At 55.7% G+C, this 69,841-nt stretch overlaps 3 protein-coding genes and 1 pseudogene across 5 annotated transcripts; 2 read left to right on the plus strand and 2 right to left on the minus strand.

Moving 5' to 3' along the window:
• Nucleotides 1-12,741: 12,741 nt before the first annotated feature.
• On the minus strand, nucleotides 12,742-17,222 carry LOC144279479 (chemerin-like receptor 1). 3 transcript variants are annotated; one of them, XM_077841002.1, is made up of 2 exons: nucleotides 17,065-17,222; nucleotides 12,742-14,602 (listed from the first exon to the last, which is right to left on the minus strand). In XM_077841002.1, exons 1-2 carry the CDS (start codon nucleotides 17,069-17,071, stop codon nucleotides 13,470-13,472), a joined length of 1,140 nt encoding a protein of 379 aa, XP_077697128.1. In that variant the 5' UTR covers nucleotides 17,072-17,222; the 3' UTR covers nucleotides 12,742-13,469. The 3 variants fall into 3 exon arrangements, with proteins under 3 accessions (XP_077697128.1, XP_077697129.1, XP_077697130.1); XM_077841003.1 differs by having other exon boundaries at nucleotides 17,051-17,222; XM_077841004.1 differs by having other exon boundaries at nucleotides 17,041-17,222.
• A 12,334-nt stretch (nucleotides 17,223-29,556) lies between these two features.
• LOC144279996 (chemerin-like receptor 1) lies at nucleotides 29,557-30,630 on the minus strand. The gene has a single exon (XM_077841691.1). It carries the CDS (start codon nucleotides 30,628-30,630, stop codon nucleotides 29,557-29,559), a length of 1,074 nt encoding a protein of 357 aa, XP_077697817.1.
• A 10,877-nt stretch (nucleotides 30,631-41,507) lies between these two features.
• On the plus strand, nucleotides 41,508-47,046 carry LOC144279604 (hyaluronan synthase 1-like). The gene is given in 5 exon segments (XM_077841178.1): nucleotides 41,508-42,008; nucleotides 42,010-42,210; nucleotides 42,839-43,064; nucleotides 45,311-45,443; nucleotides 46,371-47,046. Coding segments are annotated over 5 exon segments (1,737 nt in total).
• Nucleotides 47,047-63,349: 16,303 nt separating this feature from the next.
• LOC144279997 (hyaluronan synthase 1-like) overlaps nucleotides 63,350-69,841 on the plus strand; it is a 29,327-nt pseudogene continuing 22,835 nt past the window's right edge.

Here is a 69,841-nt window from a genome sequence, read left to right on the forward strand (position 1 = left end):
CCCATTAAATGAAAACTCTGGTACCTGATGAGTTCTACGTCTAAGCTCCTCAGAACCCATGAAGAGGTTAGTTAATTTCATCCACCAAGGAATTTTTGACAAGATCTAATCTTCACAGGCAAGTACTGTGAGACTGATTGATCCAACCTCATGCCTGTGCATCCGGTCAGTGGATTTCCCAGCTGCTTCTTAGCAAACACTATAAACTATGAGAGAAATTGTCTCGCCGATGGCCAGACCCTGCACCATTCCTCAGGATCTTCATCACCCAAAGAGAGACACAAATCCTAGAATCATAGACATGTTGGACTGGAAGGGACTTCACTAGGTCATCTAGTCCAGTCCCCTGCACTGAGACAGGACTAAGGGTATGTCTACACTTACAGGGGATTGATGCTGCAGCGATCAATCCACCGGGGGTCGATTTAGCAGGTCTAGTGAAATTGCCTGCAGATCGCTCTCCCGTTGACTCCAGTATTCCAGCAGAACAAGAAGCGTAAGGTAAGTCGACGGGAGAGTTTCTCATAGAATTATTCATGTAACTAGAATTGCGGAACTTAGGTTGACTCAACCCCATAGTGTAGACCAGGCCTAAGTATTATCTAGACCATCCCTGCCAAGTGTTTGTCTAACCTGCTCTTAAAAATCTCCAGTGATGGAGATTCCACAACCTCCCCAGGCAATTTATTCCCGTGCTTAACCATCCCGACAGTTAGGAAATTTTTCCTAATGTCCAACCTAAACCACCCTTGCTGCAATTTAAACCCATTGCTTCTTGTCCTATCCTCAGTGGTGAAGGAAAACAATTTATCACCTTCCTCTTTTTAACAATGTTTTACCTAATTGAAGCCTGTTATCATGTCCCCCCTCAGTTATCTCTTCTCCAGACTAAACAAACCCAGTTTTTTCAATCTTCCCTCACAGGTCATGTTTTCTAGACCTTTAATCATTTTTGTTGCTCTCCTCTGGACCTTCTCCAGTTTGTCCTCATCTTTCACAAAATGTGGCACCTGGAACTGGATACAATCCTCCAGTTGAGGCCTAATCAGCGCGGAGTAGAGCAGAAGAATCATTTCTCGTGTCTTGCTTACAACACTCCTGCTAATACATCCCAGAACGATGTTTGCTTATTTTGCAACAGTGTAATGTATTTAGTAACTCATATTTCGTTTGTGATCCACTATGACCCCCAGATCCCTTTCCTTAGTAATCCTTCCTAGGCAGTCATTTCCCATTTTGTATTTGTGCAATCGTTTATTCCTTCATAAGTGGAGTACTTTGCATTTGTCCTTCCTGATTTGCACCCTCTTTATTTCAGACCATTTCTCCAACTTGCCAAGCTCATTTTGAATTATAATCCTATCCTCCAAAGCACTCAAAACCTCTCCCAGCTTGGTATCATCCGCAAATTTTAGGAGTGTGCTCTCTATACCATTAGCCAAATGATTTATGAAGTGTGACAAAGCTCTGTCCTTGCCTCCGTGCGTCCCGCATTTCCTGGCGGATTTCGCTAGCCTCGGAGGCTCACTGTGACCCTCCATGTAACCCTTCTCTCTCTAGAGACAAGGGTCACAGTCTACTGAGCCACTTTCATCATAAGCCAGCAAGGGAGGTGTGAAGTTATCCTTCCTTGCACAGTCTCTGTTGTCTCCCAGTCTCAGTGATTAATCAGGGGGCAAAGGTGGGGGGGGGAGCCCGGGCCCACCCTCTACTCCGGGCTCCAGCCCAGGGACCCTAATAGAATCAGCTATGGTAGCTGACCTTTTAGAAACATGACATGTACAATTCCCTGGGCTACTTCCCCCACAGCAGCCCTCACTTCTTCAAGCTCCACTTCACCCTTACCTCAGGGCCTCCTTCCTTGTGCACTACTCAGCCTCTCCAACAGCACAACTTCCTCCCACAGCTCCTGACATGCACACCCACCTGCCTAACTGGGAGGCTTTTTACTAGTTTCAGCCAGCCCCTGATTGGCTTCAGGTGTCCCAATCAACCTAGCCTTCTCCCTGCCTTCTGGAAAGTTCTTAATTGGCCCCAGGTGTCTTAAGTGACCTGGAGCAGCTGCCATTTCACTTATCCTGGTACCAGGGATTTGTTTAGCCTGGAGCTAATATATCTATCTCCCACTACTTTTCTATAGCCATCTGGCCTTGCCCCGTCACAGAAGATATTGAACGGAACCGGGCCCAGGCCAGATCCCTGCGGGACCCCACTCGATATGCCCTTCAGCTGAACTGTGAACCACTGATAACAACTGTCTGACTCTACAACGTCTAGAGCTCATCAAAAAGGACCCAGTGAAGATCAATCAATATGTAGAAATTGTTTCCCTTCCATTTGTTTTTGATGAAGACACATCAATCCTTTCTGGGAAACTCCCCACTGTTTTCTGTTATGGAATCCACCCCTCTGTTTTCAGAAGAAGCAATTTCTGATACCAAGCTGTTTTTCCATTTGGAAAGCCAGCGTTTGCTGCTTTGGAAACTGTCAGGTGAGGGGGAAAATCCCGCTGGGCACTAAATTAAAATTGTCCCGGAAGCCCACCCCTAACAACCATCAGCTCCCCTCCTCCACCAAACTAGTGACCAGATACACTGAAAAGGAAGCAAGAAAGTTAAGATGAGTAAAACACCAGAAGAAAAAGAAGAACCAATGAGACAGAGGGCACCACCTGGCACGATGGGGCCCCCAGTCTTGGGCAGGGGAGCTATACAATGCCTGGCACAAGGGAGCCCCAGCTGGCACCTTGAACAATGAGGGGCTCTGATCTTGGTTGGGGACCATGCAGCGCTAGTTTAGATCTTACCCAGACATTCATTAGTTTCTGTTTCTTTCTCACCTGTGTCTTGGGGCTGTGGTGTCTCAGCATTGATCCCTGACGTGGCGGCTGCAGCTCACATAGGTTGACTCTGTCTGGGGCCAGGAAGCTGGTTTTCTGTGGGTTTCTCTGGGGGGAGGCTCTGTGGGGCTTAGAGGAGGAGAAGGCGCAGAGGAGGCTGGGGCTGCCAGGATCTGCAAACCTCAGAGGCGTCCAGCTCTGGCTGCTACCTGCTGAATGTCACGTCATCCCCCCCACACACTGGTAGGGTTAGGGTTAGGGTTAGGGTTACTCACCCCTGGACCTCAGCACCTCTCACTGCATGGAATCAGCCTCGCAGTTCTCAGAGACAGATGTTCCCATCTGGGGCAGCCACGAGCCGAGAGCAGGTATGGAGACACACCCACATCCCGGCACGGCCCGGGGCCGGTTTGCACCAGGAGGAATGGAGGGGGCAGAGGAAGTACAGAGGGGTGGCTGAGGGTAGAGAATGAAGTCAGACCTGTTCATATCAGACCATCCATCTGAGAAATGACTTGTAAAGCTGGGGATGGAACCCAGGAGTCTGACCGCTCAGCCCTGCCTGCTTCTCTAACCACTAGAGCCTGCTCCCCTCCTGGATCTGTAGATAGAACCCAGGAGACCTGGCTCCCAGCCCCCCTGCTCTAACCACTAGACCCCACTCCCCTCCTAGAGTGGGGGTGAGACCCCAGGAACCCCTGGGTCTTCCTGTGTCCTGCCCTCCCTGCTCTCCCTAAAAAGCCCCAGGGGCAAGAACCCAACCCCTCTGCAGCCCCGCATCAGAGCCAGACAACGCCTCCCATATCCCCTGTCTCTCTGCTCCTCCTCCAATTTTCAGAGCCACTTGTTAGGAAATCTGGGTGCTGTCCAGTGCTGAGATATTTCCCAAGAAGGCAGAACCGGGCCCTTCTCCACAAACTCCGGCCCTGTCTGGGGTGGCGGAGAGCGGGGAGGGGGATACCGGGATTGGTGTGACCTGGGCTCCCCAGCATTTACCCCCTCCACATGACGGCACCAATGTATAGTCAAAATACACCTTGAGAGTTGTCCTTTGAAAACTACCAGCAGCAGATGGCTCAGGCCTATCTGCACACGCCATTCGGGTCGACATGAGAAGTGACATGAAGAATTCCCTCACTGCCGTTCTGCTCCACCGTGGAGAAACCCCGGCAGCCTCGCTGAGGTGGGGCTGACCAGCCAGCCTGGCCCCCGCAAAGCAAGGTCAGTTTGCCTGCTTTTTCATATCAGCCCCGTCAAGCCAACCCAGCAGGGGCTGCCCCGCTCCTGGACTGGAGAGATCAAGAATTAACACTGCTCCAGAGGGACCCAGGAGGCTCCACCCTCCGGAGACCATCCTGGCTTTTAGGCTGAATCCATTTGGGTTTATAAGGAGCAGCAAGAGGCTCCATCTTAATCCTTCAGGACACAAAGAAACCAAGCGATCGGATCCCTGCGCTGGGTTCCTGCCAGCAAAAAAAAACAGAGAGGAGACTGGGGGTGTGAGAAACCGTCTTGAACAAAGCCTGGGTCGCGCTAGAGGACATTCTAGACTCTCACAGGTGTGTTTTCCCTTTGATTTCCTCGTTGCCATCTCCTCTGGTCTCCTTGGCACCACATATGCCAGGTGGTTAAAACACTTGTACAGCATCAGAGCTGGGTCAGCACAGGAACGTGGGCGTCTCTGGTCCATTGACGAGAGGTTTCACTGGCTCCACAGAGGCAGCAAACCCAACACCTTTGCTGAGACGGTCCAGTGAGAGGAACTGGGCCCGGCAGAAGGAGGGTTTGTGGGGAAAATTCGGGACTGGAAGGGTACTAATGATGGCCTGCTAGGAGTACCCAAGTTGGGGGAAGCAGGCGGTTGGGGTTTGAGCTCTGGATCAAAGTTGTGCAGCTTTGAGACCACCCCGGATTACAAGGCAGGTATTGACTGGACCCCTTGTTATCCCAGAATTTCACATTCCTGCATGTACCCCAGAGCTTGCCAGAACGGCAGTCAGCCATTTCGTATGTGTCTCCCCTGCCAGCTGAAAACCCAGTATCACATAGCTCAGAATTATCTGAGGCCTTTGGGAGACAAGATAGACAGCTGCTCGCTTGCAATTTGCTAATCAGAATGGGCGGGTAGGACAGAAAGTGATGGAAGAGAGGAGAGTGAGTGGATAGCGGCCTGGGTTTTACGTGCCCGTGACATAGTGTTGTTATGTCTGGAAATACTAGAAATGTTTTGAGACACGTAGTTGCTGATATTAGGAGAACTGGTGACCTGGTAGAGGTGGTTAAGCTGACCCACAGGGAGCCACTGTAAGTTATGTGCTTCGTTAGTGTTAGGTGTAAAATATTGGATCAAAGTAAACGCCTTGGAGCAGCCCGAGGGAGCTTCTCTTGGGGCAAGGAGCTGACAGCTAAACTCCCCGCCAGCTGGATGGAAACAGGCCCCTGGAAGCCCGGCTTGTGATTACTCAAAACCAGCCTGTGGGTCACTGTATCTGGGATGTCCCAAACCTACGGCATGGGTGGTGTGTGCTAGTTAACAAATTGTAGTTTTAGATAATGGGACAAAGCTCTGTCCTTGTCTCCGTGGGTCCCACGTTTCCTGGCGGATTTCGCTCGCCTCAGAGGCTCACTGTGACCCTCCATGTCGCCCTTCTCTCTCTAGAGACAAGGGTCGCAGCCTCCTGAGCCATTTTCATCAGCAGCCAGCGAGGGAGGTGAGGAGAAGCCACCCTCCCTTGCACAGTCTCTGTTCTCTCCCAGTCTCAGTGATTAATCTGAGGGTAAAGGGGGGAGCCCGGGCCTGCCCTCTACTCTGGGCTCCAGCCCAGGGACCCTAATAGTATCAGCTATGGTAGCTGACCTTTCAGAAACAGGACGCGTACAATTCCCTGGGCCACTTCCCCACAGCGTCCCCCACTTCCTCAGTATCTACTTCACCCTTACCTGGATTCCTGGGTTCTATCCCCATCTCTGGGGGTGGAATGGGGACCACGCAGTGGGGGCTGGGAGCCAGGACTCCTGGGTTCTATCTCCAGATCTGGGAGGGGAGTGGTGCCTAGTGATTAGAGTGGTGGGGCTGGGGCTCAGGACTTCTGGGTTCCATCCCCGGCTTTACAAGTCATTTCTCAGATGGATGGTCTGATATGACCCGGCCTCCACTTCATTCTCTACCCTCAGCCACCCCTCTGTACTTCCTCGGATGCCTCCACTTCTGCTGATGCTAACGGGCCCAGGGCCGTGCAGGGACATGGCTGTGTCTCCGCACCTGTTCTCGGCTCGTGGCTGCCCCAGATGGGAACATCTGCCTCTGAGACCATGAGGCTGATTCTGTGCAGTGAGAAATGCTGGGGTGTCAGGGGGGACGCCGTGACATTCAGCAGGTAGCAGCCTGAGCCGGATGCTTCTGAGGTTTGCAGATGCTGTTAGCCCCAGCCCCCCTCTGCAGCTTCCCCTCTGCTGAGCCCCACAGAGAAACCCACAGGAGAGCAGCCTCCCAGCACCAGACACGGTCAGGTTGCATGAGCCGTAGCTGCCACATCAGGAACTGACTCTGAGACACCACAACCCCGAGAGACACAAGTCAAGAAAGAACAGAAAGCCAATGAAAATTGGGCTAGATCTGACCTAGCACTGCACAGACCCCCCCAACCGAGATCAGGGCCCCCCATTGTGCCAGGCGCTGCACAGACCCCAGCCGAGATCAGGCCCCACTGTCATGGGTGCTGCACAAATGCACCATGAGAGACGGTCGCCGCCCCAAGAAGCTGTCAGCCTAAAGAGACAAGACAGTCAAAGGGGACATGGAAGGAAAGTTCTGTTCACAAGGTCACCCAACAGGTTGGTGACGTAATGGCGATTAAAATCCAGCTCTCCCAGCTCCCAGAGCCCCGTCCCTGTCAACAGAACAGATGGTCGCTGTATCTTGCCTCTGTTATCCCTGTGGTTTGTTGCTCCCTTTTGCACTGCTTCTTCTTCCTCTTCCGGTATTTGTGTCCTCTTCCCTTTCTTCCTTCCTTCTGTGCCTGACGGCTCACCATTCCTAGGGAACAAGGGAAGGAGGTTGCTTCTGAGTGGGGGAGGAGCACATTGGTGATTTTAACTTAGTGGGAGTTTTCCAGTCCCCAAATTTCACAATGAAAAGATGCTGCATTCCCAGGCCCTTCTACTTTCCAAATGGGTTAGTTCAGAACTGGAGGAAAACGTCCTTCAGAAAACCCATCGGGAAACCTTTCAAAAAGGAAGGTCAGGTCCTCACCAAGCCCTGATGGGAAGAGAATGATTCCAGCATTTTGCTGATTTTTATTGGGGGGTTTCACCAGCTCCAGCTGTTCACTCCCTCTGAGTTCTGGGGAACGTGAGAGAAGGCAGGTGGACGAAGGGAGGTGGTGGAATCTCCTTCCTTAGGAGTTTTTAAGGTCAGGCTTGACAAAGCCCTGACTGGGATGATTTAGTTGGGGATTGGTCCTGCTTTGAGCAGGGGGTTGGACTAGATGACCTCCTGAGGTCCCTTCCAACCCTGATATTTTATGATTCTATGATTCTATGACGAGCTGTAGGGGAAGCGATTAGAGATCTCCATGAGACAATCGCACTCAGTGGAAGTGATCTTGCTAGGAAAGAGCTGGCAAACCCACTGGCCCAATGCCCGGTCCTGGGATTGGATCAACCGCGGCATTGTTTGCCCGTGAAGACTGGATCCTGTCTGAGCTATGTAGGTGGAACAGATCAACATCTTCATGGCTTCGGAGGAGCACAAGCTAACTGCAGGATTTCTCTCCGCCCCTTCCCCCTGCTCCATTTAGCGCTTTATCTGTTTCTCTCTCCCTTTGTGCTTCGGCCTCTATTAGTTCTTTCCTCTGTCTTCCCAGCACTGGGAGCCCTCAAGACACTGATAGCCATTGTGTTCATCGCTGGCCTGCCCATCCTCCTCGGCATGGTGTTGAACGGCTACATCAACTTCCATGCTGGCATCCTCATGAAGAAGAAGGCCAACGCCATCTGGTTCCTCGACCTGGCCATGACTGATGTGATCGTCCCCTGCATCCTGTCCTTCTGGTTGGGCTGCACGTGGCCAGGCACCCACGACCTCTTCAGCAGGTGGCTATGTGAGCTGAGCAACATCGTCACCTCCCTCCACATGTTCTCCAGCACCTTCCTCCTGACAGTCATCAACACCAACCGCTGCCTCTCCCTGGTCTGCCCCAGGTGGACTAGAAATCACCTCACGTCCCACCTGGCTTCCTGTTCTGGGCATCTTCCCTTGGGGTACAGCTTGAGACACCAAGATCTCTGGCATGCCCTGATGCACTACGCTGATGTGGTAAACCCAGGTTCATTTAGTTACTTCTATTATGAAAGCCGGTTCTTGGTGGGGGGGAAGGTGATGCCAAGCATCGATAACATTGATGTTATTTATCAATTCCTGGTTGGGTTCCTGGTCCCATTAGCTTTCATCATCACCGGCTATGTCATTCTAGCTGCCAAATTGAGGGGATTAAGCCATCTTGCTTATGCCAGCAAGCTCCACCTTGCCTTGGTCTTGACTTTTTTCCTTAGCTGGACCCTGTGCCATGTCTTCTACTTCCTTCAGCTCTTTGATCAAGCATCACCTCTAAAGAACCAATGGTCCTTAGCCAGAGACAGTGTCTTTGCTTATAGCCTGGTCTCTTTGAGGACCTGTCTGAATCCATTGTTTTGCTTCTGCTTGGGCCGGGAATTTGGGGCACAACTGAGATGCCCCAACCAAATGGACGTCGGATTAGAATTGGAACCAGTGCAATAGGGGAGCAAATGAATTCCTGGGGGAAATGGAGAATTTGTTTAGTTGCTTGACGCTTTTGGTATGAATGGATTTGCTGCAGGAAAACGGTCTTTTTGCAGAATAGAAAAAATTCATTTTCCCCCTACATTAACCATTTGCTGTGTTGTAAGCTTTCATGATTTTTTTTGTGACTCTCACAGTATTTGACTTAGAGCCCCAGCTCCTAGAAATATTATAAGAGAATTTTAGCAGCTTTCATTAAGAAAATAAGGACATTTCTAGTCCTTTTGGAGAAAAGATCAAAAATATAACCCAGAACAGAGCAGGACCAGAAGATACATAAAAAGAGCTCTGATTTATTACTATTTTTCTTAACTTCAAGATTTTTAAGCAAATTCCATTCCTTCTGGGGCCTGTCCCATGACTTTTGAACATTTGGTGTTGGCTGTACTGCCCTTGTCAAATACTTGGAGGAAAATTGTAAACCAGAATGTCTGGTTTACCAGGGGATCTTTGTCTTTAGTTTTTTGGTCTCTCTTTGGTCTTTTGTCTCCACCAGAGCAGTTTGGAAAGTAGAATTTTTATTTTTATTCCACCTGGGGGCGGTCAGCTCCATAAAGTAGTGAAGGGCACAAAGAAAGCCAACTAGACCACACTTCCCTCACAGAGCTGGGGATAGACACCGGGAGTCCTGGCTTCCAGCCCCTCCTGCTCTAACCCACTAGACCCCACGCCCCTCCCAGAGCTGGGGATAGAACCCAGGAGTCCTGGCTTCCAGCCCCTCACCCACTCTAACCACTATACCCCACTCCACTTCCGGAGCTGGGGATAGAACCCAGGAGTCCCTATGGAGGGTTTGGGTGATTGATCGGCATTTTGGAATGAATGAGATTTCCATCGGGTAATGGCCTTTTAACGGAAATGCAATGTTTTGGATCACTAATTAGGCTGCTTTTCTAAATGTCCCATGCAGTGTGAGGCCAACTCTGACAATTTCACTGAGTCTCAAAATTTTGAATGTTTCCCTTAAAGCCCCCCGATGGAGCCGGTGGATCCCCTCAGTGGCTGATGGGGCTGTGGTTCTGTAGAGGGTACGGTCAGGGTGGCACCTGGGCTGAGTCAAGGAAGATTCAGAACGGACCAATGGGGCATGGGGGAGTAGCTACAGAGGGAACCTCGTGGCCCCTTATCCCCACTACTACCCCCTATCCTGTCCCCACCAGTGTGAAGACACCACCCCACATCCAGCTGCCCCAGCCCTGGAAGGGAGATTTCCCACACAACCCATCGCCCCATCCCTATTCACACGGCTGCACCCCACTTCGGCCTATTGGGGTGTGGCCTGGGTTGGCTCCTCTCTCTTCTGCCCCCCCACTGGTCTAGTCAGAACTGGATTGGACCAGCTCCTGCCCATTCGTCTCTCAATATCCTGCAGCCAATTATTGAGTGGCACTGACTTGTGGCCAATCAGCGCGTGGCATGGCATGGGGAGGCAGCTGCCAATCAACAGGCAGAGCGAGAGGGGAGGGGGAAGAAGAAGCCCCGCCCTTCTGAGAGAAAAGTGGGGAAGCCCCGGCTCCAGGGAAGAGAAAGCTCTGCCCACTCTGTATGGGGAGGAAGGGGGTAGGGTTTCCAGCCCATCTCTCTACTTATCTGAAGAGTCGACATTTTCGGCAAGACTCTTGCCTGTCCAAAAATGCCGATTTACTTGAAGTTGGAACTTTTCACGGGAATTCCACGGATCTCCCGACTCAAAAAGGGGTGTTGGGGGGGGGAGTTTTGAAATTCTAGACGAAAGAGTCTGATTCTTCCAAAATAACCTTTTTTTCCCGGCAAATATAAGCTAAAAAAATGTAAAAAGGGGTGGGATTGAAACACACCATTTCGAAGTGGTCGGAACGGAGCGTTTCGATGGGGGTGGAGTTTCTGCCACTGGCACTTTTTAAAGCAAGTTGGGATATTTTTTTTAAGAGATCTGCTCCTGTTCAAACAGGAATTAAGTCACGGGAGTGGTAGGAGTTGTGTTATCCAGGTGGTCAAACTGGATCAGAGGTCCCCAGTCTGGGAGGGGCGCCCCCTAGGTGGGCGGCGAGGAAGGTTCGGGGGGCACGTCTGGCTCAGTTCCAACTGCTGGCCCTGTCCCTGGGGCTGTTCTCAGCCCTGGCTGCCATCCCCGCAACCGAGGCTCCATGCCCACCCCCAGCTGTGGCCCCAGCCTTGGCCCCCTTACCTCTGTCCACACCCTTACCTCTGTCCACACCCCTCCCTCTCCCAGAGCTCTGCTCCCACCCCTAGTGCCAGGGGGTGGTGGGAGGGATGCGGACAGGGGTAAGCAGGGGGTACGAGGTAAAAAGTTTGGGGACCAGTGGACTAGATGATCACAATGGTGCCTTCTGGCCTTGGAAGCTCTGATTGTCCCGAATCGATTTCCCCCCCACAAGGTTTTTGGTTCATGAAAATGTTGGAATTTCAAGGTTTGGCTCCGGGTTGGGATGGGAACATTTTTCCAAAATGTGTGGTATGGGGAAACCCTTTTCTGCCCAGCTCTGCCAACCCCCTGCACCCTCGGCCCGCCGGCGCTAACGGTGATGGTGGATGTGGGTTTGGATGGCGTAGGACGGAGGAGATCGTGCCCTTCCAGCCCCCCTGGGCCCACCCTGCCTTTCCGTATGTGAACAGCACCTTACACCCCTTCTTCGGGAATCCCTACCAGCATGGAGAAGAGGATGGAGCCCAGTGTGAATGGACAGGCGTTCTCTTTGCCATCCTCTTCAGTCTGGATTCCTACTCAGCGTGACAGATAACAGCCCGGTCATCTTCATCGCCAGCTGATGGCCGCTGTCTGGAACCTCAACTCAGCCATGGCCGACTTCATCTTCACCTCCTTCCTCTCCACAGAGGTGGCCTTCATCATCCTCCTGGGGGCAAGAACCAGCCCCCTCTGCTGCTCCCACCCCACCTGGACCAGCCCCTCTGTCTCTCTGCTCCTCCTGTAACTTTTAGTGTCATGTGCTCTGAGATGGTGGAGTTGTCCAGTGCTGAGGAACCTACCAGGCCTTCAGGAACCCGGGATGGCCGCTTTGGCATCTGGTTACCAAGCTCTAGGGCTGCACAAAGGGGCATTAAATAAGGGGGCAGGAAATCAGGTTGGCTGAGCCCATGGGCCTGATCTAGGTAGGCAGGGAGGGGGCGGGATACCGGGCTAGATGGGCCCATAGGGTGGATCCAGTGATGGTAGTTCTGTGTCCTGGCCCCTGTCTGGGCCAGGCTGACACAGGGAGGGGCAGGCAGCTGGCAGGGAGTCGAGCTGCCATGGGAAGGTGGGAACATTGACAGGGAAGGAGTCGGGGCATTGGTCCAGCTGCTCTGCGGTCTGTCAGTCTGTGCAGCCCCGAGCGGGAGGAGGATGGGTCTTGTGCTCTCTTGCAGCCAGAGACTGGCCCTTCTGACTATCACTGGGAGTCGGGACACCTGGGTTCTATCCCCAGCTCTGGGAAGGGAGTAGCATCTAGAGGGTAGAGCAGGGGGGCTGGGAGCCAGGACTCCTGGGTTCTCTCCCCAGCTCTGGGAGGGGAGTGGGGTCCAGTGAGTTAGACCTGGGTGTCCCTTGTGCATTAACTCCATTTGTGCAGGAGTCAGTGCTTGTCAGATCCCCGCTCCCTCCCGGGTTTTAAATCCCGCCATGATGAAGGCTCACTGCATCTGGCGGACCAGAGGCGACAGAGAGGGATCTGGTTCAGGCTATCTTGGCATCTGGCCACTAAGTGGCAGCAAGTTGGAGCCATCAGACAGGACGGTGACACTGACCAACCCCAGGGCCCTGCCCTTGGACCATCGTGTGTTGCAGGTGTTTTTTCCTCCCCTGGGTCCCTTCTGTCCCGTGCCCAGCTGTTTGCGATCCTTCACCCCCTCCCTGCCCCCCTCAAAAAAGTGACCTGCCCCGTAATCACACACAGGACTCCTGCCTCCAAGTCGTCCCCCCACCCATGCCCTGCTGTAACCCTTGACACCACTCCCCTCCCAGAGCTCTAGTTCCAAACAAGTCATCTTTTACCAGAGTGATAACTTCTTATAATGAGCTCATAACCCCTTTGAGTGACCCCCCCATAATGAACTGAACCTCCCTACAGAGAATCCCCCCTTACAGTGAACAATTCACCCCTGATTGAGAAGGTGTCTTTCTTCTTTTTTAAATGAAGAAACCAGAATCTTTCTACAACGCAGCTCTATTGTCTCTGTTATCTTGGCTGTGTGTCCCGTTCAGATCCAATTCCCAGCCCCCAGGATCAGCAAGGGCACCCGCATTTCATTTCGTACAGCCTCAGCTTTCAATAGAACTCTGCTCATTAAGAAACCGAGCGACCCGCTATTAAGGAGGAAAGGAGAAAAGCGAAGGTTTTGGGGTCTGTTCTCAGAGACCAAATGGAGACATCATTTCAACAAAGTTCCTCTGAACACCAGATCTCTCCAGTTGGATGCCCCCACAATCACTCTTGGGTATAGAAAACACTGCTCAAGTTATGCTCACTGAATGCATTTACTACAGAGAAATCAGTGAAGGATCCCACCACCAGGTGATGGCATTTTGTTCTTCGTTGGCTTCTATCAATCCACACGGAAGCATCTGTTCACAGAAATGTAGGGTTAGAAGGAACCTCAAGAGGCCTTCAAGCATCTTCTCCCATGGTGAGACAGGACCAAGCGAACCTAGACCATCCCTGGCAGGGGTATATCAACACTAGCAGAGCCAAGCAGGGAATCATGTCTATGGAAGGGTGAAGTTCACTGGGTCAATTTTGCCCCTGTTGATGTTGGGGAGAGGTTCTGGCTGAACACAGCTGAGGTTCCCAGCTCTCAGCAGATGCATGGTGCCTAGAAGACCTGGGAATCCATGTCTGTGGACTTGCTCTTCGTGTTCGCAGTGCTGCTGGCAGCCTCCTCACTGAAGGCAGTTTCGAAGGCTGAGAAGAGGGAGCGGCGCAGCTTCTCCTTGAAGTCCTGACCCATGAAGACGTAGAGGATGGGATTGAGGCAGCTGTTGATGAAGGCCAGGCTGGCGGTCAAGGGAAGGCCGACAATGAGGGTGGTGTCCATGCTGGGTGTCCGGTTCATCTCCAGGAAAGAGAAGATGTGGTAGGGGAGCCAGCAGAGGAAGAAAGCCACGATCACGGCAGCAATGACCTTGAAGGGCTTCCCAGATCGGGCCAGTTGGTTCCTCCTTAGCTTGACCAAGATGGCACCGTAGCAGCACACGATGACAGTGAAAGGGATAAGGAAGCCTAAGATAAAGCGGCTGATGATCATGGCCCGGTGGTTTGTGTTTTTCCTCCTGTCTCTCTGCTCCTTGGTGGCCCCTTCCCCCACTGTGTCGAAATTGTTGTAGCAGTTGGTGATATTCTTGTTGTATGGGGAGGGTGCCGTGTGGCGGAAGTATAGGTTCGGAGAACACAAGGCCAAGGCCACGACCCACACACCCAAGGCTACCAGGAAAGCCAGGTGGGGTGTGCGGTGGTTCTGGGCCCACACAGGGCGTACTACGGAGATGCAGCGGTCTATGCTGATGACCATGAGGAGGTAGACGCTGGCGTAGAGATTGAGGAAGGCCAAAGTGCTGTTGATCTTACACAATGCCCTCCCAAATGGCCAGTGGAAGCCCAGGGCTGTGTAGGCCAAACTGAAGGGGAGAAAGAAGGTGAAGATGAAGTCGGCCACGGCCAGGTTGAGAAACCAGATGGTGTTGACTGTCCTCTTCATCCGGAAGCCAGTGATGAAGATGACCAGCCCGTTGCCCGTCACTCCCAGTCCGAAGGCAATGGAATAGATGACCATAGTGACCACATGCATGCTATTGAAGAGCGCTTGCTTATGGACCATATCTTCATCATTGTACATAGGATCATCATAATAGAAGGTGGAGGAGACATCCAACAGAGTTGTGGGAAGAGAGGTGCCCTCCACAGCCATGGGGATGTTTTCAATTCTCTCTGCCTTACTTCTTTCTCCACCTGTCACACACCAACAGAACTCATCCATTAGTTATCTCCCCTGGCAACCTCCCAACCAGCCAGTGACTTGGAGGGAACACCACCCTTCAGAAGGACCAAGGGAATGTGGGACTCCTGTATTCTGTTGCACGACATTTACACTCAGTGAGAAACTTGGACAAAGATGATAGAGAAAGGGGACCAAGATACTCTCCTGGCCCCTAACTGGTAAATTAATTTACTTATTTCCCGGTCACTGTGTTAGGTCAAAGTCTTCAAACTCAAGGATGGTAATAAATTGGAGAGGACTCAGAGAAGAGCAGTGGGAATGATTCAAATATTGGAACACCTGCTTTATAGTGAGAAATTCCAGGAAATCCATCTATCTGGCTTAACAAAGAGAAGTTGAAGGGGTCCCAGTCTATAGATACCTACATGGAGAACAAATATTTGACCATGGACTCTTCAGTCTAGCAACCAAAAGCCTAACAAGACCCAATGGCTGGAAGTTGAAGCAAGACAAATTTAGACTGGAAATAAGGGGCAACTTTTTAATGGTGACAGAATTCACCATCGGAATAACTTCCTAACGGCTCTAGTGGATTCTCCATCACTGGCAGTTTCAAAATCAAGACTGGAGGTGTTTCTAAAAGATTTGACTTTAGTTCAAGCAGGAATTACTCGGGGTGAGGTCTATGATCTGTGTTGGATGCCATTGGGTGGCCCTCCAATAATGGACTTTTTGGTTTGCTGGTGATTCCAAACAATTGAGGAGGAAAAATTGTTTCAGATCGAACCACAATGAAATTTTTTCGCAATTTTCGGAAAAATCAGTTTGGGGAAGCATTTCCTTCTACCTGAACGGAACCATTTCATTTGGATCTCGAGTGTTTTTCATGGCTTCAAATCATTTAAACATGGATAAAATTCAAGGATATTTCAAAATGAGAAGTCATTGAGAATAGACACTTTTGGTTTCCAAAAATGCCCAGTGGAAATATTTCAATGAGGGGGGTGAGCTTTGTTTTTTGGCAGGCCGAGGGGAGGAGGGATCCTGAAATGAGCGATTTAGTGAAACCGGCCTGGATTCATTAAATGTTTCAGTGTCACCAAATCTGCATTTTTCACTGAAAAAAAAAACAATTCAATCAAAATATTTCACCAGGTGATACTCAAAAATCTGTAGGCTGCCACTGGGGGGCCCCCGGACACTGAGAAATTCAGATGGAAAAACAAAATGCTTGTGGTTAGTTGTGTGTTGCAGCACGATCAGTGAATTATTTATTGCTATTTCAGTGGGGTTTAAATTATTATTCAGCTAAGACCCTCCCATAGTTACCCCGCCATGACCTTCAGACCTTGCAGTAGGGGATGAATGACCCAATTGTGGGAAACCTGGGGGAGGGAGGTGTTCTGTGCCCCACAGTGATTAGCAGGCTGTTCGTTAATAGCTCCCCTCCCACCCGGGATATGCCTTGCAAACTTTCAGACAAAAGTTGGGGATGATCAGCATGCCTGGGTTCTACTTCCACCCCTGGGTCGGGAGAGGGGACCAGGGGGTTAGAGCAGGGTGGCTGGGGTCAGGACTCCTGGGTTCCATTACCGTTACGAGAAGGGGAGTGGGGACCAGTGGTTTATAGCAGGGAGGGCTGGCTTTTAGGATTCCTGGCTTTGGGCTCTAGTGGTTACCGTGGTGGGTACAGCCCGGCTAGCCAAGTCCATAAATCTGGCACATTTCTTCTGAGAGGCAGCATCTCCATGTGGGAAAAACTTCCCACGGTCAGACCACCCCTACCCCAGACTCTGCCCCCAGTTAACTGATCTGTGCAGGGAGAGTTGGGGCTGCCTCCCCAGATTTTGGGGGGCAAAGACCTGGAGGCCTTGAGTTAAACGAAGGGCTGGGAAGTGCACGGAAAGATTTGTAAAATCTGTAGCAACTGATTCCAGTAAAGGCTAGTAACTGGGCAGCTGGAAGGCTCTCTGCCCGCCTCTCGTGGCTGCCAGCCCACTCCTGCAGCTATTTCTTCAGCACACCCTGTTCAAACACCAGCTTCTTGACACGCAGGCCTCAGGATCCGTCCCCCCCGCCCCGATGTCCCAACCCAGGGGTGGTTGTTAAACAGGGGAAGAGGAAAGGCAGACTCCATGCCACCCCTGTCCCAGCACCACTTCCTCTTCTGAATGGGATGGGAGCTCCAGTTACTTTAGTTATTAGATTTTACCCCTCCAGAACCAAGAATACAGCCCAGCAGTCCTGGCTCCCAGCCCCCCCACAGGTGGGGAGAGGACCCAGGAGTCCTGGCTCCAAGCCTCCACCCCCACTCTAATCCACCAGACCCCACTCCCCTCCAAGAGCCAGGGTAGAACCCAGGAGTCCTGGCTCCCAGCCCCCCTGCTCTAACCCCTAGACCCCACGCCCCTCCCAGGAGCCACATAGAGAACCCGGGAGTCCTGGTCACCTTCTTATACCTCTGGGTGCTCACAGTGCATGTGATGTCTCCTTTCCCGTCTATGGGGCTCTCTAAGGGCAGCCTCTCCCTGGCTGATCCTCTCCTCTGAAGCCAGCCCCGTCTGCTCCTCTCGGGTAGTGGATCTCAAACCCTCCAGGGGCCCGGGATGCCTTTGTATGTGCTGCTAGCAAGGCGTGGTCCACAGCACTTGACCAACACAGGAAGAACACTGAGCCTCTGCCCCAACAGAGAGAACAACGGAAGAGTGATGTAACCCTTGACATCTGCACAGGCGTGGAACAGGATTCCTGGGTTCTATCCCTGGCTCTGGCTCAGGAGTGGGGTCAAGTGGGTGATAGCGGGGGGGCTGAGAGCCAGGATTCCTGGGTTCTATCCCTAGCTCTGGCTGAGGAGTGGGGTCTAGCGGGTGATAGCAGGGGGGTTGGGAGCCAGGATTCCTGGGTTCTATCCGTGGCTCTGGCTGAGGAGTGGGGTCTAGTGGGTGATAGCAGGGGGGGCTGGGAGCCAGGATTCCTGGGTTCTATCCGTGGCTCTGGCTGAGGAGTGGGGTCGAGTGGGTTAGAACATGGGGGTCTGTGAGTCAGAACTCCTGGTTTCTGTCCCACAGCTGAGTGGGGTCCAGTGGTAAGAGTAGGGGGCTGTTGTATTAATTTATACTAAAGGAGCCCAAAAGTCAAAAGTTGTGACCACGAATCTGAAACTGTACAACTTTAAACAAGGTTCAGGATTTGCTCCACAGAATCTGCAGCCTGTTTATGACCCCAGCAAATACCCTTTTATTAAAGAAACGGGGCGGGGGGGGAGTGAATTCCTTTGCCATGTAAAGTATTAAGTCAGGCTTTCACTTGAACCGTAACCCTTGTGCCCTTGGGTGCAGAGAGATTTTGGGAAGGGAAAACCCACCTGGTCCGACAGCCTTTTAGCTGGTGCCCGAGATGATTTGGGGAAAGGAGGAGAAGTCAGCTGAGCTGGGCTGGAGCCCTCGTCCTTGCCTCTGTTGTTAAAGTCTGATGCTGTTTCCTGGAGGACAAAATAGCACAAACCCATGGAGAAAAGGTGAGGAAAAACCCAGCAGGGCAAGAAAACGTCGCTTCTGTCTCCCGGCGTGACTCTTGTTTGCAACTTCTTGGCTGAAAAAACACCACCCCAAGACCTGGCAGATTGTACCAGCTTCAGGCTGTTCCGGGCGTCGCTTTTAGCCACCTCTCTGGGCGCAGAGGGGCTGCAGGGGATGCAAAATACACAGGCCTGGCTGGCCAAACCCGGCTCTTTTTAGCCAGGTGGCAAAAGGAGAGGGATGGGAGAGAGACGGGGGGGAAGAAAAGGACTCACAAAGTGAGGTGTCTGCCTTCACTGGCGGTGGTTACGGCATCTATCAGTTACGCCCAGAATCCGACACCCCATCTGTGGCTCGCTGATCTCCGCTCCCGCACGTCTCGCGTTTCCCCGGTCTCAGCTTTGCACCCACCGGGCTTTGGGGTCCGTCTCTTTGGTTCCCTCTGGCACCTTTTCCCATCAACGTCGATTGTTCGACAGGGGGTGTGACAGATGCGGAATTTTCACTCACTTCTCACAGCTGAGCTCACAATTACAATTAGTTTGCTGGCCCAGTTATGACAACAGGGCTGGAAGCCAGGACTCCTGGTTTCTATCCCCAGCTCTGTGACAAGAGTGGGGTCTAGTGGTTAGAGAGGGGGGGTGCCTCAGAAAGTAGGGTACTCAGGTCTTGGGGACTCGCTGAGACGGGCGGGAAGGGTAACTCAGATCAGGAGCTTTACAAAGCCAGGGCAGATGGCCTGGAACTTCCGCTACTTCCGTGTGTTGCGACAGAAACGTTTCCCTGTCCACCAGGGGACCTGAAGTCCCCACAAGTTCCCGAGCCACCCCCTCCCGCTCATCTGTATTCTCAGCAACAGGAGCTCTCTTGCGGTTCGTGTAGCTCAGACGCCCCCGTGGAGCCGGACTCCCAACTGGTGCCCATGGCATAGATCCATTGGCTGAAACAGTGCCACATCACTTTGCTCCAGCTGGGGATCGAGCCCTATTGATCCCAGTGGGGCTATGGCCAATTGACCCCAGCTGGGATCTGCCCCATAGATTCCAATGGAGCTACGGCCGATTGACCCCAGCTGGGATCTGCCCCATAGATTCCAATGGAGCTACGGCCGATTGACCCCAGCTGGGATCTGGCCCCATAGATTCCAATGGAGCTACGGCCGATTGACCCCAGCTGGGATCTGCCCCATAGATTCCAATGGAGCTACAGCCGATTGACCCCAGCTGGGATCTGGCCCCACAGATTCCAATGGAGCTACGGCCGATTGACCCCAGCTGGGATCTGGCCCCATTGATTCCAATGGAGCTATGGCCAATTGACCCCTGTTGGGGGGCTGGCTGATTTGCTTTGTCTTTCTCCCACAATCTGTGCTGAAGTTCAAAGTGAATTTAATACATCAGCTATAATGAGAGACTTGGCTAAAGTAGATAGATAGATAGATAGATAGATAGATAGATAGGGTGTATGGGGACGGATAGATAGATAGATAGATTGATTGATAGGGTGTATGGGGACGGATAGGTAGATAGCTAGATAGATTATATGGGGATGGAGTGGGGGGTGTGTGGGGATGGATGCATGGGTGGTGGGTATAATAGGCCAGGGAAAGATAAGCCTCCCCTAACCAAGCCCTGGCCCCACCCACGCTCCGCCCTCTCCCCCAAGCCGGCTGGAGCTCAGCTCCGGCCAGAGGCCAGCAGGCAGCTGGGGCCAGTGGGTGGCCCAACACCGGGCCGATGCTGGGTGTGGCCAGCGGCCTGGGGCGGCTCAGCCTGGGCTCCTCCAGCTGTGGGGGGGCGAGGGGGGGCATTGGGGCTCTGGCGGACAGGAACGGTGGAGGAGGGGCCTCGGGTGGAGAGGGCGGGGCCGCAGGGCTCGCAGGGGCTCATATGCCTGCTCATGGGTGGACGGGTAGATCGGCAGAGCGGTAACAGGCAGTTGTCCCTGCACCTTCCTGCCCTGTCCCACATCTGCTGTAACTGAAATTCTTGCCCACAGAGTCGCAACTTCCCCCACAGGGAGATGATGAAATGACCGGGAGTGGTGGAGCTGAAATCATGTGGACAGTGGGTGCAGGGTGCATGTGACTGTCAGTCCTGGCTCCCGAGCCCTATTCCCCGCCCCGGAAGGGGAGTGGGGTGTAGAGGGCGAGCTACGGCCCATTGAACCCAGCTGGGGGTCTGGCCCCACTGACTCCATTGACACGAAGGCCTATTGACCCCGGCTAGGGGTCTGGCCCCACTGACTCTAATGACGCGAAGGCCGATTGACCTCAGCTAGGAATCTGGCCAATTTGCTTTTTCTTTCTCCCACAGTCTATTTTCAAATTCAAACTGATTTTCATACATCAGATGTAAGGAGAAATTTGGACAGAAAAGACTTTTACTGCATCTGTTGTGGTCAGCTGGAGCCTAGGTAGATTGATGGTCTGTATGGAGATAGATAGATAGATAGATAGATAGATAGATAGATAGATAGATAGATAGATAGATAGATAGATAGCGGGGGGTGTATGGGGGATAGATAGATAGATAGATAGATAGATAGATAGATAGATAGATAGATAGAGGGGGTGGCTGGGGATAGATAGATAGATAGATAGATAGATAGATAGATAGATAGAGGGGGTGTCTGGGGATAGATAGATAGATAGATAGATAGATAGATAGATAGATAGATAGATAGAGGGGGTGGCTGGGGATAGATAGATAGATAGATAGATAGATAGATAGATAGATAGATAGATGGGGTGACTGGGGATAGATAGATAGATAGATAGATAGATAGATAGATAGATAGAGGGGGTGGCTGGGGATAGATAGATAGATAGATAGATAGATAGATAGATAGATAGATAGTTAGAGGGGGTGGCTGGGGATAGATAGATAGATAGATAGATAGATAGATAGATAGATAGATAGATAGATAGATAGAGGGGGTGGCTGGGGATAGATAGATAGATAGATAGATAGATAGATAGATAGATAGATAGATAGATAGATAGATAGATAGATAGATAGAGGGGGTGGCTGGGGATAGATAGATAGATAGATAGATAGATAGATAGATAGATAGATAGATAGATAGAGGGGGTGGCTGGGGATAGATAGATAGATAGATAGATAGATAGATAGATAGATAGATAGATAGATAGATAGAGGGGGTGGCTGGGGATAGATAGATAGATAGATAGATAGATAGATAGATAGATAGATAGATAGATAGATAGAGGGGGTGGCTGGGGATAGATAGATAGATAGATAGATAGATAGATAGATAGATAGATAGATAGAGGGGGTGGCTGGGGATAGATAGATAGATAGATAGATAGATAGATAGATAGATAGAGGGGGTGGCTGGGGATAGATAGATAGATAGATAGATAGATAGATAGATAGATAGATAGATAGATAGATAGAGGGGGTGGCTGGGGATAGATAGATAGATAGATAGATAGATAGATAGATAGATAGATAGATAGATAGATAGATAGATAGATAGGGTGTATGGGGATGGCTAGATAGATAGGTAGTCCCTCTCCAGTTCTGATTGATCCAGTCACTCTGTCCTCTCCAACCTGCCGTACCCTAAACCTACAGTGGCTGAAGCAGGTTGGGAGGACGTTACTCACCTGTTACTAAGGCCTTGTCTACACTAGAGTTTTGTTGACAAAAGTTTTGCTGCTTTAATGAAGCTGCTGTTGCGTGTCCACACGAGCTCTGTGTGTCGGCGGCGTGCGTCCACACTCGCAGCTCTCGCACGGACACAGAGAGCAGCTTTGGGAAGGGTTTGCAGCGCCTCATGGGGCAGGGACCGCGTCACACGATGCCGGTGTCTAAATCCCGTCCGTCCGTGGGCATCCTGCTAGCTTGCCAGCCGCTTTTCAACTGAAGTGTGGGGGGGGAAGGGGGTGTGACGGGGAGTGTGGAGGCGGGGGAGACACCGAGACTAGTGTGTGTTACGGGAGGGCGTGTGTCGGCACGCTGCCTCTTTTAGTTCAGCCGGCGGCTGGAAGCAACTGGGCCTGAGGCAGGGGGATGGGGACACGCCTGACATTACCCCCCGCCTCCCTCCCCGCTCTGCACAGCACAGCAGTCCCCTGCCCCCCAGCTGTGTTCCTTTTGCCAAACAAACTGTGGCGTGTAGATCAGGCCTGAGTCTCCACGTTCAAAGGTGATGCAATAAACAGAGGATGCTCGTGCGACAGACGTGCTGTGATCACAGCGCTCGGCACTGCAGGTTTCATTCCATCCCCAGCTCGGGGAGGGGCGTGGGGTTTAGCGGATGTTGGTTCGGCGTTCAAGAGATCAGCGTTGCTGTACAGAGCACGGGCTCTAGGGGACACCTCCTCTGACATTGCTGATACCTGTTTGCGTACCTAGCAAACAACAGCAGGAAATAACCGGGGAAGAGATTTTATGCTGGAGAGTAAAATTCATAGATCCCAAGGCTGGAAGGGACCATTGTGATGATTTAATTGGGGCTTGGTCCTGCTTTGAGCAGGGGGTTGGACTAGATGACCTCCTGAGGTCCCTTCCAACCCTGATATTCTATGATTCTATGATTCTATGATTGTGATCATCTCGTGTGATCTCCTGGATAGCACAGGCCAGAGAACTGCCCCTAACTAAGTCCTAGAGTAGAGCGGTTAGAAAAACACCCAGTCCTGATTTTAAAATGCTCAGCGCTGGAGAATCCACCATGACCATGGGGAAATTATTCTAATGGTTACGCCCCTCGCTGTCAGACATTTACACTTTGTTCCAGGCTTCAACTTCCAGCCATTGGACCGTGTCAGACCTTCCTCTGCAGGATGGAAGAGCCCGTTCCGTGTTCCCCACGTGGGTACTGACTGGGGTCGAGTCACCCTTTGACCTCCTCTTTGTTAAGCTAAATAGACTGAGCTCCTTGTGTCTCTCGCTCTAAGGCAGGTTTTCTAACCTTTGAATCATCCCCGTGGCTCTTCTTTGCTCCCTCTGCAATTGATCCACATCCCTCTGGAATTTTGGGCCCCAGAACTGGAGACAGGATTGCAGTCGACCCGGAGCTAAATCCAGAGGGAACATGACCTCCCTGCTCCGACTCGAGATTGCCCTGCTGATGCATCCCAGGATGGCTGGAGCCCTTTTGGCCGCAGCACCCCAGTGGGCGTTCATGTTCAGCTAATTACCCAGCACCATCCCCAGTCATTGTCAGAGGCCCTGCTCCCCAGGAGAGCGTCCCCCGTCCTGCACATCCGCCCGACACCCATTGTTCCTAGATGTGCACGTTGACATTTAGCCGTATTAAAATGTAAATAGTTTGCTTGTGCCCAGTTTACCAAGCAACCCAGAGCGCTCTGTATCCCTGACCTGGCCTCGTCATTGTATACCACTCCCCTCGTGTTTGTGTCAGCTGCAAATTTTGTTCATGATCATTTTATGTTTTTTTTTTCCAGCTCACTAATAAAGATGTTAAAGAGCGTAGGGCCAAGAACCAGTCCCGGCGGGACCCCACTAGAAACACACCCGCTCGATGCCGATTCCCTGGGTACCGTTACATTTTCAGATTAATCAGTTGGCCAGTTTGTAATCCATTTACTGTGGGCCATGTTCATTTTATATGCTGGTTTTGTAATCAAAATGCCGTGCAGTACCAAGGCAAACACCTGGCAGGAGTCTCTGTCTACGACATCGACACTGTTACTTTTATCAACCAACCTCCAAAAAAGGTGTCAAGCTGACTTGACAGCCGCTATTTTCCACAAACCCAAGTTGATTGGCATTAATGACGTTACCCTCCTTTCATTCTTTATTAATCAAATCTCGTACCAGCTGCTCCGTTATCTTCTCAAAATCGAAGTCCCACTGATGGGCTGATAATTCCCGGATCTTCCCATTTATCCTTTTTAAATATCAGTACAACCAGAGGTGAAAGTAAGCCGGTACGCCCTGGTACGGCGTACCAGCAAGAGCCGGTGCACCGTATTGGGGCAGCCCGGCTTCCCCAGGGAGCCATTTAGATTCATAGATATTTAGGTCAGAAGGGACCATTATGATCATCTAGTCTGACCTCCTGCACAACGCAGGCCACAGAATTTCACCCACCACTCCTACAAAAAAACCTCACACCTATATCTGTGCTATTGAAGTCCTCAAATTGTAGTTTAAAGACCTCAAGGAGCAGAGAATCCTCCAGCAAGTGACCCGTGCCCCATGCTACAGAGGAAGGCGAAAAACCTCCAGGGCCTCTTCCAATCTGCCCTGGAGGAAAATTCCTTCCCGACCCCAAATATGGCGATCAGCTAAACCCTGAGCATATGGGCAAGATTCATCAGCCAGATACTACAGAAAATTCTTTCCCAGAAAATTCTTTCCCAGGTAACTTGGATCTTACCCCATCTAAAACCCATCACAGGCCATTGGGCCTATTTACCGTGAATATTTAATTACCAAAACCATGTTATCCCATCATACCATCTCCTCCATAAACTTATCGAGTTTAATCTTTTAAAGGGCCTGGGGCTCCCAGGTGTGGCTGGAGCCCCAGGCCCTTTACATTGCTTCCAGAGCCCCGCTGCTGGAGCCCTGGGGTAGCGGCTGTGGGGCTCCGGCAGCTATTTAAAGGGCCTGGGGCTCCCCACTTCTACCGCCCTGGCCCTTTAAATAGCCGCCGGAGCCCCGCCACTGTTACTCCAGGGCTCCGGGGTCTAATTAAAGGACCAGGACAGTAGAAGCAGGGGAGCTGCTGGCCCTTTAAATAGCCCCCGGAGCCCCGGGCTGCTGCTGCTACCCCGGAGGAGGAGAAGGAGAAGGAGAAGGATGGGGGGGGCACTTACCTTACAGGGTTGGCTGGGGCTGGCTCTGACTCCCTCAGCCCCGCCCCTTCCGGGGGCCAGAGCTGGCCCCAGCCTACCTGTAAGTCACTCGACTTACTATCACCCCTGGGTACAACATTAGTTTTCTTCCAGTCGTCTGCAACTTCACCTGTGCTCCAAGACTTATTGAAAATCAACACTAAGGACTTTGAGGCAGGGGCTAGTTTTAGTGTAGGGTTAATAGTAGGGGCTAGTTTTAGGGTTAGGAGTGTAAATTTTAGGGTAGGGTCCATGTTTAGGGTGAGGGTGTCTAGTTAGTTTTTGCTGCTGGGGTTAGCGCTGCGGTAGGGTTAGGGTTAAGGTTAAGGTTAAGGGTATGATTAGGGTTAGGACAGGGATTAGGGTTAAGGTATCAATAAGTGTTAAGGTTAGGGTTAGAAGAAGTGGTTAGAGTCAGTGTGATCAGTTCTAGGGTTAGGGGTTGTTCCCATCGCACCGGGCATTGCACAGCCCCAGAGTTAGAAGAATGTCCCTGCCCTCCAAAGAGCTCACAGCCAGAACAGACGCAGGCAGAATTATTTCCCACGCTTTACAAATGGGGAAACTGAGACACAGAGAAACCAGGTGACCTTCCCACAGTCACCACCAACTTCATCCGTAAAGGCCATGAGACGGGGAATGACTCACCGCCAGATTACAACCACACTCAACAGCCAGCAATGGGGAGAGCGGGGTAGGGGGGTGGGGGGAGCCGTGCTGGGAGCCAGGACTCCTGAGTTCTCTCCCGAGCTCTGGTAGGGGAGGGGAGTCTAGTGGATTAGAGCAGGTGGGGCTGGGAGCCAAGACTCCTGGGTTTTATCCCTGGCTCTGGGAGGGGAGTGGGGTCTAGTGGGTCAGAGCAGTGGGGCTGGAAGCCAGGACTCCTGGGATCTATCTACAGCTTGACTCCATACCCTGAACCAGCCAGTTCCCCCACCCTGGTGCCAGCTGGGAGGGTACAGTGTTACCTAGGGGAACCAGGGCACAGTACCCAGCCTGTCTGACTCACGAAAGACGTCCCACCACCACCAGCCAGCCTCTGATTGAACCAAATCTGCATCAGGAGAAAGACTTACAAAAAGCAATGGAAAGGCAGTGGGAGACACACCTAAACCCCTGGGATAAGGGTGACAGGATTAAGGAAACTTCCCTAGCTCATTTGCATCGAAGAGGGGACAAGGAGGCATCTCCATTCAGGGCTGTCCTTAGGCATATGCAGCTGCACAGGGCACCATGAAATTTGGGTTGCCCCAAATTTGTTGGTGCCCTAGGCAGCTGCCTGCTGCATACGCGGGAGCACCAGCCTCGGCGACCAGCCCTATCCCTCGGCCAGCTCCCGTGTGGGCTGCACCCACTGCAAGGGGCAGGACTGTCCCTAGGGGGGTGTGGGGCCTGGGACAACTCCTTCTGTCCTGCCTCTTACCCTTCCCCCCTGCTCCGCCCCCAGCCCACCCCGTCCCACCTCTTCCCCCAGCAACCCCACACTCACTGGCAGCGGCGGGAAGCGGAGCAGCCTGGCCCCAGCCCGCTCCACTCCGCCAGCTCCCAGCCGCGGCGCTCCGCTTCCCGCTGCCGGTGAGTGCGGGGAGGTTGGGGAAAGGGCGCCCCCCGCTGGCGGAGTAGAGCTGGCCGGGGCCGGGCTGCTCCACTTCCCACTGCTGCTGGTGAGTGGAGCGGGGGGGATCCCTTCCCCCAAGCCCCTTCCCCCGAGTGACACAGCTGGGGCCAGGGTGAGGGAAGTGGAGCGGGCTGCTTCTGGACCCCCGCTGATTGCCCGGGCCACTCTGGGCCTATGGGGCCCCCAAAAGTGCTCCCCACAGCTCCTGCCTCCCAGACTCTGGAGGGGGGGAGAGGCCTGGGGCCCCACACAGACCCCCATGGGGGGGCTGCGTAGGGTACCCAAATGGCTAGGGACCACCCTGTCTCCATTAGCAGACAGAATGGAGAACAGAGATTCCAAGGCAAGAACCGCAGGGAACCCTGGGGCCAGAAAAGCAGGGCCGCACTGCATCATGGGGCATCTCTGCTCCAGATGTTAACGATCCCACGCCTGCACACCCCCAGCTCAGCAGTTATCAGACCAATTCTAGTAATAAATCCTTTATTGGGAACCAAAATAGTGAAGCTCCCTAATTGCATTGTGAGCTCCCTCCAAGGGACACCGCCCATAACCAGGAATGATCAGCTCCCACGGTCTATCCTGAGCAAAACAACTCTGGTATTCTCCCTTGTTTACACATCCACAAATCTAGTGTTCTCCCTTGAACCATTGTTGTTTCCTTATAAAAACCCCGACCCACACTCAAGTAAGTGTTCTGATGCCTGGATCCAAACTCTGCAACAGTTCCATGGGGACGTCATCTTCTCCTGACCGATCGTGCTGGGGGCTCTGCCTTTCTCCAGCACTCCGGACCCTCAGCTACCACCAACACCTGGGACCCCCGATCGATTCAATCTTCACGGAGTGGTGAGAAACCAGCTCTCTCTCTCTCTCTCTCTCTCTCTCTCTCTCTCTCTCTCTCTGTCTCTTAGGTGCAGCCTTCTGACCCTGACTGGTGTGATCAGTTAGAGTTTTGTAAACCTGACTTTTTATAATAAAATTTGAGCTGGATTTAATATTATCCCTGTTTTGTTTGTTTGGCTCCCCTGTGGTTCATCATCATCATTTTCCTATTACGCCTCTGGTGTTTAGGGCAGTGACGAAGCTCTTCCGCTCCTGTCTGTTTTTGGCAAGTCTTTCAATGGTCCCCCAGGTCTGCCCCAGGTTTTTCAGCTCAGCTTCCACAGCTCTTCACCATGTTGTTTTCGGGAGATCTCGTTTTCACTTGCTTTCAGGTGTCCATCTTATTGCTACTCTGGTGATGGAATCCGAAGCACATGGCCAATCCATCTCCAACGCCTCCTGGCAATGATGGTGCTCAGATCCTCTTGGCTGCACTGTGTCAACAGATCTCGGTTTGAGATTGTTCTGGGCCAAAAGATACGGAGGATTTTTTTGGAGGCAGGTTGTACGGGATGAAGACAGATTGGACATGTCAGACTTTCTCATTCCCCAGCATTCTGCACTATAACGTAGTGTTGAAAGTAGACAGCTCTGATAAACCTTGAGTTTGGTTTTGGTGTTGTATTTTGATGATTTCCAGAGTGTATTTTAAGCTCCTGAAGGTGTTCCTGGCTTTATTGATTTTGTTCCAGATGTCCTGGCTTGTTCCACCATCCTGGCTGATGGTGCTGCCCAAGTATGTGAATGTTTCTACATTGGTGAGAACATAATCCTCTATCTGTGCTGGTGATGGTGAGGCAATATTAAAGGTCATGATAGCTGTCTTATTGCGGTTGATTTTCAGTCCAATTTCCTGGTTGAATGAGTTGAGTCGAGTTGTTTTTTCTTGTACATGGCGTTGGGTATGTGATAGGAGAGCGAGATCATCTGCAAAGTCCAGGTCTTCAAAGGATGAGAAGAGCGTCCATTTAATGCCTCTTGGCATGTCTTCTGTTGTACACCGCACCACCCAGTCGATGACCATGCTGAAGAGGACTGCAGACATGACACACCCCTGACGTACTCCTGTTTTGACTTCAAAACGGAGCTCACTGTGATCAACATGGCATGTAATGTTGAAATAGAAGCTTTTGATGACGTTGATTATACGGAAAGGAATTCCATACGCCTGCAGACTGCGCCAGAGGCTGGCCCTGTGACGGCTGTCAAAAGCCTTCTCAAAGTTTGTGAAATGTATGCAGAGTTGCCATTGCCATGCTAAGCACTGTTCTCTTATGTTTCATGGAATGAAGATCTGGTCTGTGCATCCACGCCTTTCCCGAAAACCAGCTTGCTCTTTGCTGAGAACACTATCAGCTGCCTCTGATATACGCTGGGCTATGATCTTACACAATTCTTTGCTTGGCACAGAGAAAAGTGTGATACCATGCCAGTTATTACAATCACTGAGTTCCTGTCTTTGGTATCTTCACTACAACTATAGATAGACAGATCCCTGCAGCGCCCAAAAATCCTGTGGGGTTTGCTCATCAGGCGGGTTACGACCAGAACCATTGTAACGTGGAAGTGAGGATAGGGACGTGCTGAACCAGGGACACAGGAGGGTGGCAGATTGAAAGTGCTGGTCGACCTGGCCTGCTCAGGTGTGCTCTATTCCGGTGCGGTGCCGATGGCCTATGAGGGTGACAGCTTGGAGGTGCTGTTTGACCCGGCCTGCTGAGTCCAGGGACATCTAAGGGGTCAGCTTGGGAGCGCTGATTAACCCGGCCCTCTCAGATGGGCTCTGTTAACGTGGGTGTGTTTGTCTGATTCTGGGGCTGGAAGAACCCAGCCCTGGGGAACCTAAGTCCTTCAGGATAGGTCCATTGGGAGGGAACTGGCAGAAGGGAAAAGTCGAGCTCCGTATGAGAACACAAGTGACACAAGCGGTACGTGGATAGAATTACAGACCCTCCCCCCACCCCCCAGAAGAGTAACCCTAATAAATGAGCATACCCCAAAGTAACAGGCCAAGCTGGTAACAATAGGTCCCATTCCCTGACCCCCCTTTGGCCAGCTGGGAGCCAGTGCCCCTTGAGAGAAAAGGCCCCCTGAGCCAGCCCGTCCCCTCTACACCAGGTGATACTCAGCCTTGGCGCTGGCCTTGCTCTTGCTGGCGGGGAGGGAGGACTGGCCGGAGACCTCGCTGAAGGCGCCTTCAAAGGCCGACAGCACCGAGCTCCGGAGCTTCTCCCTGAAATCCCGGCCCACGAAGACGTAGAGGAGGGGGTTGAGGCAGCTGTTGAGATAGGCCAGGGCTGAGGCCAGTGGGATCCCCACTGCCAGGAGCGACTGGAGTTGGGGCGTCACCGCAGTGACCGACACCTCCAGGAAGGAGAAGACGTGGTAGGGGAACCAGCAGAGGAAGAAGGCTGTCACCACGGCCACCATGATCTTGTAGGGCCTGCCAGAGCGGGCCAGCTGGTTCCGCCTCATCTTGGCCGCGATGACCACATAGCAGGCCAGGATGATGGCAAATGGCACCAGAAAGCCAGCCACGAACCGGGTCAGCACCACGGCCCGGTGCCGACTCTCCCTCAGCCCAGCCATCTCCTCCACCTGGAAGCCATCCGACAGGGCGTAGTTGTTGTAGCAGTGAGTGACATTCTCCTGAAAAGGGGAGCTCCTGGTGTCCCGGAAAACCACGTAGGGGCAGCTGAGAGCAAGGGCTGCCAACCACACGGCCATGGCCACCAGGGAGGCCAGCCGGGGCGAGCGGTGGTTCTGGGCCCAGACCGGCCAGGCCACGGTGATGCAACGATCGGCGCTGATGGCGGTGAGGAGGAAGACGCTGGCGAACATGTTGAGGAAGGCCACGGCGGTGTTGATCTTGCACAAGGCCCAGCCAAAGGGCCAGTGGAAGCCCAGGGCCACATAGGCCACGGCGAGGGGGAGGAAGAAGGTGAAGATGAAGTCGGCCACGGCCAGGTTGAGGAACCAGATGGCGTTGACCGTCCTCTTCATCTGAAAGCCGGTGATGAAAATGACCAGCCCATTGCCCATCACCCCCAACACAAAGGCGATGGAATAGATCACCATGGAGACCACGTGCATGGTGCCACGCAACCTGGCTCCGGCCTCCAAGCTGGAGTCATCCTCGTAGTCTCCATCATAGTCGTAGGGGGAGGAGGCGTTTTCGGCCATGCTGAAGAAGAAGCTGCAGGAAAGGAGTCATTGGACATAAGGGGAAAGGCCCCGTGCCCCATTCCCCACCCATCCTGAGCCAGCCAGTCCCCACCATGGGGCTGGATGGGGGCCAGCACCCCCTAGAGGGGAAAGTTTGCATGTCTCATTCCCCACTCACACTGCCCCCTTAAGTCAGCAAGACCCCCACTCTGGGCTCGGATTGGGGCCAGTGCCCCCTAGAGGGGAAAAGCCGCATGCCCCATTACCTGCCCCCCTGAGCCAGCCAGTCCCCGCCCTGGGGCCAGATCTGAGCCAGGGCCCCTGACGGGGGAAAGGCCTCCAGTCCCATGTCCAGCCCTCCTGAGTCAGCCAGTCCCCGCCCTGGGGCCAGATCTGAACCAGGGCCCCTAACGGGGGAAAAGCCTCCAGTCCCACGTCCAGCCCTCCTGAGTCAGCCAGGACTCAAAATATTTAGCTGCATGGTACCAAGGAAACTGGGTAATCGCATCCAACTGTCACTTTCCCAGCTCCAGCCGCGTTGCCACATCGCTGTGGTTACTGGCTGGGCTAGGAAAACCCTGAGGTTGGGCAACTTCATTCTGGAGCCAGGATGCTGGTCACTCAGCCGGGAACACCACAGATGTGTTGGATGGTCCCCGGTCCAACACACCTCCCCCCTCCACCCCTGCCCCCCAGCTCAGTCAGACTCTTCCCCGGCTCAGCACAGTAGGGAGAGACCCTGAGATGCCCAGCGCAGACCCGGCTCCTGCCAACTGCGACGGCTTCCCCGAGCTCTCAGCTCTTCTCTGAGCACAACGGGCCAGGAGGCTGGGAACCAGGACTCCTGGGTTCTCTCCCCAGCTCTGGGAGGGGAGTGGGGGCTACTGGTTACAGCAGGAGGGGGCTGGGAGCCAGGACTTCTATCTATCCATCCCCATACATCCCATCTATCTCTCTGCCTATATATCTACCAGCTACTACAGTGATGAAGATAGATAGATAGATAGATAGATAGATAGATAGATAGATGGGGTGGCTGGGGACAGACAGACGGACGATAGGTTTGCTCATGCTGGCCTGGCAGGTTTGTTACCTTGTTCCTGATTCTCTCCTCTGCTGGCTTCGTGATTCACTCCCTCTCTCCCTGATGCCCCCGAGTGTCTGCAGTGATCCTGGTGCTGCCGGTGGCTATGGGGAGGTGCCAGGAAATGGGGCGGGAGGTGTGGGGGGGTGCTGGACGTGGTGCTTCCCCCAGCCCTTGTCTCTGTCCTGGCACCAGGCTGCTCTCTGCTCTGGGCTTCTCTGTGCAGCGGGGGGAGTGTGGGGGTTGTGGGGGCATTGTGGGGGTCTGTGTGTTGGGGAGATTGGGGGGCTGTGTTTGGAGGGGTTGAGGAAGTATGGAGGTTGTGTTTGGGGGTTCTGGGGAGCTGTGGGGGTGGGGGCCTGTTTTGGGGTGCTGGGGGGAGACTGTGGGGCATTGTTGGGGGCTGTTAGAGGGATTGGGGGACTATATTTTGGGAGAAATTGGAGAGTTGGGGGTATTAAAGGGGCTGTGTTTGTGGGGGGTTCTGGGAAGCTGAGAGGGGTGGAGGCCTGTGTTGGGGTGCTGTGGGGAGGACTGTGGGGTGTTGTTGGGGGTCTGTGTTTGAGATGATTGGAGGCTGTGGGGGGCTGGGGGCATTATGAGGGCTGTGTTTGTGGGGGGTTCTGGGAAGCTGAGAGGGGTGGAAGCCTGTGTTGGGGTGCTGTGGGGAGGACTGTGGGGTGTTGTTGGGGGTCTGTGTTTGAGATGATTGGAGGCTGTGGAGGGCTGGGGGCATTATGAGGGCTGTGTTTGTGGGGGGTTCTGGGGAGCTGTGGGGGCCTGTGTTGGGGATGCTGTGAGGAGGACTGTGGGGCATTGTTGGGGGGCTGTGTGTTGGAGGCGGTTGGGGGCATTCGGGGGCTGTGTTGGGGGAAATTGGGGGGCTCGGAGGAATTAAGTGGGCTTTGTTTGTGGGGGATTGTGGGGAGCTGTGGGGGGGGCCTGTATTGGGATGCTGTGGAGGACTGTGTGGCTTTGTTGGGGGGCTGTGTTTGGGGGGATTGGGGTCTGTGGGGGGTTGGGTGCATAATGGGGGCTGTGTTTTGGGGGGGTTCTGGGGAGTTCTAGGGTGGGGGCCTGTATTGAGGTGCTGTGAGGAGGACTGTGGGGTGTTTTTGGGGACCTGTGTTGGGCGGTTGTTGGGCGGGGAAACTGGGGGGGGGGGCTCTGTTTGGAGGAGGGGCTGCTGAGCCAGCCTCCATGAGGGGAGTGGGGTCCGTGTCTCCGTCAGTCTGTCAGTCATCCGTCCCCCCACCACCACTGCTCGTTCCCACAGAGACAATTCGATCCAGACTTTTACATCCCCCCCACCCTGGCGCAGGGTCTGATATATCCCCGTTAAATGACTCAGCCCTTCCCAAACAAGGGCCATGGCAATTCCCCCTCCCCAGCTCTGCCGGTGCCCCTCACTCCCGACCCGCAGCCCCTGCTAGCCCAGCTCTGGCGTGGGGGTGGTGCCTAGTGGGCTCTGGCCGGGGCTTTGGGGCGGGGGATCAGGACTACTGGCTTTACGCCAGCCTGTGCCCCGAACCTGGAGGTGGAGCAACCCAACAAACTCAGCACACAGCGGTGGGTGCCCTCAGACCACATCCTCGCACCGACGGGTCACAGGGGCCGGGTCCATCCGCGGCTCTGGATCTACCCGTGGAAACACAAACAGTCGTTAGCCAAACCCCAACCCCAGGAAAACAAAGCCGGTTAAAAACCTCTTGACGAAGCAAAATTCCCGGCTGCCCGGTGGGCAGAGAGAGAAACACCAAAAGCCCCCGGCCGGGCCAGGGCCGGACCCGCCCGGGCCGAGGAATTTCCCACGGGGCAAGGGAGGTGGGACGCCCTGGGGCGACGCCGCTGGGCTCCTGCCTCCGGTTCCGGGGCCCACGGCTCACGAAGGACGTTGGCCGGCTGGGGAGGGCTCAGAGAAGGGCCGGGAGGACAACGAAAGGGTTAGGAGACCTGCCTTAGAGCGAGAGGCTCCAGGGCTTTAACTCCGTGGTTCTCACCCTTTTTCATCTGCGGGCCCCTAAAAACTTTCACATGCAGGCGCAGACCCCTTGGGAAATCTTAGCCAGCACCTGCGGGCCCCCGGGGCTCCGCTGACCCACAGGTTCGCAAAGGGGTGAGTTGATCCTGTCTGTCCGTACCGACCCGGGGAGCAAATAATCAGGCAGGAAAGAAGGCGACACTTGTGACCCAAGAGGGGGATGAAGCGGGGGGCAGTGGGAGGGCTGCCCAAGCGGCCTGGTGGCGTCTCGGCCCCCAGAAATTTTTCAATCAGGCTGGTTCGGTCGATGGGGACGGAAGAAAAGTCGTGGGGGGGGGGGGGGCGGGGGTCACATCACAAATGTTTGGGGGATTTCGATTTGTTGGCTGGATTTGAGAAGGGACAAATCATTGGAAGTGTCAAAAATATTTACCAAAAAGGGGAAATGGGGGGGGGAGGGCGTGGACGTGTGTGTGTGTGTGACCCTGCTGCCCCCTGCTGGAGGGGGCAGGCCCTGCTGTGTGTGTGAGTGGGGGGGGGGGTGTCCCTGCGCCCCCTGCTGGCGGGGACAGGCCCTGCTGTGTGTGTTGCTTTATAGCCTGTCTGTGTGTTCATGTCTGTTTCTGTGTGTTGCTATGTACGGTATGTATCTGTCACTGTAGAGATACATTATGCGTATTCTGGGGGGGGGGGTGTTCTCTTTGGGTGTGTCAGAGTGTCTCTGTCCAGCCCCATCGCTCCCCTACCCCCCAGCTCATCATGACCCCCCCAGGGGCCCTCCAGTCGCTCGCCGGGCTACAGGCCGAAGCCGGCTGCCACCCACCGGCCCCTGAGCTACGGCCGCCCTCCCGTCCCAGCCACGGGGGAGTGGCCGTGGTTAGCGCCGGGGCTGGGTGACACATGGCCCAGTGCAGCCCGCGCGGCTGCGGCAGGAAGGGGCCGTGGGAGGATGTGGCTGACTCTGCCCCCAGTTGTGGTTGGGATCGAGGAAGTGTGCGGGGGGTGGGGAATCGCCAGGGGGTGCTTGGGAAGGATTCAACTCCAGAGCCATGATCCAGTCAGCACAGAGACGGACCACAGAGTCTACACCCCTTCCTGCCGCGCTGACCCCCCCCAGCTCTAACCACTAGACCCCATTCCCCTCCCAGAGCCGGGGGGGAGAACCCAGAAGTCCTGGCTTCCAGCCCCCCCTTGCTCTAACCACTAGACCCCACTAGCCCCCCTGCTCTAACCCTGTCAAGGCTGAATCCCCACTCTGGCACTTCGAGTGCAGAAGTGGGGGCCTGAAAGGATTTTAAAAGTTAATACTGGCCACTCCAGGCTTATATTAAACTTCCAAGGTTCCAGCTTTTCTCTGATCTTGGCTTGGTAAACGCTGCCACCTCGAAATGCAAAAACCCCCTTGGACCCAGGCAGGCGCACTTGGGAATTCCTCCCTGGGGGGTACCCTCAAGCCCTTGCAGCCCCCTTCCCGGAAAGGGCTGAGAAAGAAAACAAAGGAAATTAGCTGTTGCCACCAGCTAATCAAACAACACACACAAACCTCTTCGGACACAACGATCCAAATCTTGTTCTTAAAAAGGTAAATTTTATTAAAACCCAAAAGAAAGAAAATACATCTGGAGTTGAGGCTTTTGCTAGACCTTAAAAGAGCCATTCCAATAACCAAGCACCCAAACGAGCGTCCTTGGGGGTTCAGCGTAAAGGTTACAAGGCAACAAAAGCATCTGGGGTTTAGCACAGAGGAGTCCAAGAGTCAAAATAAAGAAATAAACCTGATCACGTCTCTTTAAACATTCCCTGTCCCAGTGATTCCTTCCAGGTACGGGAAATAATTTTTCAGACTTGGTTCACACCTCACCCAGCATTCCTGCCTCTCGCAGGGCTGCTCCCTGTCCCTGCAGCTCAGAGAACAACAGACAAAGGGAAAGTTTCTTTCCCCATTTTAAAAAGTCCTCGCCCTCCCATTGGCTCTTTTGTCCAGGTGCCCACTTTCTTTTCTTGACCTCGGGGACTTTTTAACCCTTCACAGGTAAAGGAAGCAGAGAACAACTACCAAGAGGGATTTTACAGCTAACTGGCTGGCTGGGTGTCCATCAGAGGCAGCTACCCCCCCACCCCCTTCATTTATCACAGTCCCCTAGACACCACTCCACTCCCAGGGCCAGGGAGAGAACCCAGGAGTCCTGGCTCCCAGCTCCCCCCTGCCCCAGACTGTAATGCATCAGCCCCAGCTGGATTTAGTCCGACCAGCACAGGCTGTGCGGGGTCTAGGCCTGGGGTATGGATGAGCGGACAAGGTGCAATGCAAAATTTCGTCAGCAGGTGGCAGCTGAATCATTCCAGAACATACAGGCGACTTCTGGGTTCTCTCCCCAGCTCTGGGAGGGGAGTGGGGTGGAGTGGTTAGAGCAGGGGGCTGGGCACCAGGACTCCTGGGTTCTATCCCCAGCTCTGGGAGGGGAGTGGGGTGGAGTGGTTAGAGCAGGGGGCTGGGCACCAGGACTCCTGGGTTCTATCCCCAGCTCTGCGAGGGGAGTGGGGTGGAGTGGTTAGAGCAGGGGGCTGGGCACCAGGACTCCTGCGTTCTATCCCCAGCTCTGGGAGGGGAGTGGGGTGGAGTGGTTAGAGCAGGGGGCTGGGCACCAGGACTCCTGCGTTCTATCCCCAGCTCTGGGAGGGGAGTGGGGTCGAGTGGTTAGACTGGGGGGCTGAGCACCAGGACCCATAGAATCAGAGAACTGGAGGGGACCTGGAGGGGTCATCTACTCCAGTCCCCTGCACTCAAGGCAGGACTAAGTATTATCTAGACCAGGGGTGGGCAAACTACGGCCCGGGAGCCACACCTGGCCCTTCAGACGTTTTAATCCACCCTCGAGCTCCCGCTGGGTACCAGGGTCCAGGGATTTCCCCGCTCTGGCGCTCCAGCTGGGGAGCGGGGACAGCTGCACGTACCGTGGCTCCGTGCAGCATGTCCTCCCTCTGGCTCCTACACGAAGGGGCAGTCAGGGGGCTCCGCACGTTGCCCCCACCCCAAGCGCTGCCTCTGCATCTCCTATTGGCTGGGAACCGTGGCCAATGGGAACTGCAGGGGCAGCGCCTGCAGACAGGGCAGAGCGCAGAGTTGCCTGGCCGCGCCTCTGCATAGGATCCTGAGGGGGGACATGCCTCTGCTTCCGGGAGCTGCTTGAGGTAAGCGCCACCTGGAGCCTGCACCCCCGACCCCCTCCTGCACCCCAACCCCCTGCCCCAGCCCTGATCCCTCTCCCACCCTCCAAATCCCTTGGTCCCAGCCCGGAGCACCCTCCTGCACCCCCAACTCCTCATCCCCAGCCCCACCCAGAGCCCGCACCCCCAGCCGGAGCCACACCCGCCTTGCACCCAGACCTCCTGCCCCACCCCAGAGCCTCCTCCTACACCCTGAACTCCTCGTTTCTGGCCCTACCCCAGAGCCGGCACCCCCAACCGGAGCCCTCACGCCCTCCCACACCCCAACCCCCAATTTCGTGAGCATTCATGGCCCGCCATAAAATTTCCATACCCAGATGTGGCCCTCGGGTCAAAAAGTTTGCCCAGCCCTGATCTAGACCATCCCTGGGTTCTCTCCCCGGCTCTGGGAGGGGAAGGCGGTGTAGTGGTTAGAGCAGGGTGGGAGGGGGCTGGCACATCCCTCCGGCTCCTGCTTTGCCTCAGTGACAGGAGGGCGGCCCCAGGGGACGGGTGTTGCCTGGGGCGGAGGTTCCCAGGCAGCTGGAGAGGAAGCGTCAGCGGCCTGAGCCATGGGCTGATTATGGCTGAGCACAGACTGTTTGGGAGAAGGCTACCCTGCTGCCATGGCAACGGGGGCCCCGCCAGCCTCTGACCACTAGATCCCGCTGCCCTCCCTGAGCTGGGGAGAGAACCCAGGTGTCCTGGCTCCCAGACCCCCACCCCCTCTAACCATTAGATCCCACTGCCCTCCCTGAGCCGGGGAGAGAACCCAGGTGTCCTGGCTCCCAGACCCCAACCCCCTCTAACCACTAGATCCCACTGCCCTCCCTGAGCCGGGGAGAGAACCCAGGTGTCCTGGCTCCCAGACCCCCATTCCTCTAACCACTAGATCCCACTGCCCTCCCTGAGCCGGGGAGAGAACCCAGGTGTCCTGGCTCCCAGACCCCCACCCCCTCTAACTACTAGATCTCACTGCCCTCCCTAAGCCGGGGAGAGAACCCAGGAGTCCCAGCTCCCAGCAGCCTCCTGCTCTAACCACTAGACCCGCTGCCCTCCTGAGTCATGGTGCCATTCCCTTGTTTCCCCGATTGCCCAATGTCCAGTCTGGGCTGGGGAGTGCCTAACTGAGATAAGGGCTGAGTCAGCCCCTTGTGCAGAGCACATGCTGGGAATGCTTCTCCCTGGGCCATGCCCCGTCCCAGTATGTGCCAGGGAGGCTGCCATAGCAGGATGCGTACCTGTGGGGGGAGCCTCTGGGATCCCGGGTCAACCTGCAGCTCCCCCCCGCCCCATCTCTGGGACTGGGACACCTACCTCCTCGAGAAGCTGCAGTCTCCCCTGTATCCAGCCTCCAGTGGCAGGGAGTCCTACGGGGTAACAGTGTGGGAGCTCAGTAGGGCAATGCCTGGCACAATGGGGTCTGGCTAACACTGCTAATCCCCAGTGGCAGGGAGTCCCATGGGTTAATCCCAGTCGCCAGGAGTCTCTCAGGTTAAACCCGCTGATGCCCAGTGGCAGGGAGTCCCACGGGTTAAGCCCACTAATCCCCAGTGGCAGGGAGTCTCCTATACCCCTGTTTTGCCACGAGTCCTGTTCCCTGGTTTGCCATGCTCACCAATCTGTCCATTGCTTCACAGCTCTGACCCCCGGGCCGGACCAGGGTGGGGTGCATGAGGTCAAAGCTGATGGGATCAGCAAAGCCAGGAACTCCCCGTTCACACCCTTGCAGGCTGCAGACTCAGGGATCCTGGAAGCTGGAGTCAGAGGGCACCGGAGTGGGGGGGTGTTAGTGGGGCTGGGGTTATGGAGGGGCTGGGGCAGCCAAGTCAAGGAGCTCTGCGGGGACAGGGTCAGCGAGATCAAGGGGGCAGAGGTGGGTCTGGGGACCTGAGGTTAGGGAGCGGCTGGAGGTTAGGAGGTTGGGGACTGGGGTGTGGGACGGTCTGGGAAGGAGTTGGGGGCGGGGAGGCCAGCAGCTGGGGGTCTCCAGGACAGAGATCCAGCCCCTTGGCTGGTGGGGGGTGGGGGGCAACAACCTCCCTAGATTGTCGGGTGGTGGAGCGGCAGCTGCTCAGATGGGTTACACTGGCACATATTGGGGCATATTCCCTCTGCGAGGCAAAGCAGAGGGCAGGACGCCTGGGTCCTCTCCCCGGCCCTGCCACATGTCCTGTGCCCTCTGGAAAGGGGGCAGGATCATCCGGCTGCCTTTGGACAGGGCCAGGAGCCTGGAGCAGAGAGATTCATGGCTGAGGAGCGGGGATTACACCAGCCGGACGCTTGGGTCCCAGCTCAGGGCAGAGGTCTTGTAGCTCAGACACATGCCCCCCCTCACCGTGCTTCCCCTGTCCCAGCATGGGTGTGGAGGGAGCTGAGTCCCTGTGGTCCATCCAGGGGGCGGGTTAGTGTCCATATGGGGGAGGGGGGGCTGGGGCTGAGACCCGGCAGACTCCATTCACACATGAGGCCACTGAACCCCCTAACCCAAAGCCAGCCACTCTTTCCCTCCCCGCCCCCGAGGGAAAGGCCCCCTATCCCGGTCCCCATTCCCCTTGAGGGGGGAGATGGGAGAGGAAATGAGCAATCCAGCCCTGCCCCCCAGGTGTGCGGAGGGGGGTTGTCCAAGGGGCTTGGCACAACCTAGAACCATGCCAGGAATGCGGCGCACGGTAACCACAGGGCTGCACCTGAATTCCCGGAACCCCAAACCCCACCCCTATCGCTAGCCCCGGCTCCCAGCCCCCCACCCCGGCAGGGATGGGGGGGGGGCTGCGAGACACACGGCCCAGCCCCCGCCCTCCCACACTTCACTCCCCCCACCCACACATCTGCCTCCTTGAAAACTTCCCCAGTGGGAGGGCAGCGGGGGAGAGGGGGGCAGCTCAGCAGAGTGGGGCGGGGGGATCTGTGGGGCAGGGGCTGGCAAAGCGCAGAGGGAGGGGCGGGGGGTTGTGGGGGGGGCTGGGCTGGAGTTCATGGGAAAGTGCATGACGGGGGGGGTGGCGGGGGCACTTTATTGCTCAAGTCCCATCTATTTATTTTGTTGCCACCCTGACAACGGGCTCGTCCGGGGCAGAATAAGGGAGGGTCCCACCGTCAGCTCCAGGGCTGGGCTGGGAGGGGGCTGCGGGTCGGGAGTGAGGGGCACCGGCAGGGCTGTGGGGGGGGGCGAGCCCCAGGCTGGGCAGGGAGGGGGCTGCGGATCGGGAGTGAGGGTCACCGGCAGAGCTGGGGGGGGGGGCGAGCCCCAGGCTGGGCTGGCAGGGGGCTGCGGGTCGGGAGTGAGGGGCAGAGCTGGGGCGGGGGGGAGGTCCCCCTGGTGCTCTCTCTGCTGCTCTGCCCCCCACCCACGTCCTGGCCAGTTAACATCCAGCGCCCCCCCCCTTCCCCACTGACCAGCAGGACCCACCTGCGAGGCGAGGGGCGGGGGCGGTTACTCACTGGGCTGCCCCAACCCGCTGACGTTCCCAGCCCCATCAGCGCAGAGCCCAGGAATCTCCCCCCCCCCCCCGCCTTGCCCTGCCCCTCACTCCCGACCCGCAGCCCCCCCCCCCCGCCCCCCCCCCCGGAGAACACGGGACCCGGCCCGCATGGAGAGCTCGGGGCATGGCCAGTCAGTGCCCAGCCTGCGGGGGCGGGGGGAAGGAAGCGTGGCTGGGGGGAGATGCGCAGCTGGGAAGAGGAAGGGGGGGTGAGACTCAAGTAGGGGGAGGCTGGGTCGCCCCGCCTGACGCAGGCACAGCGTGTGTCCCGTCCCCCCCACCCTCTCCAGGCAGTTCAAAAGCTCCCCCCAGCCGCAGGAAGGGAGCCAGAACCGACAGCGCCAGCGGGGAGAGCAGCCGGCACCAGGTGGGCAGCCGGGGCCAGTGGTTAGAGCAGGGCGAGCCGGGACTCCTGGGTTCTCTCCCCCCAGTTCTGGGAGGGGAATGGGGTCTGGTGGGCCACAGCAGTGTGGGTGGGAGCCGGGACTCCTGGGTTCTCTCCCCCAGCTCTGGGAGGGGAATGGGGTCTGGTGGGCCACAGCAGTGGGGGTGGGAGCCGGGACTCCTGGGTTCTCTCCCCCAGCTCTGGGAGGGGAATGGGGTCTGGTGGGCCACAGCAGTGGGGGTGGGAGCCGGGACTCCTGGGTTCTCTCACTGGTTCTGGAGGAGGAATGGGGTCTGGAGGGCCACAGCAGTGGGGGTGGGAGCCAGGACTCCTGGGTTCTCTCCCCCAGCTCTGGGAGGGGAATGGGGTCTGGTGGGCCACAGCAGTGGAGGTGGGAGCCAGGACTCCTGGGTTCTCTCACTGGTTCTGGAGGAGGAATGGGGTCTGGTGGGTCACATTGAGCGGGGGGGGCTGGGAGCCAGGACTCCAGGGTTCCCTGCCTGGCGCTGACAGGAGGAGTGTCGTGTTCTGTGTGGGTCATTTATTTATTCAAACGGACCTTTTCGGGTGCCAGTTGCCGTCATCCCAACAACGCCTCCTTCCCAGCCCGGTTTAATCATCTTTGTGGCCCTGCCCCAGAGCTCCTGTCAATTTGGGCAGCCCCAAGCGGTGAATCCCCCCATTGCTGAGACCTGGGGGGTCCAGTCCACACCCACCCAACAGCATCTCACCCTGTGCCCATCCCTTGCAGAGATGGACCCCAGAAAAGCACCTAAATACCTCATCTCCGCCGGGCGCCGCATCCTCACCGTCACCTTTGCCCTGCTCATCTTGGGGGTCCTGACATGGGCTTACGTCGCTGGGATCCAGCTGGTGGCCGACCAGTATCGGATCATGGCCTTCGGCCTCTATGGAGTCTTCCTCGCCGCCCACCTGGTCATCCAGAGCTTCTTCGCCTCTCTGGAGCACCGGCGGATGAGGAGGGAGTCGTTGGCCTGTAGCTACACCAAGACGGTGGCGTTGACCATCTCGGCCTACCAAGAAGACCCCTCCTATCTCCGGCAGTGCCTGGAGTCGGTGCGGGCCACCCTGTACCCCCCAGAGAAGCTGCAGATCCTCATGGTGATCGACGGCAACAGCCCCGACGACCGCTACATGATGGACATGTTCCAGGAGGTCTTCGCCGGCGAGGACGTGGGCACCTACGTCTGGGAGAACAATTACCACCAGCTGCCCCCGCGGGAGGGCGAGGAGGGGGGGCGGCGGCTCCCAGGGGGCAGGAGGGGAGGAGCCTGGGCCCTACACCGAGGTGGAGATGGTGGACCCGGGCCAGCTGGCGGTGGAGGAGTTGATCCGCTCCAGGCGATGCGTCTGCATCATGCAGCGATGGGGCGGGAAGCGGGAGGTGATGTACACGGCCTTCAGGGCGCTGGGCAACTCGGTGGACTATATCCAGGTAGGAGCAACCAGCTGGCTACCCTCCCCCCACCCCACCCCCCAGCACAGCACAGCGCCCCCTACTGCCGTTCTGGGCATGAGGGCCAGCTCTGCCTGCCAGGGGAGAGCCCCCCACCCCGCCCCCTTCAGCACAGCACCCCCTAGCACCGCCCTGGGGCATCGGAACAGTCCTGACTGTCAGGGGAGAGCCCCCCACCCTGCTCCCTTCAGCACAGCGCCCCCTAGTGCCACCCTGGGGCATCGGGACAGTCCTGACTGTCAGGGGAGAGCCCCCCACCCTGCCCCCTGCAGCACAGCGCCCCCTAGCGCTGCCCTGGGGCATCGGGACAGTCCTGACTGTCAGGGGAGAGCCCCCCACCCTGCCCCCTGCAGCACAGCGCCCCCTAGCGCCACCCTGGGGCATCAGGACAGTCCTGACTGCCAGGGGAGAGCCCCCCACCCCGCCCCCTGCAGCACAGCGCCCCCTAGCGCCGCCGTGGGGCATCGGGACAGTCCTGACTGCCAGGGGAGAGTCCCCACCCCGGCCCCTGCAGCACAGCGCCCCCAGTGATGCACTGGGCATAGGGGTCAGCACAGCTCCCCCTAGGGGTCTCCGCAAGTAACACCCCCTCCTTGGCCGCCCCCAGGTGTGCGACTCAGACACCAAGCTGGACCCCAGCGCCACGGTGGAGATGGTGAAGGTGTTGGAGGCCAACAAGCGCTACGGAGCCGTGGGGGGCGATGTGCGGATCCTGAACGTCTCCGACTCCTTCATCAGCTTCATGAGCAGCCTGCGCTACTGGATGGCCTTCAACGTGGAGCGCGCCTGCCAGTCCTACTTCGACTGCGTCTCCTGCATCAGCGGGCCCCTGGGTGAGCCTGCCAGGACGCCTGGGTTCTTCCACGCTCTGGGAAGGGAGTGGGGGCTAGTGGATAGAACGGAGGGGCTGAGCAGGGGGGCTGGGAGCCAGGACTCCTGGGTTCTCTCCCCAGCTCTGGGAGGGAGTGGGGTCTAGTGGTTAGAGCATGGGGGCTGGGTGTCAGGGCTCTTGGGGTCTCCCCATCTCTGGGAGGGGAGTGGGGTCCAGTGGCTAGAGCAGGGGGCTGGGTGTCAGGACTCCTGGGGTCTCCCCGTCTCTGGGAGGGGAGTGCGGTCTAGTGGCTAGAGCAGGGGGGTTGGGAGCCAGGACTCCTGGGGTCTCCCCGTCTCTGGGAGGGGAGTGGGGTCTAGTGGCTAGAGCAGGGGGGCTGGGTATCAGGGCTCCTGGGGTCTCCCCGTCTCTGGGAGGGGAGTGGGGTCTAGGGCTAGAGCAGGGGGGCTGGGTGTCAGGGCTCCTGGGGTCTCCCCGTCTCTGGGAGGGGAGTGGGGTCCAGTGGCTAGAGCAGGGAGGCTGGGTGTCAGGGCTCTTGGGGTCTCCCCGTCTCTGGGAGGGGAGTGGGGTCTAGTGGCTAGAGCAGGGGGGCTGGGTGTCAGGGCTCCTGGGGTCTCCCCGTCTCTGGGGTCCAGTGGCTAGAGCAGGGGGGCTGGGAGCCAGGACTCCTGGGGTCTCCCCGTCTCTGGGAGGGGAGTGGGGTCTCGTGGCTAGAGCAGGGGGGCTGGGTGTCAGGGCTCTTGGGGTCTCCCCGTCTCTGGGAGGGGAGTGGGGTCTAGTGGCTAGAGCAGGGGGGCTGGGTGTCAGGGCTCCTGGGGTCTCCCCGTCTCTGGGGTCCAGTGGCTAGAGCAGGGGGGCTGGGTGTCAGGGCTCCTGGGGTCTCCCCGTCTCTGGGGTCCAGTGGCTAGAGCAGGGGGGCTGGGTGTCAGGACTCCTGGGGTCTCCCCGTCTCTGGGAGGGGAGTGGGGTCTAGTGGCTAGAGCAGGGGGGCTGGGTGTCAGGGCTCCTGGGGTCTCCCCATCTCTGGGGTCCAGTGGCTAGAGCAGGGGGCTGGGTGTCAGGGCTCCTGGGGTCTCCCCGTCTCTGGGAGGGGAGTGGGGTCTAGTGGCTAGAGCAGGGGGCTGGGTGTCAGGACTCCTGGGGTCTCCCCGTCTCTGGGGTCCAGTGGCTAGAGCAGGGGGCTGGGTGTCAGGACTCCTGGGGTCTCCCCGTCTCTGGGAGGGGAGTGGGGTCTAGTGGCTAGAGCAGGGGGCTGGGTGTCAGGACTCCTGGGGTCTCCCCGTCTCTGGGGTCCAGTGGCTAGAGCAGGGGGCTGGGTGTCAGGGCTCCTGGGGTCTCCCCGTCTCTGGGAGGGGAGTGGGGTCTAGTGGCTAGAGCAGGGGGCTGGGTGTCAGGACTCCTGGGGTCTCCCCGTCTCTGGGGTCCAGTGGCTAGAGCAGGGGGCTGGGTGTCAGGGCTCCTGGGGTCTCCCCGTCTCTGGGAGGGGAGTGGGGTCTAGTGGCTAGAGCAGGGGGGCTGGGTGTCAGGGCTCCTGGGGTCTCCCCGTCTCTGGGAGGGGAGTGGGGTCTAGTGGCTAGAGCAGGGGGCTGGGTGTCAGGACTCCTGGGGTCTCCCCGTCTCTGGGGTCCAGTGGCTAGAGCAGGGGGCTGGGTGTCAGGACTCCTGGGGTCTCCCCGTCTCTGGGAGGGGAGTGGGGTCTAGTGGCTAGAGCAGGGGGCTGGGTGTCAGGACTCCTGGGGTCTCCCCGTCTCTGGGGTCCAGTGGCTAGAGCAGGGGGGCTGGGTGTCAGGGCTCCTGGGGTCTCCCCGTCTCTGGGGTCCAGTGGCTAGAGCAGGGGGCTGGGTGTCAGGACTCCTGGGGTCTCCCCGTCTCTGGGGTCCAGTGGCTAGAGCAGGGGGGCTGGGTGTCAGGACTCCTGGGGTCTCCCCGTCTCTGGGAGGGGAGTGGGGTCTAGTGGCTAGAGCAGGGGGCTGGGTGTCAGGGCTCCTGGGGTCTCCCCGTCTCTGGGAGGGGAGTGGGGTCTAGTGGCTAGAGCAGGGGGCTGGGTGTCAGGGCTCCTGGGGTCTCCCCGTCTCTGGGGTCCAGTGGCTAGAGCAGGGGGCTGGGTGTCAGGGCTCCTGGGGTCTCCCCGTCTCTGGGGTCCAGTGGCTAGAGCAGGGGGCTCTATCCCGGCTCGAGGAGGGGCCGGGAAGGGACCGCTGGGAATTCCGGCTTTGCTGACCCTGCGCTGCCTGCTGCCCCCTGCAGGCCTGTACCGGAACGACCTCCTGCAGCAGTTCCTGGAGTCCTGGTACAACCAGAAATTCCTGGGCACCCACTGCACCTTCGGCGACGACCGGCACCTCACCAACCGCATGCTGAGCATGGGCTACGCCACCAAGTGAGTGCACGGCCCAGCTGGGCCCGGCCCTCCTGGGGGCTGGGGGCCCGGACTCCTGGGTTCTCTCACGGGCTCTGGGAGCAGAGTGGGGGGTAGCGGTTAGAGCGGGGGGAATGGGAGCCAGGACTCCTGGGTTCTCTCCCTGGCTCTGGGAGGGGAGCGGGGGTAGCGGTTAGAGCAGGGTGGGTTGGGAGCCAGGACTCCTGGGTTCTCTCACGGGCTCTGTGAGGGGAGCGGGGGCTAGTGGTTAGAGCGGGGGGGGGGGGTTGGGAGCCAGGACTCCTTGGTTCTCTCACGGGCTCTGGGAGGGGAGTGGGGGCTAGCGGTTAGAGCAGGGGGACTGGGAGTCAGGACTCCTGGGTTCTCTCCCCAGCTCTGGGAGGGGAGTGGGGGCTAGCGGTTAGAACAGGGGGGGTTGGGAGCCTGGACTCCTGGGTTTTCTCCCTGGCTCTGGGAGGGGAGCGGGGTCTAGTGGCTAGAGCAGGGGGGCTGGGTGTCAGGACTCCTGGGTTCTCTCCCCAGCTCTGGGAGGGGAGTGGGGCTAGCGGTTAGAGCAGGGGGGCTGGGAGTCAAGACGCCTGGGTTCTCTTACCAGCTCTGGGAGGGGAGTGGGGGCTAGCGGTTAGAGCAGGGGGACTGGGAGTCAGGACTTCTGGGTTCTCTTCCCAGCTCTGGGAGGGGAGTGGGGGCTAGCGGTTAGAGCAGGGCGATAGGAGCCAGGACACCTGGGTTCTATTTCTGGCTCTGGGAGGGGAGTGGGGCTAGCGGTTAGAGCAGGGGGACTGGGAGCCAGGACTCCTGGGTTCCAACCCCAGCTCTGGGAGGGGAGTGGGGGGTAGCGGTTAGAGCGGGGGGACTGGGAGCCAGGACTCCTGGGTTCCAACCCCAGCTCTGCATTAGCTAAGCCCCCCGCCCGCCCCCCTGCAGGTACACGGCCCGCTCCCGCTGCTACTCAGAGACCCCCGCCCAGTTCCTGCGCTGGCTGGCCCAGCAGACCCGCTGGACCAAGTCCTACTTCCGCGAGTGGCTCTACAATGCCCTCTGGTGGCACCGGCATCACCTGTGGATGACCTACGAGGCCGTGGTGGCCGGCGTCTTCCCCTTCTTCGTGACGGCCACCGTCCTGCGCCTCTTCTACGGCGGCAGCCTGTGGGACGTGCTGTGGGTCCTGCTCTGCGTCCAGCTGGTGGCCTGCATCAAGGCGCTCTACGCCTGCTGGCTGCGGGGCAGCCCCCGCATGCTCTTCATGAGCCTCTACGCCCTGCTCTACATGGGCGGCCTCCTGCCGGCCAAGTACTTCGCCATCGTCACCATGAACAAGAGCAGCTGGGGCACCTCCGGGAGGAAGAAGATGGTGGGCAACTTGATGCCCCTGCTGCCCGTCTCCATCTGGGCGTTCCTGCTGCTGGCAGGGCTGAGCTACACCATCTACCAAGAGGCCCTGGCCAAATGGACCAGCCTGGTCAAGCAGGCCGAGCTGAGATACCTGGTCATCGGGGTGGGCGTCTACCTGGGCTACTGGGCCGGCATGGTGCTGCTGTACTGGGTGTGGATCCGGCGGTGCTGCCGGAAGCGGGCCGACCACTACACAGTCCAGGTGTGAGGCCCGGACACCAGGGTTCCTTGTTATTCTCTTCCTACCTCACCCCCCCCGGCCTGGCTGTGGGGAAGCTGGAAGGCCGGATTAGACAGGGAAGTGATGGCTAGTGGGGAGAGAGGGGAGCGAGGGTGCCAGGACTCCTGGGTTCCATTCCCTGCTCTGGGAGGGGGTTGTGGGAGCCAGGACTCCTGGGTTCTCTCCCCAGCTCTGAGGGGGAAGTAAGGTCTAGTGGCTGGAGCAGGGGGCTTGGAGCCCCGATTCCTGGATTCTATCCCTGACTCTCACAGGGGAACGGGGTCTGGTGCAGAGAGCTGGATTACAGTAGACGAGACGCTGGCTATGAGTCAGCAGGTTGGCCTTGTTGCCAAGAAGGCCAACGGCACATTGGGCTGTATTAGTAGGAGCGTTGCCAGCAGATCAAGGGAAGTGATTAGTCCCCTCTATTCGGCATTGGTGAGGCCACATCTGGAGTACTGGGTCCAGTTTTGGGCCCCCCACTACAGAAGGAATGTGGACAAATTGGAGAGAGTCCAGGGGAGGGCACTGAAAATGATTAGGGGGCTGGGGCAGATGCTTTACGAGGAGAGGCTGAGGGAACTGGGATTGTTTAGTCTGCCGAAGAGAAGAGTGAGGGGGAATTTGATAGCAGCCTTCAACTACCTGAGGGGGGTTCCAAAGAGGATGGAGCTCGGCTGTTCTCAGTGGTGGCAGATGACAGAACGAGGAGTAATGGTCTCAAGTTGCAGTGGGGGAGGTTTAGGTTGGCTATTAGGAAACACTATTTCAGAGGGAGGGTGGTGAAGCCCTGGACTGGGTTCCCTAGGGAGGTGGTGGAATCTCCTTCCTTAGAAGTTTTTAAGGTCAGGCTTGACAAAGCCCTGGCTGGGATGATTTAGTTGGGGTTGGTCCTGCTTTGAGCAGGGGGTTGGACTAGATACCTCCTGAGGTCCCTTCCAACCCTGATATTCTGATTCTATGAGTCTCAAACAGGGGGTCATGACCCCTCAGCGGGTCACAGGTTATTATGTGGGATTCACGAGCTGTCAGCCTCCACCCCAAACCCTGCTTCGCCGCCAGCTTTTGTAATAGTGTTGAATATAAAAAATGTATTTTTAATTTATAAGGGGGGAGGAGGTCACTCTCCGAGGCTTCCTGTGTGAAAGGGGTCACCAATACAAAATTCTGAGAACCACTTGTCTAGTGGTGAGAGCCGGGAGGCTGGGCGTCAGGACTCCTGGGTTCTCTCATCACTGAGGCCATGTTTGCAGGGACTACAGTGGCATAGCTCCAGCCTCACCCCGTAGCATAGACGCAGCCGACAGCAGCACGGGATGGGGGGGTTTCCCTCGGGGTAGGACACTCCCCTCCCCCCACGCCCCTGCATGGCGCTAGGTCTGCTGGCTGACGCCTTCTTCCACTGGCCGCTGGGCATCTCTTCAGCGCTCAGTGGTGGGGGGGGGGCCATAGATTGTTCACACCCCATCAGCCCCGTAGCTCTGTCAGCCCCAAGACACAGTAGCTCAGAAACTTCCGTCTTTCCCCTAGTACCGAGTTAACGTCCAGCTCCAAGCAATTGTCTGATCTTGTTTTATTTATTAATCTCATTCTCTGCAACTCCCACACCCGCACGTCTCTGCTGGGACTGTCTTAAACCAGGGTTGAGATCCAGCTGCCTCTGGGGTGGGGCCCGGGGGCTGTTTACACAGGGAATCTTTTGCCAGGCGTTGAGACGTCGCTGTTTCTGTTGCGGGGTGCAGGAGCTGTTCATCCAGTATGGCACTGAGATGCAGCCACCTCTGGGGTGGGGCGGCTGGTTACACAGGGATCCCTCGCCCACCGCTGAGATTCACCCGTCTCTGGGGAGGAGCGCGTCATTGCTGGACTTTGTGTTGCGGATGCCGTTACGTCTGCCGAATGGCCACGCTCACTGGACAAACCTCACCTCTTCCAAATCAGTAATGCCTGAGCGCTTCGGGAGGATCTCCCTTCACAGCGGTAGTAGGTTCTTACCTGCACTGTGCAGTTTGGCCATTCCAGGCTGACAAATGCTGCCAACTTTACATCCTGTCGCCATTTGCTCGCACTGAAAAGATCCCACTCCAGATTCTGAGTTTGGGGATGAAGGAGGGGAAATTTGCTGCCCTTGCTGGGTGGATCCTTTCACCTCAATAAACTTTACAGATCGTGAGGGCGAGAGGAGGCCCCTTTCCAGCAGGGAAATGAAGGAACATAGTCTATTTATTTGTCTGTAATAATTACAAAGAGCCATTTAACAGGAGAGATTTTTACTGGGTTTATTTTATGAACTGTGGCAAATAAAACGTATTTTTTTGAAAAATCTGTCTTCTCGACCCTTGTCATTAACTTCCCTTGTTTTAATTTGGATGATTATTGATAAGCCTTCACTTTATACATGGACCCCTGGCCCGGTGCTGAGTTGCACCCACATCTGGGGTGGGGCGCAGGGGCTGTCTATACAGGAGTCTGACCTTGCTCCCTGCGGCACAGCGCCCCCTAGCACCGCACTGGGGCATCGCGGCCGGCATCCCGTGCTCATCTTATGAATTGCCCAGGCCGTGTCTCCGCGGGAGAGCGAGGGGCTACCCCTGGGGTGACACGACAGCCGACTGCCGGCCCCGGCCCCGCGCTGCTAAACGGGGCTGATCCTGCTCCACACGCTCCCTGCTCCTCCTGCTCTGCACGACAGACTTAGGTCAACGTGAGGCAGCTCAGGGGGACCTAACTGTGTCCGCGTCCACACCCCTGCCTTGCGCCCGCCGACGGACGTGCCCTACCCCAGTGACATCGCAACTGGGGGTCGCGCGGGTGACCTTGCGTCCGTGTAGACCCGGCGTCACTTGCACCGTGGCTGTCAGCTCACCCGTCCCAGGCTCTGGCCACACTGCAGTGACGCCGGGGGTCAGACTCCGCTCTGGCGGTGCCCCCCCCGCCCTCAGGCACTAGGGGGCCAGCATCACCCCCCTGTTTCGGTCACATCGCCCCTGTGAGTCCGGCCCGCAAAGCCTTGTGCCGGGTGACGTCTCCCTGCGCTGGGCCCTCTGCCCAGGTCCCCATGCGGCACCGGTGAACGTGGGGCTGGGCCAGGGCCCGTTGTCCTGGCTCTGGGCCCACGGCTCCCCCTGCAGCTCGGCCCTGGCTCGCCGTCAGCGCGACTGGTCTGCGCTGCCCTGGTCCCGGCTCCCCTTCCTGTGCCCCAGCCCAGCTCGACCTGCTGCTCTCCCCTTAACTCTGCCCTCCCCTGCTTCAGCCAGCCCCAGCTCACATGCAGGATGGGCCCTGCGCTCCTGACTCCCTCACTGGCCAGCCTCCCTGTCAATCAGGTCGACCTGCAGCGATGCCCGCTCCCCATTGGCCCTGGGGACTGTCCTCCTCTTCGACCCGTCCCCTTTCTTTTGCTACTGGGAGAGGGCTGACCAAAAACCCAGCACCACGTTTCAGTGAGGGGCCAGCAGCCCCCGGACACCCTCAGGCCTGGTCTACACTTAAAGTTCAGGCTGTTATAGCTACAGAGGCCAGGGGCGGGGAGGGATCCACACCCTGAGCACTGCACTGAGGCCGACCCAACCCCTGGAGTAGACACAGGTCGATGGGTGAATCCTTCCCTCGCTCGGGGAGGGGAATTCCCACAGGGATGGAAAAACCCCGTCCATAGGGACAGGCGGCGTCTTCACTACGGGGCTCTGCCGGCCCAGCTACAGCGCTGGGACACGACAGCAGCCGTAGTGTAGACAGGGCCCTGTACCCCACACAGAGCTAATCCCCCCTCCCTGCACATGCTGGATGTTCCCCTGACTGGGGATCCGGGGGGTATAAAGGGTCCAAGCCCAGGCGGGGTTAGACGGCCACAGCAGCGGGTGACTCACCTTGTGCACTCGTAGCTAGGAGAGCAGGGAGAAGGCAGAGGAGGAAGGAAACCGTCCTGGTGCTGGGAGGCCCACGGGGCTGGGCTCAGAGCCGAACGGGGCCTTCTCCCAGCTGACACAGCGAGCTCTGCCGGGGGGAGGAGGAGAGAGTCAAGACCGAAATGAGGCGGGAAAGGGACTTCCAGCCCAGATTCCAGGGGGGGTGGGGGGAACAGGCAACAGAACTGCACAAATAACCGATTTTTGGGTTCACTGGCAGTTCTCAAACATCGTGGGGGAAATCGTTCTGGGCTGACCCAATTTCTCATCCAACTGAAAAGCCGAATGAAAAATGGTTTTGGTTCATTTTCAAGCATTTAGAAACATTTGTAAATTGGTTTCTAAAGGAAAAGCGCCATCAACTTTGAAATGAAAAGACACTTTGAGTTGAAAAAAATTAAAAGGTTTAATTCTGGAAATGTCCAGACAAAACGTCTCCCTTTGTCGGAGTGTTGGTTTGGGGTTTTTTCCGGCTGACGCAATGCAGCGAAATCGACACAAATTCGTGAAATGTTTCAGTCGCCCCAAAGCTGCATTTTTCAGTGGAGAAAAGTTTCGGTTGGAAAATTTCTCCCAGCTCCCCCATGGCCCAGACACGCCTCGCCGTAGCAGAGCGGGGGCTCCGGGACACCGGAGAAGGGCGCTCCGCGGGGCAATCCTCGTCATAGTCGTGGCTTCGGACGCAATCGTGGTGACAAGCAAAGTGCAGATGTCAGATGGAGCCAGTGACAGTCACGGGGACACGACTGCCCCTGCCTCATGTCCTGTTACATCAAATCGCTTCAATGTGGAAGGAGACAGTTAAACAGCAAGTCAGCCGCAGCCTATGTGCTTGTTGCCAGACGGCCAGGGCCCCAGCAAGCCTATGGGTCCATTGACTTCAACATTTACACTGGTGTAAACCGGCTGGGATCTGCCCCATTGACTCCAATGGAGCTACGGCCGATTGATCCCAGCAGAGGATTGGGCCCAGTTTTCACTCCCTCGTCCGTATTTGCTCCAGGTCTGCACTGTCCCTTCTGACATGGGGCGACCGGCACGGCCTGTGGGGCGCCAGGGTCAGAGCATCCTGCCGATCTGCAGAGGGGCCCTACAGGGTTTCCACATTATCTCCCCCAATGGCTTCTTCGCTTTCCTCTTCTGCAGCGAGCTGAGGTGTCCATTGATCCTCCTGCGGGGACGCTCCGGTCCCTTCCCTGGATCAGCCCGGTTCGGTTAGAAGCTGTCAGGTCTCGGAGGCTTCAGACCCCCGCCCTGCCCATGTGCGTTACTTTGCATTGACCAAAACTCAACTTCATCTGCCATCGCGTTGCCCGTTGACCCAGCTCCGTTCGATCTCCCTCAAGTTCCCGACTAACCTCAATATGTTCCCTTCTCTGCACATTTCACCACCTCCTCACTCACCCCCCGTCAGATCATCTGAGTACCGTGAAGGCTGGGTCTAGAGCAGAGCCTGGAGGCCTCCACTTTTAAGCTTTTGCCATCACACAAAATTCCCTTGAATTCCAGCTCTGTTTTCTAGCGACACAAGGTGGGGGGAAGAGACGAGCTTCCGAGCGACACCGAGCTCTGCTGCGGTCAGCGGAGCTCGACAGCTCGTGTCTCTCCCCAGCAGAAGCTGGTCCAATAAAAGCTTTTCCCTCCCCCACCTTGTCTCTCTAATATCCCGGGACCCGAACGGCTACAACAACGCTGCAAACTCTGTTTTCCGGCTGTTGTCCTGTTTCTGCTCCATGACAGTCCCTTGCCTCCCACCCCAGGACGGCTTTGATTCCTTATGGCGAGGGAGCTTGCCAAAGGCTTTTCGACAGTCCACATCAAGTACGTCGACTGGTTCGTCTCTGCTCCCTAAACCTGGGACGTTCAAAGCAGCTGAAGGGAGTCCGAGGCCAGACTCCCAGGGAGTTTCAGCAGACGCTGGCCCCCTCACTGCGGTTTCGCCTTTGAAAATCTCCCTATTTCATTCCCCCACCACTCCAGGAGTGAGGCTTCTTTTCCCTTGCACAGACTGAGCCGCTTTATCCCGGCTCTGTCGTCGTCATGGGCTTTACAGCGGGAGCGTGCACCTGAGATATATCTCCAGCCTTTACCCGCTTTGCAGCAGATCATCAGTGATTACAAGCAATAATTTAACAGTATTAAAAACTCTTCCCTTCAGCCGCACAATGGTTCCGTTCACCTCCAAGTTCTCTGTAACTTGAAGAGATGCACTAACCTGTCTAGCATGGCCCCTTTCCTCTCTATATAGGCCAAAGCCAGAATCGGATTCACATACACCTTGGGAGTAACCGTGAATGATTTACTGAAATGTCATTAATTGCACGACCCTCATGCCTGGGCACTTCCTCTTTAAATACAATTCAGACTGACCCTTTCTCAGCCCACCAGCTTGGGTTTTACTGAATTTGTCGCATACTGTCTGCAGGTTTGTGCCACAGAGCGAAGAGGTGATACTCAGCTCAGTCACAAGGGTAGAGGTGTGACTCTTTCCACATGAGAGATGTTTAGCCAGATCATCAGGTGGTATAAATCATACAGTGACTCCAAAGGAACTACGGCCGATTGACCCCAGCTAGAATCTGCCCCATTGACTCCAATAGAGCGATGGCTGATTCATACCAAATGGGGGTCTGGTGAAACTATTAAGGAAGCTAAGGATGCTGATGGAGTTGGTTTCATTATGACAGCTCCCCTGCCACTCCCAGAACTGTTTGCTAAATTCCTCCTCATTGACTTCTGCAAATATTTATTGGTGACACATTTTATTATCCACCACATACCAGGGGGGTTGTGTCAAACTGCATATCACGAGCATCACACTGCACCTGGCTGGGGGAATTTAATTATAGAGTAACTGAGCAGAGAAGAGTGTGTCGGCCTTCATTGCATTCCAGGCCAGGTTTGCTCCCTGAGGTCGCCAAGATAGGTAGGGGGCTTCCAGACAGAATCCAGGAGTTAGGATCTCCAGGAGTTGAGAGAGAGAAGCAGATGGCATAGATACTGGTTTGCTATGAATGTGCTAATGTACAAGGGGCATAGGACGGGAACTCTGAGAGAATAAGAGACCAAACAACATACACGGCCCTTGTGTATTTCAAGAGCACAGGGAAACAGCTGAAAATAAATGACCAGCATGCGGGGGAACAAACAGGGCTGGAGAGGGGAATAGAACCATAGAATCAGACTATGAGGGTTGGAAGGGACCTCAGAAGGTATCTTGTCCAACGCCCTGCTCAAAACAGGACCAACCCCAATTAAATCATCCGAGCCAGGGCTTTGTCAAGCCGGGCCTTAAAAACCTCTAAGGATGGAGATTCTGCACCTTCCTAGGTAACCCATTCCAGTGCTTCACCACTCTGAGTGAAATAGTGTTACCTAATATCCAGCCTCGACCTCCCGCACTGCAACTTGAGACCATTGCTCCTCGTTCTGCCATCTGCCACCACTGAGAACAGCCGAGCTCCATCCTCTTTGGAACCCCCCCTTCAGGTAGCTGAAGGCTGATATCAAATCCACCTCACTCTTCTCTTCGGCAGACTAAGGGGATGTCTACACTACGAAATTAGGTCGAATTTATAGAAGTCAATTTTTTAGAAAGCGATTTTATACAGTCGATTGTGTGTGTCCCCACTTAAAACCATTAAGACCATTAAGTCGGTGCAGTGCGTCCACAGTACCGAGGCTAGCATTGACTTAGAATCATAGAATCATAGAATATCAGGGTTGGAAGGGACCACAGGAGGTCATCTAGTCCAACCCCCTGCTCAAAGCAGGACCAATCCCCAACTAAATCATTCCAGCCAGGGCTTTGTCAAGCCTGACCTTAAAAACTTCTAAGGAAGGAGATTCTACCACCTCCCTAGGTAACACATTCCAATGTTTCACCACCCTCTTAGTGAAAAAGTTTTTCCTAATATCCAACCTAAACCTCCCCCACTGCAACTTGAGACCATTACTCCTTGTCCTGTCCTCTTCTACCACTGAGAATAGTCTAGAACCATCCTCTCTGGAACCACCTCTCAGGTAGTTGAAAGCAGCTATCAAATCCCCCCTCATTCTTCTCTTCTGTTGACTAAACAATCCCAGTTCCCTCAGCCTCTCCTCATAAGTCATGTGTTCCAGACCCCTAATCATTTTTGTTGCCCTTCGCTGGACTCTCTCCAATTTATCCACATCCTTCTTGTAGTGTGGGGCCCAAAACTGGACACAGTACTCCAGAGGAGGCCTCACCAATGTCGAACAGAGGGGGACGATCACGTCCCTCGATCTGCTCGCTATGCCCCTACTTATACATCCCAAAATGCCATTGGCCTTCTTGGCAACAAGGGCACACTGCTGACTCATATCCAGCTTCTCGTCCACTGTCACCCCTAGGTCCTTTTCCGCAGAACTGCTGCCCAGCCATTCGGTCCCTAGTCTGTAGCGGTGCATTGGATTCTTCCGTCCTAAGTGCAGGACCCTGCACTTATCCTTATTGAACCTCATCAAATTTCTTTTGGCCCAATCCTCCAATTTGTCTAGGGCCCTCTGTATCCTATCCCTGCCCTCCAGCATATCTACCTCTCCTCCCAGTTTAGTATCATCCGCAAATTTGCTGAGAGTGCAATCCACACCATCCTCCAGATCATTTATGAAGATATTGAACAAAACCGGCCCCAGGACCGACCCCTGGGGCACTCCACTTGACACCGGCTGCCAACTAGACATGGAGCCATTGATCACTACCCGTTGAGCCCAACAATCTAGCCAACTTTCTACCCACCTTATAGTGCATTCATCCAGCCCATACTTCCTTAACTTGCTGACAAGAATACTGTGGGAGACCGTGTCAAAATCTTTGCTAAAGTCAAGAAACAATACATCCACTGCTTTCCCTTCATCCACAGAACCAGTAATCTCATCATAGAAGGTGATTAGATTAGTCAGGCATGACCTTCCCTTGGTGAACCCATGCTGACTGTTCCTGATCACTTTCCTCTCATGTAAGTGCTTCAGGATTGATTCTTTGAGGACCTGCTCCATCATTTTTCTGGGGACTGAGGTGAGGCTGACTGGCCTGTAGTTTCCGGGATCCTCCTTCTTCCCTTTTTTAAAGATTGGCACTACATTAGCCTTTTTCCAGTCATCTGGGACTTCCCCGTTCGCCACAAGTTTTCAAAGATAATGGCCAATGGCTCTGCAATCACAGCTGCCAATTCCTTTAGCACTCTCGGATGCAACTCATCCGGCCTCATGGACTTGTGCACGTCCAGCTTTTCTAAATAGTCCCTAACCACCTCTTTCTCCACAGAGGGCTGGCCATCTACTCCCATGTTGTGATGCCCAGCACAGCAGTCTGGGAGCTGTCCTTGTTAGTGAAGACAGAGGCAAAAAAAGCATTGAGTACATTAGCTTTTTCCACATCCTCTGTCACTAGGTTGCCTCCCTCATTCAGTAAGTGGCCCACACTTTCCTTGGCTTTCTTCTTGTTGCCAACATACCTGAAGAACCCTTCTTCCGGAGCTTTGCACTGTGGGTAGCTATCCCACAGTTCCCGCAGTCTCCGCCGCCCATTGGAATTCTGGGTTGAGATCCCAATGCCTGATGGGGCAAAAACATTGTCGCAGGTGGTTCTGGGTACACGTCGTCAGGCCTCCCCCTCCCCGCCCCCATGAAAGCAATGGCAGACAATCGTTTTGGGCCTTTTTTCCTGGGTTACCCGTGCTGACGCCGTGCCACGGCAAGCATGGAACCCGCTCAGCTCACCGTCACCGTACGTCTCCTGGGTGCTGGCAGACGCGGGACTGCACCGCTACACAGCGGCAGCTCATTGCCTTGTGGCAGCAGACGGTGCAGTACGACTGGTAGCCATCCTCGCCGTCTCCTGGGTGCTCTTGGCCAGCCTTGGTGAGGGCGCTCGGGGCACCTGGGCAGACATGGGTGCTCCTGGCAGATCTCGGTAAGGTCTGTCGGGGCGCCTGCACATAAATGGGAGTGACTCGGGTCATTCTCTTCTTTAAGTTTTGTCTAATGGAGATTCAGTCCCACCAAGAATATTGGCAGAGGGATAGCTCAGTAGTTTGAGCATTGGCCTGCTAAACCCAGCGTTGGGAGTTCAATCCTTGAGGCGGGCCAGGCTGCTCTCCCAGCCAGCAGCACTGTCTGCTGCTAGCCTACCCCTTGCTTCCCCCCTCCGTCCGTGAAAGCAATGGCTGACAATGGTTTTACACCTTTTTCCGTGCGGGCGCCATGTTGCAGTCAGCATCGTCATCCACCCACTGCTTCGGCTGCCGCTCTGCTTTCCTGCTCACGCCATACCACGGCAAGCCTGGGGCCCGCTCGGATCACCGCAGCACTTGTGACGGCTCTAACCACCACACGCGCTATCCAGCGGTATGTGCAGAACCAGAACCTGCAAAAGCAGGCAAGGAGGCGACGGCAGTGCGGTGAGGAGAGTGACGAGGACGTGGACACAGACTTCTCTCAAAGTACGGGCCCTGGCAATTTGGCCATCCTGGTGGCAATGGGGCAGGCTCATGCCGTGGAACGCTGATTCTGGGCCCGGGAAATAAGCACAGACTGGTGGGACTGCATAGTGTCGCAGGTCTGGGACGATTCCCAATGGCTGCAAAATTTTCATAAGCATAGGGCCACTTTCATGGAACTTTATGACTTGCTTTCCCCTGCCCTGAAGCACCAGAATACCAAGATGAGAGCAGCCCTCACAGTTCACAAGCGAGTGGCGATAGCCCTGTGGAAGCTTGCAACGCCAGACAGCTACCGGTCAGCTGAGAATCAATTTGAGGTGGGCAAATCTACTGTGAGGGGCTGCTGTGATCCAAGTAGCCAACACGATCACTGACCTGCTGCTATCAAGGGTAGTGACCCTGGGAAATGTGCAGGTCATAGTGGATGGTTTTGCTGCAATGGGGATACCCTAACTGTGGTGGGGCCGTAGACGGATCCCATATCCTTATCGTGGGACCGAAGCACCAAGCTGGCGAGTACATGAACCGCAAGGGGTACTTTTCAATAGTGCTGCAAGCTCTGGTGGATCACAAGGAAAGTTTCACCAACATCAACGTGGGATGGCCGGGAAAGGTACATGATGCTCGCATCTTCAGGAACTCTGGTCTGTTTCAAAAGCTGCAGGAAGGGACTTTATTCCCAGACCAGAAAATAACTGTTGGGGACGTTGAAATGCCTATATGTATCCTTGGGGACCCAGCCTACCCCTTAATGCCATGGCTCATGAAGGCGTACACAGGCAGCCTGGACAGTAGTCAGGAGCTGTTCAACTATAGGTTGAGCAAGTGCAGAATGGTGGTAGAATGTGCATTTGGACATTTAAAAGTATGCTGGCGCAGTTTACTGACTCGGTTAGACCTCAGCGAAACCAATATTCCCATCGTTATTACTGCTTGCTGTGTGCTCCACAATATCTGTGAGAGTAAGGGGGAGACGTTTATGGCGGGGTGGGAGGTTGAGGCAAATCGCCTGGCTGCTGGTTACATGCAGCCAGACACCAGGGTGGTTAGAAGAGCACAGCAGGGCACGTTGTGCATTAGAGAAGCTTTCAAAACCAGTTTCATGACTGGCCCGGCTATGGTGTGATAGTTCTGTTTGTTTCTTGATGAAAACCCACGCCCCTTGGTTCACTCTACTTCCCTGTAAGGTAACCGCCTTCCCCTCCCCCCTTTGATCACCGCTTGCAGAGGCAATAAAGTCATTGTTGTTTCAAATCCATGCATTCTTTATTAATTTGTCACACAAATGGGGAGAGAACTGCCAAGGTAGCCCAGGAAGGGTGGAGGAGGAGGGGAGGAGGGAAGGACAAGGCCACACTGCACTCTAAAACTTATTGACTGCCAGCTTTCTGTTGCTTGGGAAGTCCTCTGGGGTGGAGTGGTTGGGTGCCCGGAGGCCCCCCCACTGCGCTTTTGAGCATCTGGGTGAGGAGGCTATGGAAGTTGGGGAGGAGGGCAGTTGGTTACACAGGGGCTGCAGCGGCTGTCTGTGCTCCTGCTGCCTTTCCTGCAGCTCCACCATACGCTGGAGCATATCACTTTGATCCTCCAGTAGCCTCAGCATTGCATCCTGCCTCCTCTTGTCATGCTGACGCCACCTCTCGTCTCGCTCGTCCCTCCTGTCCTCGCATTCATTTTGTGCTTTCCTGGACTCTGACATTGTCTCCCTCCAGGCATTCTGCTGGGCTCTTTCAGCATGGGAGGCCTGCATGAGCTCAGAGAACATTTCATCGCGAGTGCACTTTTTTCGGCTTCTAATCTTTGATAGCCTCTGGCATGGAGATGATACGTGGAGCGATGAAATATTTGCAGCTGCGGGTGGGAAAAAAGGGAGATTAGTCTTTAAAAAGAGACATTTTAGAGAACAATGGGTAGACTCTTTCACCGTGAACCAAGCTGTTAACATTACATAGCACGTGTGCTTTCTTTACAAGGTCGCATTTTGCCTCTTATATTGAGGGCCTGCCGGTATGATGTGAGAGATCACACACGCAGGGCCGGCAGGCAACAGAATTCGGCTTACAGGCAGACATGGTAAGCCACAGTCTTTTGGCTTCTTTAACCTTCCTAACATGTGGGAATGGTTTCAAACAGCAGAGCCCTCCTTTCCCATACCAAGCACCTCTTGGGTTGGCCCTTTAAAAGGAGGGGCTGCGGTTTTGGGGTTAACGTGCAGCACAAACCCAACTAACCACCACCCCATACACACACATCCAATTCTCTTGGATGATCACTTCACCCCTCCCCTCACCGCATGGCTAACAGCGGGGATGGTTTCTGTTCAGCCACAGGCAAACAGCCCAGCAGGAACGGGCTGAATGTCCCCTTAATAAAATTCCCCTATTTCAACCAGGTGACCATGGATGATATCACTCTCCTGAGGATAACACAAAGAGATAAAGAATGGATGTTGCTTGAATGCCAGCAAACACCGGGACCATACGCTGCCATGCTTTGTTATGCAATGATTCCAGACAACATGCTGCTGGCCTGCCGTGGTAAAGTGTCCTGTCATGGAGGACGCAATAAGGCTGCCCTCCCCAGAAACCTTTTGCAAAGGCGTTGGGAGTGCATCCAGGAGAGCTTCATGGAGATGTCCCTGGAGGATTTCCTCTCCATCCCCAGACACGTTAACAGACTTTTCCAGTAGCTGTACTGGCCTTGAATACATCCCAAGTCTTCAGGTAAATTAATCATTAACACGCTTGCTTTTAAACCGTGTATTATATTTACGTAAGCAGAGCCAGGATGAGCTCCACCCTGACATCTGGTGGTGAGGTGTGGCAAGTTGTGGAAAAGAACTTCAGGGGCTGATCTCATTTGCATAGGCACACCCACCACGCCTAGAATGAGGCCATAGCTGCCCAAAGGTCATTTTGGCTGCTGTGGGATCCCCAGTGCCTCTGTCATTGGGGCAGGAAGAATAAATTTTTATTACCCTGGTTATGGGAATCAAGGACAGTGGAACTATACTTGGCCTTTTGTTATGATGTAGGGGCTCACCATCAACTAAGTAGCACTCGCTAGGCAAGGGTCATGGGTTCCAAAACTTTGTGAATGGAGAGAGGTTGGGAACAGGTATTAATACTTGGTGGTATAAGCCCCCTGGTGAGGGTCTTACATGCTAATTGTACTTCCTCCTGTCTGTACTGGGGAATATCAGAGCTAATTTTGATTCCCTTAGAAGTCTAGTTACAGGCTGCTGAGCTGAATTCACTTTGGGCTAATAGTGCACCAGCCCTGAGGCTCCCCTACTACAAGCTGAAATCACAAAAGAGCTGAACTTACACAGAGCTGAAATCACTGAGTGTTGTGTTAAGTAGTGGGGGAGCCTGAAGATATATGGTAGAGCAGTTTGTGGGACGGCGAGCGGAGCGGCTGGTGGAGCAGAGCAGTTTGCGGGACAGCGAGCAGAGTGGCTCATGGGGTGGCTGGCAGAGTGGTGCCCCATGGAGAGGTGGGGGCCATCAGATTTGGACCGCGTAAGGTGCCCCTTAACATCCCCTCCCCCCCTTCTCCACCCAGGTTGGGAGGTAAAACTCTGCAGATAAACTTTTGAACTCTGGGGCTGCCCTGACCAGGGACAGAGACTTTTGCGTTGTTGGACTTTTGGGACTTTGGGTGATTTTGGGTTGCTGGACTCAAGAACCAAAGGGAAAGGACATGCCCCAATTTGCTTGGTGTGGGTTTTTTGCTTATGGATAGTGTTATGAATCCTGTTGGTGGTGTTTCCCCAACATAATGCCACATTGTTTCTCTCTGATATTAAAAGGCTTTTTTGCTACACTCAGACTAGGTGCTTGCGAGAGGGGAAGTATTGCCTCTTGGAGGCGCCCAGCGGGGGTGGTATAGATTTGTCCCAGGTCACTGCGTGGGGGCTCGAGCCGGTTTTGCATTGTGTTATTGGAACGGAACCCCTAGATACTGACCCCGGCCCTTGTTGCTGCCAACTCTGACAGGCAGAAGGGTTACATTTTCAAAGGTCAGAGGTCCCTTCTCTGACTTCTAGATCCGGGAGCCCGCCTCGGGTAGGTTGGGAGGGTACCAGATCCAGGGTGAGAAACAGTTCCTGGCTGTTGGGGAAAATGGTTTCTCCACTTGCTTGCTGTGCGTCAACGTCCTCCTCCTCATCATCTTCCTCATCTCCAAAATCCGCATGCCTGTTGCATGAGAGCCCATTGAGGGAGTCCAAGCACAGGGCTGGGGTTGTGGTAGGGGCACCCCCTAGAATGGCATGCAGCTCATCATAGAAGCGGCATGCCTGGGGCTCTGACCCGGAGCGACCATTTGCCTCTCTGGTTCTTTGGTAGGCTTGCCTGAGCTCCTTAACTTTCACACGGCACTGCTACGGGTCCCTGTGATGGCCTCTGTCCTTCATGCCCTTGGAGATTTTTTCATATATTTTGGCATTTCGTCTTTTGGAACGGAGTTCTGATAGCACGGATTCGTCTCCCCATACAGTGATCAGATCCAGTAGCTCCCGTTCGGTCCATGCTGGAGTTCTTTTGCGATTCTGGGACTGCATGGTCACCTCTGCTGGTGAGATCTGCACTCACCTGCATCTCGCCACGCTGGCCAACCAGGAAATGAAATTCAGAAGTTCGCGGGGCTTTTCCTGTCTACCTGGCCAGTGCATCTGAGTTGAGAGCGCTGTCCAGAGCGGTCACAATGGAGCACTCTGGGATAGCTCCCGGAGGTCAATACCGTTGAATTGCATCCACACTACCCCAAATTGGATCCAGTAAGGTCGATTTCCACGCTAATCCACTCGTCGGGGAGGAGTACAGAAACCGGTTTTAAGAGCCCTTAAAGTCGGAAAAAATGGCTTCGTAGTGTGGATGGGTGCAGGGCTAAACCGATCGAATGCTGCTAAATCCGATCTAAACTTGTCGTGTTGACCAGGGCTAAATAACCCCAATTCCTGCAGCCTCTCCTCGTAAATCATTTGCCCCAGCCCCCTGATCGTTTTCATTGCTCTCCGCTGGACTCTCTCCAGTTTGTCCACATCCCTTCTGTAGTGGGGGGACCAAAACGAGATGCAAAACTCCACATATGGCCTCACCAGTGCTGAATAGAGGGGAATAATCACTTCCCTCAATCTGCTGGCAATGTTCCTACTAATACAGCCCAAGATGCCGTTAGCCTTCTTGGCAACGAGGGCACCCTGCTGACTCATAGCCAGTGTGAGGTCCAGGTCCTTTTCTGCAGAACTACTGCTTAGCCAGTCAGTCCCCAGAAAAGAAACAAAGAAAGAAATAAAGACAGAAACAAGGAAAAAGAAAGAAAGACAGATGGGGAGGGGCTAAACTGGGTGGACGAAAAAGACATGAACCAAAAGTTGGGGAGAAACCACCAAGCTTGACGTAGACACAGGGTGTGCGTCATCCCCAGACCACTGATCAAAACTCCCCCAGCCACAGTAAGGGAACCAAAACTGGCAGCAGCTGCAACACCAGCAGGGAGAGTGAGCCCAGCACCAAGTAAGGGCAGTGCGGTCCAGTGGTTAGAGGGGGCGGATTGGGACCCAGGTCTCCTGGGTTCTATCCCCAGCTCTTGGAGAGGAATCAACTCTGGTGGGTAACAGCAGGCGGGGCCAGAAGCCAGGATTACGGGGTTCCCTCCCTGGTGGTGACAGGAGGAGTGTCGTGCTCTGTGTGGGTCATTTATTTATTCAAACGGACCTTTTCGGGTGCCAGTTGCCGTCATCCCAACAACGCCTCCTTCCCAGCCCGGTTTAATCATCTTTGTGGCCCTGCCCCAGAGCTCCTGCCAGTTTGGGCACCCCCAGACAGTGAATCCCCACTATTGCTGAGACCTGCGGGGGTCGAGTCCACACCCACCCAACCGCATCTCACCCCGTGCCCATCCCTTGCAGAGATGGACCCCAGAAAAGCACCTAAATACCTCATCTCCGCCGCATCCTCACCATCACCTTTGCCCTGCTCATCTTGGGGGTCCTGACATGGGCTTACGTCGCTGGGATCCAGCTGGTGGCCAACCAGTATCGGATCATGGCCTTCGGCCTCTATGGAGTCTTCCTCGCCACCCACCTGGTCATCCAGAGCTTCTTCGCCTCTCTGGAGCACCGGCGGATGAGGAGGGAGTCGTTGGCCTGTAGCTACACCAAGACGGTGGCGTTGACCATCTCGGCCTACCAAGAAAACCCCTCCTATCTCCGGCAGTGCCTGGAGTCGGTGCGGGCCACCCTGTACCCCCCAGAGAAGCTGCAGATCCTCATGGTGATCAACGGCAACAGCCCCGACGACCGCTACATGATGGACATGTTCCAGGAGGTCTTTGCCGGCGAGGACGTGGGCACCTACGTCTGGGAGAACAATTACCACCAGCTGCCCCCGCGGGAGGGCGAGGAGGGGGTGGCGGCTCCCAGGGGGCAGGAGGGGAGGAGCCTGGGCCCTACACCGAGGTGGAGATGGTGGACCCGGGCCAGCTGGCGGTGGAGGAGTTGATCCGCTCCAGGCGATGCGTCTGCATCATGCAGCGATGGGGCGGGAAGCGGGAGGTGATGTACACGGCCTTCAGGGCGCTGGGCAACTCGGTGGACTATATCCAGGTAGGAGCAACCAGCTGGCTACCCTCCCCCCACCCCATCCCCCAGCACAGCACAGCGCCCCCTACTGCCGTTCTGGGCATGAGGGCCTGCCCTTCCTGCCAGGGGAGAGGCCTGTCCCCACCCCGTGCAGTACAGGCCCCCTAACACCACCCTGGGGCATTGGGACAGTCCTGCCTGCCAGGGGAGAGTCCCCACCCCGCCCCCTGCAGCACAGCGCCCCCTAGTGCCACCCTGGGGCATCGGGACAGTCCTGACTGTCAGGGGAGAGCCCCCCACCCTGCCCCCTGCAGCACAGCGCCCCCTAGTGCCACCCTGGGGCATCAGGACAGTCCTGCCTGCCAGGGGAGAGTCCCCACCCCGCCCCCTGCAGCACAGCGCCCCCTAGCACCACCCTGGGGCATCGGACCAGCCCTGCCTGCCAGGGGAGAGCCCCCCACCCCGCCCCCTGCAGCACAGCGCCCCCTAGCGCCACCCTGGGGCATCGGGACAGTCCTGACTGTCAGGGGAGAGCCCCCCACCCTGCCCCCTGCAGCACAGCGCCCCCTAGCGCCACCCTGGGGCATCGGGACAGTCCTGACTGTCAGGGGAGAGTCCCCACCCCGCCCCCTGCAGCACAGCGCCCCCTAGTGCCACCCTGGGGCATCGGGACAGTCCTGACTGTCAGGGGAGAGTCCCCACCCCGCCCCCTGCAGCACAGCGCCCCCTAGTGATGCACTGGGCATAGGGCTCAGCACAGCTCCCCCTGGGGGGTCTCCGCAAGTAACACCCCCTCCTTGGCCGCCCCCAGGTGTGCGACTCAGACACCAAGCTGGACCCCAGCGCCACGGTGGAGATGGTGAAGGTGCTGGAGGCCAACAAGCGCCACGGAGCCGTGGGGGGCGACGTGCGGATCCTGAACGTCGCCGACTCCTTCATCAGCTTCATGAGCAGCCTGCGCTACTGGATGGCCTTCAACGTGGAGCGCGCCTGCCAGTCCTACTTCGACTGCGTCTCCTGCATCAGCGGGCCCCTGGGTGAGCCTGCCAGGACGCCTGGGTTCTCCCACGCTCTGGGAAGGGAGGGCAGGCTAGTGGCTAGAGGCGGGGGGGGAGTGCATCATAGCTGGACTTTATGTTGTGGATGCCATTATGTCTGTCTAATGGCCACGCTCACTGGTCAAACTTCATCTCTTTCAAAACAGTGATCCCTGCAAGGTTCAGGAGGATCGCCGTTCACAGCGGTAGTAGGTTTTTATCCTGCACTGTGCAGTTTGGCCATTCCAGGCTGACAAATGCTGCCAACTTTACATCCTGTCACTGTTCACTCACACTGAAAAGATTCCACTCCAGGTTCTGAGTTTGGGGATGAAGGAGGGGAAATTCGCCGCTCTTGCTGGGTGGATCCTTTCACCTCAATTAGCTTTACAGATCGTGAGGGCGAGAGGAGGCCCCTTTCCAGCAGGGAAATGAAGGAACATAGTCTATTTATTTGTCTGTAATAATTACAAAGAGCCATTTAACAGGAGAGATTTTTATTGGGTTTATTTTATGAACTGTGGCAAATAAAATGTATTTTTTTGAAAAATCTGTCTTCTCGACCCTTGTCATTAACTTTCCTTGTTTTAATTTGGATGATTATTGATAAGCCTTCACTTTATACATGGACCCCTGGCCCGGTGCTGAGTTGCACCCAAGTCTGGGGTGGGGCGCAGGGGCTGTCTATATCCTGGGAACTACAGGCCAGTCAGCCTCACCTCAGTCCCTGGAAAAATCATGGAGCAGATCCTCAAAGAATCAATCCTGAAGTACTTGCATGAGAGGAAAGTGATCAGGAACAGACAGCATGGATTCACCAAGGGAAGGTCATGCCTGACTAATCTAATCGCCTTTTATCATGAGATTACTGGTTCTGTGGACGAAGGGAAAGCAGTGGATGTATTGTTTCTTGACTTTAGCAAAGCTTTTGACACGGTCTCCCACAGTATTCTTGTCAGCAAGTTAAGGAAGTATGGGCTGGATGAATGCACTATAAGGTGGGTAGAAAGCTGGCTAGATTGTCGGGCTCAATGGGTAGTGATCAATGGCTCCATGTCTAGTTGGCAGCCGGTGTCAAGTGGAGTGCCCCAGGGGTCGGTCCTGGGGCCGGTTTTGTTCAATATCTTCATAAATGATCTGGAGGATGGTGTGGATTGCACTCTCAGCAAATTTGCGGACGATACTAAACTGGGAGGAGTGGTAGATACGCTGGAGGGGAGGGATAGGATACAGAAGGACCTAGACAAATTGGAGGATTGGGCCAAAAGAAATCTGATGAGGTTCAATAAGGATAAGTGCAGGGTCCTGCACTTAGGATGGAAGAACCCAATGCACAGCTACAGACTAGGGACCGAATGGCTCGGCAGCAGTTCTGCGGAAAAGGACCTAGGGGTGACAGTGGACGAGAAGCTGGATATGAGTCAGCAGTGTGCCCTTGTTGCCAAGAAGGCCAATGGCATTTTGGGATGTATAAGTAGGGGCATAGCGAGCAGATCGAGGGACGTGATCGTCCCCCTCTATTCGACATTGGTGAGGCCTCATCTGGAGTACTGTGTCCAATTTAGGGCCCCACACTACAAGAAGGATGTGGATAAATTGGAGAGAGTCCAGCGAAGGGCAACAAAAATGATTAGGGGTCTAGAACATATGACTTATGAGGAGAGGCTGAGGGAGCTGGGATTGTTTAGCCTGCAGAAGAGAAGAATGAGGGGGGATTTGATAGCTGCTTTCAACTACCTGAAAGGGGGTTCCAAAGAGGATGGCTCTAGACTGTTCTCAATGGTAGCAGATGACAGAACGAGGAGTAATGGTCTCAAGTTGCAGTGGGGGAGGTTTAGATTGGATATTAGGAAAAACTTTTTCACTAAGAGGTTGGTGAAACACTGGAATGCGTTGCCTAGGGAGGTGGTGGAATCTCCTTCCTTGGAAGTTTTTAAGGTCAGGCTTGACAAAGCCCTGGCTGGGATGATTTAACTGGGAATTGGTCCTGCTTCGAGCAGGGGGTTGGACTAGATGACCTTCAGGGGTCCCTTCCAACCCTGATATTCTATGATATTCTATGATATAGGAGTCTGACCTTGCTCCCTGCAGCACAGCGCCCCCTAGCGCCACAGTGGGGCTTCGGGGCCAGCCCTGACTGCCAGGGGAGAGCCCCAGGCTCTGCTCCCTCAGCCCAGCGCCCCCTAGTGCCATCCTGGGGCATCGGGGCCAGCCCTGACTGCCAGGGGAGAGCCCTCCCACCCCGCTCTCCAGAGCAGAGTGCCCCCTAGTGCCACGCTGTGGCATCCTGGCTGGCATCTCTGTGCGCAGCTTGTGAATTTTATGGCCAGTCTCTCCGCTGGCACATGGGGTGATCGAGGGGCTACCACCGGGGCAGTGCTCGAGCTAACTGCCTGCTCCAGCCCCACGCTACTAAACAGCGCTGATCCTGCTCCAAAGGCTCCCTGCTCCTTCCAGTTAGCAGCGGGTCCTTTAAGACCCCAGCCCAGCGGCGTGCGTCGATCTACCGCCGTCACTGTCCACGCTACAGCCTGGCTGCTGCCGGTGTAAGCGCCCCCCACCCTGACTTAACAACCCCAGCTCCACGGAGGCGCAGGGCTTATGTGGGTCTGGTTAGGGCGACACCGTCACCCTGCCTTCCTTACATCAGAGGGTGGCTGTCCTTCTTGTCAATTTTGCAGCTGGGGGGGCCCTGAAACTGACAAGAAAGGCTAGTAGGCTCCTGTGGTGAACCCGGTGCCCAGCTCACCATTCGGGTTTTCCTCCCCGGGTGGCTGTGGGGCTCCCGCTAGATCCCGGCAGCCGCCCAGGCTCCCCGCTCCCCACCCTTTCCGGGAGCCCCGCAGCACAGAGGCCAGGGGGCCCGGCAGGGAGGCCGGGAAGCAGTGGAGCGCCGGGGAGAACCCGGGCTCCCAGCCCCATACACTGCACCTCTTAAGTGAGCGGTGGCCTGAAGTTTGCAGTGTAGAAATTCCCCCGTTTGTCCCTTCCCTGCCCTGGGCCACCAGCTCCAGGCCGAGCCCTGTGCCAGCAGCAGATGAGTTCGGTATTATTCACGCCGGTTACTCAGCGCCCAGGCTGGGCCAGGGCGGACAGATTAGAGGCGAGACGAGGCTAGTGACGGGGGGATCAGGGTCCCTCCCAGCCCACCCCTACTGCTCTGCACAGCTGGGCTCTGGAAGCGATTTACAGATGTCTGGCCAGGGCGGATTTCCGGGAAAGCAGGAACCTGGTGGAAAAATGATCATCCATCACTGCCTGGATTCCGGGGGGTTGGGGAATGGGCCTCAGGTCTTTCCCCTCTACGGAGCGCCAGCTCCCATCCGGCCCTAAGTGCGGGACTGGCTGTCTTGGGGGGAGAGGAATAGGGCACAGGACCCTATCCCACTAGGAGCCACCCCAAAGGGGCCACAACTCACTGTTGGGTGAGGGGTTCCTGTATAAACAGCCCCCATGCCCTACCCCAGAGGTAGCTGCATCTCAGAGCCAAGCGAGCCGTCTCCATGCATTCAAGGCTTTGGGGATTTCCCACAGGACCTGTGGGGAGCTGTGTGGCTGAGCCCGCTCCCCTGCTCTAATTAGCGCTTATCAGCCATGTCGCTGGTCGGTTTCCACCCCACCCAGTCTAGCTCACAGGCTCTGGGCCCTGGCACAGGGCTGGGGCAGCAGGGCAGGGAAGGGGCGGAGGGCACTGAGGGAATGGATAGAAGGGTGGAGGAGGTGATGGGGTGGGAGACGGGGAGACACCCAACTGAGCTCAGCCACGGGCGGGGGGGAGGGGGCTGAACGAGACACACCCACAGCCCCCCCAACACACCCACACCCCTGCCAACATACACCCATTGACACCCCCCTCATCGCGGGCCCCTTGCCCCATTCCTCACCTCCCTGAGCCAGCCAGTCCCCCGACCTGGTGCTGGATGGGAGCCGGGATCCCAGACTGGTTCTGACCAGTAGGACCGGGGCTGAGACCCTAACAGCTCATGTCACTGAACGAGCGTCGGGTTGGAGGCTGGGGGCTGCGCTGGGTGCCAGCACCACCTGCTGGACAAAGGGGAAACGTCAGCCCCTGGGCGCTGCAGTGAAGGAGACAAGAAAGTCAGCAATTGTCCAGTAATTGTGTGTGTGAGACACTGTCATAAATATAAAGGGAAGGGTAAACCCCTTTGAAATCCCTCCTGGCCAGGGGAAAGCTCCTCTCACCTGTAAAGGGTTAAGAAGCTAAAGGTAACCTCGCTGGCACCTGACCAAAATGACCAATGAGGAGACAAGATACTTTCAAAAGCTGGGAGGAGGGAGAGAAACAAAGGGTCTGTGTCTGTCTGTATGCTTCAGAGTAACAGCCGTGTTAGTCTGTATTCGCAAAAAGAAAAGGAGGACTTGTGGCACCTTAGAGACTAACCAATTTATTTGAGCATGAGCTTTCGTGAGCTACAGCTCACTGTATGCTGCTTTTGCCAGGGATAGACCAGGAATGGAGTCTTAGAACTTTTAGTAAGTAATCTAGCTAGGTATGTGTTAGATTATGATTTCTTTAAATGGCTGAGAAAAGAATTGTGCTGAATAGAATAACTATTTCTGTCTGTGTGTCTTTTTTGTAACTTAAGGTTTTGCCTAGAGGGGTTCTCTATGTTTTTGAATCTAATTACCCTGTAAGATATCTACCATCCTGATTTTACAGGGGGGATTTCTTCATTTCTAGTTACTTCTATTTTTATTAAAAGTCTTCTTGTAAGAAACTGAATGCTTTTTCATTGTTCTCAGATCCAAGGGTTTGGGTCTGTG

This window comes from Eretmochelys imbricata, chromosome 24 (assembly GCF_965152235.1).
Source record: "Eretmochelys imbricata isolate rEreImb1 chromosome 24, rEreImb1.hap1, whole genome shotgun sequence".
In the NCBI taxonomy this organism is placed as follows: Eukaryota; Metazoa; Chordata; order Testudines; family Cheloniidae; genus Eretmochelys; species Eretmochelys imbricata.

Excerpts from the sequence above, each read along its gene's own strand:
- LOC144279996 (XM_077841691.1), bottom strand. The coding sequence starts at position 30,630 with ATGGCCGAAAACGCCTCCTCCCCCTACGACTATGATGGAGACTACGAG.